The sequence below is a fragment of the Pimephales promelas genome, chromosome 16 (assembly GCF_988280905.1).
Source record: "Pimephales promelas chromosome 16, fPimPro1.hap1.1, whole genome shotgun sequence".
NCBI lineage: Eukaryota > Metazoa > Chordata > Actinopteri > Cypriniformes > Leuciscidae > Pimephales > Pimephales promelas.
Genome location: NC_142784.1, coordinates 31,218,013 through 31,290,101, shown reverse-complemented (window position 1 = coordinate 31,290,101; position 72,089 = coordinate 31,218,013). Strand labels below are relative to the sequence as shown.

General features: G+C 39.9%; 2 protein-coding genes and 1 long non-coding RNA gene across 3 annotated transcripts; 1 reads left to right on the top strand and 2 right to left on the bottom strand.

Moving 5' to 3' along the window:
• Nucleotides 1-16,968: 16,968 nt before the first annotated feature.
• On the bottom strand, nucleotides 16,969-18,703 carry kcne4 (potassium voltage-gated channel, Isk-related family, member 4). Its single transcript, XM_039660255.2, has 2 exons — nucleotides 18,574-18,703; nucleotides 16,969-17,833 (listed from the first exon to the last, which is right to left on the bottom strand). The coding sequence occupies exon 2, from the start codon at nucleotides 17,805-17,807 to the stop codon at nucleotides 17,319-17,321; it is 489 nt and encodes a 162-aa protein (XP_039516189.2). The 5' UTR covers nucleotides 17,808-17,833; nucleotides 18,574-18,703; the 3' UTR covers nucleotides 16,969-17,318.
• Nucleotides 18,704-21,493: 2,790 nt separating this feature from the next.
• LOC148973383 (uncharacterized) lies at nucleotides 21,494-42,378 on the top strand. Its single transcript, XR_016146771.1, has 3 exons — nucleotides 21,494-21,759; nucleotides 23,884-24,106; nucleotides 41,739-42,378. It is a non-coding gene; the product is annotated as an uncharacterized LOC148973383 (long non-coding RNA).
• Nucleotides 27,704-35,456, bottom strand: LOC148973384 (uncharacterized). Its single transcript, XM_089121613.1, has 3 exons — nucleotides 35,257-35,456; nucleotides 28,267-34,726; nucleotides 27,704-27,864 (listed from the first exon to the last, which is right to left on the bottom strand). The coding sequence occupies exon 2, from the start codon at nucleotides 34,516-34,518 to the stop codon at nucleotides 28,654-28,656; it is 5,865 nt and encodes a 1,954-aa protein (XP_088977739.1). The 5' UTR covers nucleotides 34,519-34,726; nucleotides 35,257-35,456; the 3' UTR covers nucleotides 27,704-27,864; nucleotides 28,267-28,653.
• Nucleotides 42,379-72,089: the final 29,711 nt, after the last annotated feature.

The following is a 72,089-nucleotide window of genomic DNA, read 5'->3' as shown; positions in this document are numbered from 1 at the left end:
GGAGCAGTAATACAGTTCCTCTGTATGTGTATAAAAAGCCCTAAGCTGTTCAGATGTGTGTGTGACCAGGCAGACAGGTGCACTATTGTTGTTACTGCACCTTTATTTTCATCTGTGTCCTGCACATTATGACTTCAGTAAACAATTCATGTTGACATCCTGTGTGTGTGCTCCATTTACCTCTTTTGTTATGCAAGTGTGTGTATGGGCTAAAAGCTGTTCGTTATCCTCTGGCTGATTCTGAATACAGCGTGACGGATGCATTGAATATTTTAGAGGACAAATCATATTTTAGAGGAATCGCATTATAGAGGATGTAAGAGAAACACAGAGCATCACACACACGTCTGCATACGTGTGGCTTGAGATGGCCTCTTGCTGTTTTATCTGCTTACTAGGTGGAAGGAGTTCAGAAATAAACAGCAAGTCTCTAAAGTCAAATTTGTCTTGGGCTGTACTAGAATAGATTTTCAAGATTAATATTTAAACATTACATATTATTTCCCCCATATTCTCCATTGTTGCAGCTCCTCTCTTCCCAGTCTGTCAGGAACGCTCTGTTTAGTTTCTGTCTCTCTGATTGGTTTTGGAGATTAAAGATTGGTCGAGCGCTTCGAGTGTGTTTGGGAAATGTCCTGTCCCTTGCAATAACCTTGAGTTTTAAAGGAGAACTCTGGTCAATTTTAACATTGAGCTCATTTTTTTGTACATTTGGAGTGCTGTCAGTACAGACAAAAACGACAAAAATCACCTACACCATTTAAAATTACACCTTTTTTAAAATTCGCACCCTGTTGACTTCAATAGGGCATGTTCTAAACCTGCTTTTAGCCTCTATACATACTTGATTTGTCATTATGAGTGCACAGCCATGTAAGTCGGAAATAGGTTCATTTTACCACTCCCCCAGAGTTAAACAGTTGGGTTTTACCGTTATTGAATGTATTCAGCTGATTTTTTTGAAATTTAGAAGAATATCAGTTACCAGACAGTTTCTGGTCTCATTGACTTCCATAGTATATATTTTTTTCCTACTATGGAAGTCAATGAGACCAGAAACTGTCTGGTTACTGATATTCTTCTAAATATCAAAAAAATGGCTGAATGGACAACATGACATCATGACTTTTGCGTAAACATACACGCCACTTTCGAGTCAAGTGGCGTGTTATCTCTACGCATTTTGAGCTATTCGCGTGTATGCGCGTGTTTGCGTGTATGTCTACGCCATTAACGTCCGCGTCATTCCGCGTGTCTGTACACAACGTCAAATCTCCAGTCATAAATGCCATTAACCCCAGTGACGGTTAAGTTTAGGGACGGGGTTGAGGTAAGTCATATATTTATATAACGTTAAGTCAACGGCGTTCATAAACACTCCGAAAAGCGATTATGCGTGTTGATAGCACGCCAAAAATGGAAATACGAATTGGCGTGTCATACACACGCTACTTCATGAGATCAGTCTGGAATGGATTAGAAAATGGTAAAACTCAACTGTTTAACTCTGGGGGAGTGGTAAAATGAGCCTATTTCCCAAAAAAGTGGAGTATCCCTTTAAGAGTGACCATGGCCAATCTGACTGCAGTAGATGTGAAAGATATTAATAAAAATGATGTTAATTCAGCTAGTGCACAAACCTTTATTTGCTTCCTGTTTTCTTTCGAAGCCCTCAGTAGTCGATGAGAAAATAGAAAGACAAAATAACAAATCACTGTAAGTGCATTATGCTCAATGAGTTGGAATTATAGCTTGATTAGTTTCACTTGTTCTGAACCCAACACCTTCTCAAAAGGGAACTGCCAAAGCAATGCATCAATCCATGTGTTTTCCACACGGTTTTCCACCTACACAAAGATACAACCTCGCACTCACTGTCTCGTGTTGTTTAATCCAGTCAGTTGTTTTCTTCACAGGAGATCACACACTTGTGTATGTGCAGGCGACACATCTTCTTGCCTTCTCGTGAAAAAACAACAAATTATAGCATGAAAGATCACAGGAACACCCTAAAATTAATGTCAGGTATTTACAGTTTATTTTCTCATGAAACAATGTGAGGCATCATTCATATCATTTGTGCTGTGACAAACGGAGAGATTGAGAACATGATAAACTGGTAAGATCAAGTTTTTGTGTATATTTTAGGGAAATTATGTTTGTTTATCTGTCATACATCACTCCTTTCTTGCTATCTGTTTTCCCATGGCCCCCAGCGCTGAATGTTCTCCTGATTTTCACTGAATCCTCAGTTGTATCTGGGCCTTCAACCGTGACTCCCACACTGAGACACGCAAAACATTTCCGCTCTATCAGAGCGAACAGTGTTGTGCTCCTTCGGAAGAGATGCAAAAAAAGTTGCTATTTTCATTTGGGTAAGATAGTGTATTTACAGTTGTACTCTTAAGTTTGTGCAAAATTGTAAATTGGGTTTTGTTTTGCAACTGAGTACTTCCTATATTGAGCATGCATTGACTGGGATATTTAGATATATTCCACACAATACAATTTTCACAAATGATACTGTTCTTTCTAGGTTACTGTAAATTGCCACACACTTGCTGCTTCATGTTTGCCTCCTCATCAGTGACAGTTTGCAGCCTGTTTTATGTATGATCAAAAACTCATGCAGATCAAGTAATAATTTTTCCTTGCTAGCTTTACTCGATTGTGATTGGTCAATCACGACATTCAGTGGTCAGATTTCCCAGTATCGTGCATATGCTGTGGCAGAAATGCGATGGACGATCACGTGCGAGAACACAAAGACACAAGGTGTCTTTAGATTAACATTAGCGCCATCTTTGATTTTAACGGGAATGAAAGCGGGACTGTCAGGGTGCTAGACATACACTCACCTAAAGGATTATTAGGATAGGAACACCATACTAATACTGTGTTTGACCCCCTTTCGCCTTTAGATTCTACGTGGCATTGATTCAACAAGGTGCTGAAAGCTCTTTAGAAATGTTGGCCCATATTCTTTGGATAGCATCTTGCAGTTGATGGAGATTTGTGGGATTCACATCAAGGGCGCGAAGCTCCCGTTCCACAAAGATGCTCTATTGGGTTGAGATTTGGTGACTGTGGAGCCCATTTTAGTACAGTCAACTCATTGTCATGTTCAAGAAACCAATTTGAAATGATTCGAGCTTTGTGACATGGTGCATTATCCTGCTGGAAGTAGCCATCAGAGGATGGGGACATGGTGTCCATAAAGGGATGGACATGGTCAGAAACAATGCTCAGGTAGGCCGTGGCATTTAAACGATGCCCAATTGGCACTAAGGGGCCTAAAGTGTGCCAAAAAAACATCCCCCACACCATTACACCACCACCACCAGCCTGCACAGTGGTAACAAGGCATGATGGATCCATGTTCTCATTCTGTTTACGCCAAATTCTGACTCTACCATCTGAATGTCTCAACAGAAATCGAGACTCATCGGACCAGGCAACATTTTTCCAGTCTTCAACTGTCCAATTTTGGTGAGCTCTTGCAAATTGTCGACTCTTTTTCCTATTTGTAGTGTAGATGAGTGGTACCCGGTGGGGTCTTCTGCTGTTGAGATGTTGTGGCTTCACAAATGCTTTGCTGCATACCTCGGTTGTAACGAGTGGTTATTTCAGTCAAAGTTGCACTTCTATTAGCTTCAATCAGTCGGCCCATTCTCCTCTGACCTTTAGCATAAACAAGGAATTTTGGCCCACAGGACTGCCCCATACTGGATGTTTTTCCCTTTTCACACCATTCTTTGTAAACCCTAGAAATGGTTGTGCGTTAAAATCCCAGTAACTGAGCAGATTGTGAACTACTCAGACACCAACAACCATGCCACGCTCAAAATTGCTTAAATCACCTTTCTTTCCCATTCTGACATTCAGTTTGGAGTTCAGGAGATTGTCTTGACCAGGACCACACCCCTAAATGCATCGAAGCAACTGCCATGTGATTGGTTGATTAGATGATTGCATTAATGAGAAACTGAACAGGAGTGTACATCTCTTCAGTGGGTTGTACTATGTGTTTTTAAAGTGTTCTGCTGACGAAACACTGCAAAAATATATTTACAAGAAGTTTCAGTGAACAAAAACCTCCAGACAACATAAGCTGTGGAAAATTTTGTGATCTAAGATGATCCAGGACCTTAACACCGGATACCATTAAGTCTATCCCTCAAAGCCTCGCTTTCATGGCACTGCAATTCATGTGTGCAATGTGCTATTGAAAAAGGGAATCAATATAGAGAGACAATGCACAGCCAGACAGTGATACCCTATAGCAAAATAAACACCTGATAGGAGTTTATTTTGCGATAATGACTATGGCTATAAGCCTGTTCCACTTATGATACGTTATTATTTTTTATAATTGTATCTCTCTCTCTCTGAAAAGCAACAATCTTACATATAATACAAGATGTAGGCCTATGTAAACTCAACAGACGTATTGTGTGTCCGCAGTCGCCTGATAGCCTACTTTTCCTGCTCTTACTTCCTCCGGTTTCTCTCTTCCTCTCCCTCTCTGCTGTCTCGTGTTGTGTAATCTGTTGTGTAGTTGGTTTGTGTATGTGTGCAAGAAGCTTGTTGGTTTCAGTATCTTGAGGAAAGTGCAGCAGCCTGTTGAGGGACTCTAAACAGATCAACACGCATTACAATTTAATTACTTCCCCTCCACAACACACACACACACACACACGCACAAACACAACAGTAGATCATTTCTCTGATCTGAGCCAACAAGTCCTGTGTGTTTCATTTGTGCGGTCTTTCTCTCTTCTTCCCCTTCTTCTCAATTATTGATCAACATTTCCATCCGTTTCATTGTTGAAATGGACTCCATATCCCATGATGCCTCCTACGCAGTCATTAAAAGCAGAGTAGTTTCCTGTTTGAGGTTATGGATGTTTGTTTAATCAGTTCAGATGCTATCAGGAAAACACACACACATCTCGTCAGAAAGGAAAAGTAAATTCAATGGAAATTAAAGGATAGAAATCATCTTTGTCAACATCTACCTCTATTCATTTGGCTGTAATCCTCCTCTTGCTATTGTTGTTGTCTATTTCTGTACATTACTCTTTGGTTTTAGTAAAAAAAAAAAAAGAAAAAAAAAAGAAATAATAATATTTCATTCAAAATGTGAAAAAGAAAAACTTTTATTGCATGAAAAAGAGCAGCCAAGACTAAGAAGAAAGAATTATATACAAGTTTTGAACAAAATGCGGGTGAGTATTGAATTTTTATTTGTGCGTAAACTATTCTTTTAATTCATTTATGCAATTTGACTGGATGACTTGACATTCATTTTTGCTTTTGAGATACTTGCATGTTAACGTTTTAAAATGGTGAAAAATATGATAGATTCTCTTTGTTTGCTGTTCGATTGCCTCTCATAACAAGGTCACTTCTCTTTATCGCGACTCTGCAGACATGAAAAGACAAAGACAAAGAGACTCTGAGAGAGATAAGGAAATGTAAAAGGACCATGTGTGGCATCTGAAATGAAAAGGAAACCACTCGAGGAAACCGAGAAGAGCCATAAAACTGAACTGCGGTTAAAGTGTTTAACGCGGACGCTGGCGACACACTCCTCACCGCTCAAGACCCTGTGATTGACAGGTAATCTCTGGACAATGGGAGGAGCCCGGCGTAGAGAGCAGAAACTAGAGAACATCAGTCTGACAGAGAGAGAGAGAGAGAGAGAGGGGATGATAGAAGAGTGTGCTGCCAGCAATGACTCAAAGGTCAGATGTGTGTGTGGCTGAACATAAATCAGCTTTAATGGGGAGAAAAGAGAAAAACAGTGCAATATACGTGTGAAGGGACGGTGACAAACCAAGCTAGATTATTGAGTAATCTCACCGTCATGTTGCTTTGGTGTTGTAGATGGTTGCCAGGGTGTTGCTATGCTGTTGCTATGATGTTTTGGCTTGTTGTTAGGTTATTTCTATCCAATTTTAGTTAAGACAAATCATTTCAAATTTAGGACAGAATTCTTCTCCAAATTTCCACATTATTTTTTTAGTTTACTGTACTAGGGTTTCTGCTGTTGTTTAATCTTTGTTTAGGGCCAAATAACATTCAAGTTTACTTTATTTTTGTGTTGTTTCAGTCCAATAAGTCAGTTAATTTTCTTTTTGTGCTTTGACACTTTGGTTGGGCTGAATTTTGAGTGACTGTTGTGTTATCTCTCTCTCTCTCTCTCTCTCTCTCTCTCTCTCTCTCTCTCAAGATAAAATAGGCTGGTGTTGAAAAGATAATTTCCTCAAGGGTTTTCTTCTCAGCAAAGAGTCGAGGAACCACACACACACACACACACACACACACACTATCATATAAAGACAAACAGCTTTAATAACTCAGTAAGTGTGTATTGATTACACTGGCACCATGGCACAGAGAAACGTCCTTGTTCTGATTCAAAATCAATAAGTAACAGCCATGCTGAACACATTTTGCAGTGTTCTTGTTGTCATTATCTTATTGATGAACCCCTAGCAACAGCAGCTGTCAACATCTGGACCCATGGCAACCGTGCTTGTTCTATGCTTGAGCAACAACTTCCAGTCAATTAGAGCAATTAATTAGTTCTTATATAAGCTGAATTTATTCACAGACAAAATTAACTCACTCAACTTTGAAAATCTATCATCTATCCATCTGTCCATCCGTCCATCTATCCGTCTGTCCATCCATCTTCCGTCTGTCCATCCATCCATCCGTTCATCCATCCATCCATCTGTCCATCCGTTCATCCATCCATCCATCTATCGTCTGTTCATCCATCCATCCATCCGTCCATCCATTCATTCATCTGTCCATTCGTTCATCCATCTATCCATCCATTCATCCATCTATCCGTCTGTCCATCCATCCATCTATCGTCTGTCCATCCATCCTTCCATTCGTCCATCCATCTTCCGTCTGTCCATCCATCCATCCGTTCATCCATCCATCAATCTGTTCATCCATCCATCTATCCATCCATCCGTCCATCTATCATCTGTTCATCCATCCATCCGTTCATCCATCTGTCCATTCGTTCATCCATCTATCCATTCGTTCATCCATCTATCCGTCTGTCCATCCGTCCATCTATCGTCTATCCATCCATCCGCCCATCCATCCATTCGTCCATCCATCTATCCGTCTGTCCATCCGTCCATCTATCGTCTGTCCATCCATCCATCCGCCCATCCATTCGTCCATTCATCTATCCGTCTGTTCATCCATCCATCTATCCGTCTCTCCATCCATCCATCCATTTATCCGTCTGTCCATCCGTCCATCTATCGTCTGTCCATCCATCCATCCGCCCATCCATCCATCCATTCGTCCATTCATCTATCTGTCTGTCCATCCATCCATCTATCGTCTCTCCATTCGTCCGTCTATCCGTCCATCCATCCATCCATCCACCCATCCATTTATCTGTCTGTCCATCCGTCCGTCCTTCTATCCATCCGTCCATCTATCTAGCATTTGTTATTGTTTGAGCAAGTGTGTTTGTTCATGTATGTGAATGAGAAAGAGAGTAATTCAATGTTTTCCCTGTATACTCTGGTTAAAAGCTTCTTCTTCTTTGTGTGTGCGTGTGTGGATGCTAAAAATACTCCCAAACGGTGAGTCATCGACCATTGCACCAATCGGTCTTTCCAAGCGTGTCCGTTCTGGCACTATCTGTGCCCACATACACAACATAAGCCTTTTGATTTAAATCCAGCTTAACAGAATTTTGCTCGTATATTTAGACAGCCGTTGGCACAAAGCAAATATGGATTTAATTAAAGAAGTTTTTACATGAATTGAGATTTCATTAATACTTTATTTTAGGGTTCAATTCTCACTTTTAAGGGATGATAATAACCCTGTTGTGTGACTAAAGTATGATTTTAGCAAAATGCCTACTAATTGCACCTGTGTTTGTTTTTCTCTCAAATCAAACGTGAGGAGGTAAAACCGCAGTGACTCCCTGCAGAGACGAAAGCAGACGACATCTAATCATCTGCTCCGCAACATGCACCATTTCAAAGCTACTTATTTAATGTCAACCAGGTCAACGCAAAGTTGAAAGCAAGATCAAACATTCTCAGGCACACAAAAATACGCAGAGACGGCATCTCTAACAAACATCTTGTTAGTATCATCTTCAATTGATTTGGTTGCAAAGTGAAAGTGTTGCTTGTTATATTGGGATTTAGAGCACACACACACACACACACACACACACTCTAGTTATACTTTCAAAGAGTCACTTATTTCTTGTGATCATCATCATGTTTTAAGTTTTCTTTGGTGTTCACATGTGTTGTGTGTTTTCCGGCAGTCTCTTTCTGTGTCTCTGCACGTATTTGTGCTCCAGGAAATGAAAAGCTTTGGGAAAATCAGCTGGTGGTCTCTTACAACCCTCCCGAAATCATAAGGCTTATCTTTTGTTTTGTGATGTCAAGTTCAGTTAAAAGGACACTCCACCCATTTGCGTTTAGCTTTCCTTTGTTAGAAACACAGTTATACTATTGAATGGCCGTGCAATACTCTCTCATTTTCCCCTGAGACGAGAGAAATCTGCTATTTACCTTTTTCACTTCCTCCTAAAAATTATGCAAAAATCGTCATTTTAAGTCATTGTATGAGGAAGTGTAAGAGAGGGGGATTTCTGTAAAAAGCACTAGATCGCACCCTTTTAAACCCGGGTTAACGAATAGTGTCGGCCATCTTTTTTGGAAGCTAAGCTAGCAGGCTCTTGTTCTGTGGAGAAAGCTGAGTAGGGGTTACCATCCTCTTTTTCCCGACATGTCCGGCCGTCGATGTCCGGTATTCAGCTTTTGCTTTCTGCAGTCGCCATTCATTGTTTACATGCAGAGCTTTTGTTTCAATCTAACTGAATTCATTCCATTGGTGAATCTGAATGTAGTGTTTACATGAACGCTAAACAAGTGATCGGTTGATGTGCGTTTTAAGATTGCTAAGAAAATTCCCGCTCCTCCGTGAGAGATACGAGACCGGTGCGTCTCACATTGAACTCCCTCGCGGCGACTGTGGAACGCAAAAGCCGAATCCCCAAACTGATCTCATGAAGTAGCGTGTGTATGACACGCCAATTCGTATTTCCATTTTTGGCGTGCTATCAACACGCATAATCACTTTTCAGCATGTTTATGAACGCCGTTGACTTAACGTTATTACTGTATATATAAATATATGACTTACCTTAACCCCGTCCCTAAACCTAACCATCACTGGGGTTAATGGCATTTATGACTGTTCCCTTACCATCCTAGGAAAGAAAAAGATCGCTCCCCAGATGTAGATGTATATTTTGCTTTGTTTTGCTCAGACATTTGTACAGACACGCGGAATGACGTGGACGTTAATGGCGTAGACATACACGCATACACGCGGATACACGCGGATAGCTCAAAATGCGTCGAGATAACACGCCACGTGACTCGAAATTGGCGTGTATGTTTACGCAAAAGTCATGATGTCATGTTGGAATCCCGGACATTTTGGGCGATCTCGAAACACATTTTCGGGCAGACTCATCACGGAGACTCACTAGTAACCTAGACTTGTTGTTTAACTACTGCGCTCTGTTACCGATAGGCGTGGCCTCCTAGGGCAGTGAAGCAAGTGCATTCTGGGAGTTGTTGTCTTTCATCCACATAAGCCAAAAATACATTTTCTGTCTTTTCTCAGTCTAGAAAGCTCCAAAATCAAAAATAATTTCACATTTCTTCTACATAAATGACCCGTTTTAACTACACATTCAACTTTCCAGAGGTAGAGAGACCCTTTAATCAGTGAGTAAAAACCTATAAAGTTTTAATAAAGGTTTTTAGTGGTTTCTTCACTGTAAATGATTTCTGTTGTTTTCACAGGATTATACTGTTTTTCTCAACAGTTTCTTACTGTATAATCTATGTACAGTAAGTTACAGTAGATTTAGTTGTTTTCACAGTATTAAATTGTTTTTTCAACAGTTATGTACTGTGCACACAGTTGACAGTATGTTACTGTAGAATTTCAATGCATTCTGGGAAATTATCAGTTACTGTTAATCTAAATACAGCAGTGCAAATTGACCGCGAAAAACACCACAGTTCCACGGGAAAAATTGCTAGCCTACTAATGTTATTCTTACATTTAAAATAAAAATGTAGTACTGGTTGACCATTAACAGTCATAATTTATGACATAATTTATGTCAGTGGGGTGTGCATGAGAGCATATTTGACTTTGGAAGAGTTTCTCTGTCGTGTCAGTGGTGCTGCTGTCTTTTCTGCCGACCTGGAACTTCTTTATCTGGTAAGTAATAATTCTTATAATGTGTATACGGAATACGGATTCTAGCTAATAACTTTAAAGTTTTTTAGAATAGCTGACCACGAGTTCTACATTCAATTTAATCTAGACATTTTAATATGTATATGATAGGCTACTCTTCAATGTAGCCATTTGGGGCATGTTACTGTAAATTCAAATACATTAGTACGAAATGACCGCGAAAAATAACCACAACCAGCTGCCATTTTATGAAGAACTCTTCAGTTCCCTTCTCTCTGTAAGAACGCGCAGGCCGTGCATCGCGTCGCTGTCGGCAACGTTTTCGCCATACATATCTGGTTAGTAATTCATATTTTTATGCAAACCATATAAGTTACGTACGTTAACAGATTAACGTTAGAAAGAACTGGCCGCGGAATGTTCTATAAGCCTATAAGTCAGACGCGGATTTCTTTCATCTTGATAGCCTAACTTACTTGATTAAATATGTGATTTTATTAACATATATTTCATATGTAACCTCTTATAAGGTCAAAATGGTCTAATCATTTTGTTATTTACCACGTTAAGTCGGTGAAAGCGCCTGCACGTTCATTATTTTATAACTTAGGGGTTAGGAATTGAAAATCGATAAATGTATCCTGAAATCGGATATCCAAGGTTAGGATTCGGATTTATTGTTATAAAATTAAAGTGTCAATTCCTCTTATTGATTTTTTCACGCTTTTTTTCGTGTAAATCCTGACCTGGCGTTCCGCCATTTAACGTTAACGTTACTGCTACCTCTGATGGACCACGGAAAGCGCCCAGGTGTATTTTTGTCCAAAATACAAAGCTATGTGTGACTATAATATCATTGTTTTTTTTTTAACTATGTGTAAACTGACATGTAGCCTACTCATTTGAAGGGAACGATGCCTTGTCAAGCTTTTTTTAAGTCATGTATCACACAAGCAAGATTTAACCTACGTTTTCACGTGATGTTGAGTTATGTTTCAGCTTGCGTTGCATTCAAAAGAAAAGAGTGGACGATAGAGATGAGTTATCTTTAGCCGTTCTTGGCATATTTATTTCAGCTGTTGACACAGTCTCACGGTCGAACTAACAGCACAGAGAGTAATGAAGATTCTCTCAGTAATATGATCCTCTTAACTACGGTAAATCAACTTGGACAAACATAATAATAATACAAACGCATCCTCCATAGCCTATACTTTAGTGCCCTCTTGTGGCATAAACATATGCACAGCACTGAACAGTATAGCATTGTATTATATTACACAGCATACAACCGAGGACATAATGAACATACTTTAACAATTGATTTTAAACAACAGTCCAACAAACAAGATTTTAGTATTAAGTGAATTACACTTTAGACATCATTTTGTCTGTTTTTGCTGTTTAGCCAAAACAACAACAACAAACACGTACTGTATTTTAACTGTCTTGTCTGTTCTCCTTTTCCACAGGTGTGAGCTGTGCATGTTAAGAAGACCCCTATCCATCTTGATGACCGATGAATTGTAAATCTAATCTAATTTAATTATTCTATTTATCTAACTACTACTACTATACCTTGGTCCAGTACTGACCCACTGAGAACATTTTAAACAGATTATTATCCATCTGTGAATTTTGTCTATCTGCAAGTTGTTAAGAATTGTTGTGTGAAAATAAATGTTGTTGTACAGTTTAAGGTTTAATTGCATAAAAGCTTGGATAGAAAACTTCCTATTGCAAAAGTTAGAACATAAGTCTGCATATAAATGATTATTAATACCGTAATGCAAGTTTTTCATGGCACATGTGCATGATGAGGTTGTTTTGTGTTTTTTTAAAGGACACTGGATAACTTCTCATTTTGTAATACTCATCTGGATTGGTGGTTTACTTGTCAAAGCTAGTTTATATGTGTCTCCCAGCCCTGCAAATCTGGTCCCTTAGATAGAAAGCAGCCAAAAACCCTTTAAAATCAGCAACTGACCAGTTAGACAGTCTATCTCAAACCAGTAGACAATCTTAGACTAGTTTAAGCTGTTTTACCCCAGCAGGGAGTGGGTGGATGAGTTGTTATGAACTATCTTTCTAATAGATTGATCAGATAGCACCCCTTTAATCTTTTCTATTTTACCTGATATTTTTTTTGCATGTATTTATGCATAATTGTTCATGATTGTCATGCATGATTTTTATTGTATTATATTAAATTTGTATTATTAATGTATTTAATTGTATTAATGTATTTAAATGTGTATTATAAATGTGCTAATGTGTTTGAAAATACACAATAAACCTCGTGCAGTTAAATCTTCAATTGTTCTTTTTTTCTATTTCCCATTAACAGTTAAAATAATATTTCTACGGATTTTCTACAGGTTACACAGTAGCACTATAAAATAAATAAAATAACATTACATACTATACAGTATTATTAAAAATTAACAGTGTAATAATGTACTTTAATATGGTAAGAAATTACAGTAAAATAATGTTATTTAATTTACAGTATGCTTAACAGTACTGTTGTTAGTGTTACGGTAATTTTACTGTTAAATGAAATACAGCAAGTACTGGATAATTGTTGCCAGTAAGTTACTGTTAATTTGACAAGAAATTTTTTACAGTGTTGCCCATAGCTGCAATTTTTAGTTAAATTTCTTAATCATACTTCAGTTTTATGTTCAGACTTGCCATATAAGTTGCCTGAAGAGTGAAATACTGTGAATCTGATGCTTTCAAAACATTGATCTGTTGGTTTGAGCAGGTCGATGTGGGTCAAAATGAACAAATTCTTTTTTCGAGTCATTTGGTTCATTCAACGAACAAAATGAACGAATTGACTCGGAAAAAGATTCGTTCATTTTGATGAACGAGTTCGAACAGGAGAGTCACACAGTACAGGGCAAGGTGACCATTTGTGCTTATAAAACTTTCTTATTTTGTTTTTAAATGACCGATCGTTTCACTTGATAAGGCCCTTGTTCATTGTCTGGTGTCTTTTCTCTAATTTGGACCTTGAACTGTTTGGTTCCCATTGAAGTCCATTATACGGAGAAAAATCCTGGAATGTTTTCATCAAAAACCTTCATTTCTTTTCGACTGAAGAAAGGAAGAAATGGACATCTTGGATGACATGGGGGTGAGTAAATTATCAGCAAAAGTTTTTTTTAAAAGTGAACTAATCCTTTAACATGCTTTGTACCTATAAACAAAATAGTTTATGTTAAATGACATGGGGGTGAGTAAATTATCAGCAAAAGTTTTTTTTTTTAAAGTGAACTACTCCTTTAACATGCTTTGTCCCTATAAACAAAATAGTTTATGTTACATGTTTCAATGTTTATGTGCTTAGCACACATCAACACGTCCCCTCACTGGCACCATCCGGATATCCGGATAAATTAAGCCCTTTCTCTTGTACCTGTTGCCATAGAAACTCTCATTAAGAGCAGGGAGACATGAAACATTTGTGTGTTCAGACTCCTCAGAGGATGGTTTGGGTCAGTGTGTGCATCTTATCAATATGCTGCTCAATATTATTGGCACTCTTGATCTTTCTACATACATCTGACTATTCACATCGACAAGTTTGTTTGCCGTTTAAAACATCGCAAGCCACATACATTTCCATTAAATGGAAAGTCTTAAAGGTCAGAGAAGAAAGAGACCGAGGGAAAAAAGTTTTTTTTTATTTATTAGGGATTTACTTTGTAAATTTTAGCATTAAATGTCAGTGTGAATCAGTGAGCAAAGCGAGACAAATTTGAGGGCACTGCCATAAAGTGAAACTTGTATTAATCTGTTAATCTTTGTAAAAAAAAAAAAAAAAAAAAAAAATAGTTCAATGATAAAAGCTTTTAATTTCTGCATGAGCCATTCCTTTAAGGAATACTAGATAATAGCTAATTCTGTCAGTAATTACTCGTCCTAATGTCTTTCCAATCCCGTAAGACTTTCATTCATCTTCAGAACACAAATGAAGATCTTTTTGATGAAATCTGAGAGCTTTCTGTCCCTCCATTGACAGCTATACAACTACCACTTTAATGCTTCAAAAAGTTCATAAAGATATCGTAAAACTAATCCATATGATTTGAGCGGTTTTCTCAAAACATTTCTGAAGAGATTCGACCACTTATGTTAAACAGATTGAATTTAGGCTTTTATTCACATATAAACATTCAATAACACACACATCTTGTGGCAAACAAGCTCAAACATGTTCACTTGACGTGTGAGAACCAATGAGGTTCATTCTTGTTGCGCATCGCTTTGAGCTTCTTTAAGAACCAATGAGGTTCATTCTTGTGTTACACATCACTTTGAGCGTCAACAAGAACCAATGAGGTTCATTCTTGTGTGACGCATCACTTTGAGCTTCTGTAAGAACCATTGAGGTTAATTCTCGTGTGTCGCGCATCACTGAGCTTCAGCAAAAACCAATGAGGTTCATTCTCATGTTATGCATCACTTTGAGCTTCTGCAAGAACCAATGAGGTTCATTCTCGTGTTACGCTTCACTTTGAGCTTCAGCAAGAACCAATGAGGTTCATTCTCATGTTACGCATCACTTTGAGCTTCTGCAAGAACCAATGAGGTTCATTCTCATGTTATGCATCACTTTGAGCTTCAGCAAGAACCAATGAGTTTCATTCTCGTGTTACGCATCACTTTGAGCTTCAGCAAGAACCAATGAGTTTCATTCTCGTGTTACGCATCACTTTGAGCTTCTGCAAGAACCAATGAGGTTCATTCTCATGTTACGCATCACTTTGAGCTTCTGCAAGAACCAATGAGATTCATTCTCAAGTTACGCATCACTTTGAGCTTCTGCAAGAACCAATGAGGTTCATTCTCGTGTTACGCATCACTTTGAGCTTCAGCAAGAACCAATGAGATTCATTCTCATGTTACGCATCACTTTGAGCTTCAGCAAGAACCAATGATCCCCTTAAGCTCCAAAAAATGCAACATCACATTATTGCAAAAATAAACAAACACTTAAAAAGAGCTGTTTCCAGGTCAGTCACTGCTGTCATATTCAAGTTGTTGCACAGAAATAATCCAACGGATCCTGATTTCTCCGTTCATGCCATAGATGTTTCAGAGAAGCAAAGAGAGAGGGAGGCTGTGCTTTTCATTTCCTCTACAGGGAGTATGAGTCACACTAACCTTTCTTCTGTCTTTCACACAGTCCAATCGTTTCATCAAAATGAATCTAGTTGGGAGTACAAGCTGGACCATACAAACGTGCTTATACAGGCTGTCGGGTCTGTTTATTTTGTTTTCAGAAAAAAAGAGATCAGAATCTGATTTTCACGTCATGGTTTATAATTCATGATCTTTGATAGAGCAAAAAGGATTCAGTAAATTATTCACATGCTGCGTTTTGTTCGGAAGTTTCTTGTTCGGAAGTCTTAAATGTAACTGGATAAGACGAAACGAAACTAGTTTTCAATTTTTACAGGCCCAACAGGTTGACATTGGTGTCAAAATCTGAACATTTTTCTCTAAAAACTTTCCTAATACTGTGTCCAACTCACGTCAGATGAACTGAGGACGTTTTTATTGGAAAAGATCCACTCAGACGAAGTTTCCACTGCACTCCCTGGGGCGGAAGACGGGTCACTGACACTTGTGCATGTGATGTCATTTCATTAGGACAACAAAGACTGATTATTATGATGAAGGATTCGGGTTATTATAATCATGCAGATCTATGTAAAAGAGCTCAATCATGAAAGTAGCAAAACCCCCTTTGTCCCAGAGTGAACCTCAGCCCGTGCTCAAGGGGATTAATAAGATGAAAAATGTTTCGAGAGTGGACGATTGAAATCTCTATCTTTTTAATGACGCTATGCCTCACACAAGCTATATTCTTCTATTCTCCTCGACAAAGGGCTTCAGAATTATGAACAGGGTTTCAGTTCACAAATGTATTTAATGTTTTAATGACATTTCAACTGTGTTACTTATGTGATTAACTAGGATTTGTGTGTAAAAAATCTGTTATGATGAGTCTGAGAAAAATACCTTGCGGTCTTTGACTCCCTCAAGTGGCGATAATCGGTAAGTGCAAACATTAACAGGCATAAAACCTTCACATTAAGAACATTTTATTTAGTTTACACAATAAGATAACATTTAAATAGAGACATCCATGCATGTAGAACAATATATACATATCATTTTACATAGGCCTACTAATTGTAACATTTTAAATCATTTTACACAACCCCGTGGAAGACGATATAGACCTTTAGTAAGTAAAATTATTTTAAAGTTGTTGTTTTTTCAAGTGATTCCAGGTTTATCGCAATGTTTGCAGTGGTTACATCGCGTTTAAGGCCTGAAACATACTTTACACAAATACGTGAAGAGGCTTCTAGTAACACAAGTTCAATTTCCTGTCATTGTATGTAGGCTATTCCAAGTCAAATCCAACGTGTAGCCTACGCGTTGCATTCAGTGTTGCCACAAGGGGCGCTACAGGACATTAGTTTGATCAGCCTCTTTCTCCAGTTCATTTCCTTTTTCAGGCCGATTAATGCTTTTGAAGATAATTTTGCTGAGCCACTAAAGTCAATTGCGTCGATATTTTCAATGAGATTTGCCAGTGAAGCTAGCAATGCAACAAAGATGACAAGTAAAGTTCAGAACTGCTGCCACAGCAACGCAATAGTGCACTTATCTATGTACAAACTTCGTTGGCTTTCGTACATGTGTAAAAGTATGTTTCTTCTGTAAAAGAGTTCGTACTTGCCGCCAAGGCACTTTAGAGAACTTTTTTGCCGGTAACCAGTTCCTGCCACTTTACTACAGTTATTTACAGTAAAACCAGAATGAAGTAACACAGGATGTTCTTAAAACAGTACAAGAAACTTTCAAAAAAACGTTCTTTAATTTATTTTTGTATTACAATGGTGGCTAGAACCAATTTCAAACAGTTTCATTTGTAGTAACGTAAACGGTAAGTATTATTGGCGGGAACTTTGGTTGCCATAATCATGTTTTTGGCGGGAACCTCAGAGGTTTCCCCCGGGGTGGTGGTCCGATCCTACGCCCGTTTTTTGTGTATCCTCGGGTCCTCCGCCGCTGTCCGACTCCTCCTCGATGGCGAAGTGCACATCTGCCACGGAGCTGAGAGAGCTCACGCTGCTTTGCTCCACCGAGCACAACGCGCACGCCAGAGGCGAGCGGTCGGGGTTGAGCATGAACGGCACCGGCGTTGCGCGCAGCGCGGGAAATGCGGGAAGACTGAGACTGTTCTTCTTCTGGCTCGCGCCCCACTCGCGTTGCTCCTCTTCGTGCAGAAGCCGCGTAAATACGTTCGAGCGACGCTTCTCGCGCCGCTTGGTGCGCAGGTAACCGAGCATGATCCCAATGAGGAAGACTCCGTAGAAGGACACCACGATGATGATGTACAGGTACGCGTTGTTGTCGCTTCCACCGGGCAACGCGCTTCTGTTGCTCCGCTGCGATGAAAGAGCGGAGCCGTTCTGCGCCAAATCCATTGCGACAGTCACAGGAACTGAGTTACCTGTAGAAAGCACATTGGAGAAAGTCAAAACACCATCCTTTCAATCAATGACATATTATTATTTATAGCCTACTATTCGGTGTCGTGTGAGGTAGCGGTTAATAATGATCTTTGCAACGGAAGTGAATTAATCAAAACTAACTTTAGCTGGACTGCTGTGAAGCCAAAACAATGTTACTTTAATGTCCTATTATCACTGTAAAAGTTGCTTTGAAACAATTGTTAAAAGCACTATATGACTTGACTATTAGAAACATCTGTCACACATTATAGGGTTCAATTACAACTGTAAAATTACGACTTTTACCTCAATTGCTACTTTTTAATAGTTAGAAAGGTAGTTGTTAAGTTTAGGCATTTAGCCTATATATTAAGAGATGTAAAATATGGTCATGCAGAATATATAAAGCATTAATATGTGCTTTAACTGTCAGGTTACTTATAACTGTCATACTCGTTAATAGTGGGAATTGGACCCTAAACTAGTGTTACCGGTAGTTGGTTGTGACTAAATTTGGATCGCAAAGAAATGTTGAATTTACAAAATCAGATCTCTTCCATGAAATCTAAAACAAAAAACTAGACGAGGGCAAAATCAGTTCTTGTCTACATCAAAGTTCATAATGACTAAAGTTTTTGTATTTAGACACGACTTAAACATGTTTATATTTGTAAGCAGCCTACGGTTATTATAAAGACTGTGTTGGCTAGTCATGAAAGGACAGGGCTGTATTACTCACCGGGATGTTTTCCCCCTTGAGTGCGTCAGCCCGTTTCACGCGTTTCCTCGAGGCTCTCTGGGTTTGTAACGGGTTTGTCGGCAGAGTCCCGTTTAAATAGCGGATCCCATGCGTGGACACGAGCCAGCGGGATCTGTGACAGAGGTTCGGGGAGTCGACATCCTCACGTTCTTCCTCGCTAGAGCTCACACACACACACACACACACATTCTGATGACGTTTAATGAAGTCCAAGTGCGTAGCGCTGCCAAATGTGCTCGTTTATCATAACATATCCAGACAGGCTTGCTAGGAAAGCCTCTTCTTCTGCAGAACAGCAAGCCTTTGGAAAAAACAGAAATATGGGTTACAAGAATTATGCAGCTATAAGAATGGCTCACACAGAAAGGAAAATCCTTCGTCACTGAACAGTGGACATAACCATAACATGTTTTACAAAGATTAACAGATTAATGCATGCTGTAAATATATATTTATTTCTCATTGTTAGTCCATGTTGGCTAATGCATTGGTTTAGTTCACCCCAAAATTAAAATCTTTGTCATTAATTACTTGCCCTCATGTCGTGTCGTTCCAAACCTGTATGACTTTCATTCATCTTCAGAACACAAATGAAGATCTTTTTGATGAAAGATTCTCCCTCCATTGACAGCTACACAACTACCACTTTCAAGCCCCAGGAAGGTAGACTCCAGTGGTTTAACCCATTCAGACCCTGTGTCCATTACAATGGACATCACATGTCAGCCCCCTTTTTTATCTTCTGGAGCATTTCACCTAGTTTAAAGCCTGCAGTCCATGAGATTGGACGTTTGTCATCCAATCAAATGCCAAAGTTTGCATGTAGTAATTATATATATAAATCTCTACATTGAAGAGAAGCATGGCAGCACTTCACTCCAAACACAGAAGCAAGCAACATTAAGGTGTGTTTACATTTTGTAAGTACCAGTAAATACACCAGAGAAACTTTTTTTTTGCACCGCCTTTTTCGTGTCGAAATTTTGAGTTTCTCTGATCTTCTTGAAACTCTGGATTCTGATAGAGGGCCATGGGACTTAGACCTGAGTGCAAAAAATGGAGTCTCTAGACCCTACCAGAGCTGAGATATTGAGATCCCATATGCCATTTCATGTTGAGTCCTAAATAAAGTAAAGTAATATCATTATAAAAATAGTGGGTTATTGGATAAATAGTGGGTTTGTGGACATGTAGTTTTTAAGCTTAGCTTTCAAAATTTTGGGATGAAAACTATTTTACTGCACTCAGGGGTCCCTGAGTCTGTGGCACCAAGGGCCGTCACGAAATTCCACCGTCCGCGAACCCACTATATTTATAATAGGATAAATGCTACGTGGGATCTCAATATCTCAGCTCAGGAAGGGTCTAGAGACTCCATTTTTGCACTCAGGTCTAAGTCCCATGGCCCTCTATGACCCCGTTTACACCTGGTATTAAAATGCGATCTGTATCCAGATAAGTTATCCGGATAATAAGTACTGATTCCATTTACACCTGGCCACATAAATGTGTTTTTGCAAAACGGATATAAATCCGATCTTCACCTCCTGCGTTATATGCAGATTTATTGGATTGCACGCCACCAAAAGCAACAGATCTGAGCGGCATTTTATTGATCATCAGCTAATTTCCAAATCAGAGACATCAATAAGAGAGAGTGGCAACAGGCCTGGTAAGATAATTTCGTTTCTTTACTTGAAGATATGTTAACTGCGTCTGTGACTTACTTTCACTTTTATTTGCGATGTTTGCACGTTGAATAGACGCTCAGCTGCTCATCTGCGGTGATGCGTGTCGCGTGTCGCATCTGACTAGGCTATAACATGACATATAGCCTATATAACACGCTCTCACTCGTTTATTTTTTAGCATTTTTGGGAGGAGTAAAATATACATATGTGGTTTCAACAACCAGATTGCGTTTACACCTAGTAAAGATCCGGACACAATGCGAGCCAGACTACCTCCAGATGTGGTCAGGCAGATCTGATCACGATCCGATCACAATGCGTTTACACCTTGCATTAACATGCGTTTTTTATTATCCGGATAACTTATCTGGATACAGATCGCATTTTAATACCAGGTGTAAACGGGGTCTATCAGAATCCAGAGTTTCAAGAAGATCAGAGAAACTAAAAATTTTGACACGAAAAAACTAAAAGGGGTACCCCTGACATTTTTTTCGGGGCGAGAAACTAAGTTTCTTCGATCTTCTCAAAACTCTGGATTCTGATAGAGGGCCTTGAGACTTAGACCTGAGTGCAATAATGGAGTCTCTAGACCCTTCCTGAGCTGAGATATTGATATCCCACGTAGCATTTATGCCATAGGCCTATTTCACAAGATGGCGACTGAGACCGGAAGTAGGGTAAACTTTTTTCCGGTGAAAGCGTTTAGCGCTAGCACAGTTGCAGTCGGAGGACAAATATGCGAAGACTAAAAGCGGTCCGTCATGTTGCTTAAATATTGTGACAGTTAAATATTGTGTAATATCATGATTTAAAAAAAAATGTAATGTAATATCACTCACTTCATTCATGCAATCTCCTGGACTAATTAGTGATAAAAAAAACAAAAAAAAAAAACCATGATGTTATACTATATTAACAGTCTGGGGTTCCCTAATAAAAAGAAATTAAATCTTATCATAAATGGTTTAACAGTATATTTGAAAACATACATAATTATGCGGTGCTAATACATATATTGCATATTACATAATCAATTTTCATGTATTTAAAAATGTGAGACAATATGTATGTTATGTAAGTTATCCGTCGTTATGGGAGTACGACGGATTTCCATCAATATCAGGGTCCCCCAGTCCTTGTGTCTTAAATTACCCTTTTCATTATTTTAAGGCTGTCAAATAGGCTAGTGTAATAAATGTCTTAATTTTAGTTTGAATGGGTCGGAAGGTTCACCCTGCTGCTTATGGAGATGTAATCAAAGCCTGGACTGGAGAAAAACAAGCCCAAAGTCGCTTAGAATAAGCGGACTTGGCAACACTGCTGCTAGCGCTGTCACCGGAAAAAAGTTTACCCTACTTCCGTTTCGGCGGCCATTTTGTGAAATAGTAGGTGGCGGTAATGCCTGGGGTAATGCACGAAATCGATGCGAATCGCCAATAAAAGGAAGAAGAAGAATAGTACACGCGATCAAGTAAGTGTTAAAAACTCTTTACACAGTTTAAAAACACATTTTACGCGGTCGTTTCTAAATGGCTTCTATCATGTTCAGCGCTCTTCGTGTGTGCTAACTAAAACACTTAAATAAGACGTGAATGTGTTCTCGCATACAAAACGGCTAGCGAACGGCTTTGTTATGAATGTAGTTATTAAAAAATTAACTATTCATATCGGCGAATTACAATGTTTGATAAAGATGGGATTCATTAGTATTTATGTTCCTGCAATTTTACTGTATCATTTGAGAAATAATATTTTAATATTAGACCAATTTTATTCTTTCAGTACAGTCAACAATCTGTTTCTAGCAGCAAATACTTATAATAAAGTGAGATGATCTGCTGCTGGTCCTGAATGGCTTGTCGAATGTTGATGATAGTCTAGGGATCATCTCTATTATCAAAACAGTTGAAAAGCCTTTTTATTTCATGTCAATAGATCATGTTTTCACCTCATTAATTATGTTGTTAGATCTGCAAATTGCCTCATTAAGCTCAATTTATTGGTGTCAACAGACTTGAGCAAATGACACGATCAACTTGTGACCTCTACAAGATCTAAGTAACGTTAAGTCTAATAACAGCATTTAATTTGATTTAATTTATGTTCCACATAAAACAAGTAAAGTCAGACTCAGAGAAACAAATTACATAAGTTTACTTTATTTTTCTAAATTATTATTTATATTTTGTATCTCTATTGTGTATATTTTTTTCTATAATTATTTTCCAACATGTTAATGAGAGGTAAGATCCTAGGAGTAAAGTATTTGTATGAAATTTCTTAAAAATAAAAAGAGGAATAATTTGTGAATTCGTAAAAACACTTTTCCCTGGTTTCACAAAAATAGTATAAGCCTAGTCTCAGACTAAAATGCATAATTGAGCTGTTTTAACGACTTCACTGACATTTTAAAATGTCAGTGCCATTGTTTTGTCTCAAGATGCACATTAGTAATGTTTTTTTTAAAGGACCACACTTGCGGTCTTTGCACTTGTCTACTTGCACGATGTAGGTATTTCCTGCATTTAGCCCAAGTGTTCAAGTAGGTGTGATGACTAGAACTTTTGATTACCCAATGGGACACGCTTATAGTGACACAAAAATGCAAGTGTTTACAGAGCTTTATTTTCATTTTCAATTCTTTGCATTTTAAAATCAACAATGTCTGGTTAGTAGTCCCCATATTACAAAAGTCATAATTTAAAAATATGGTGCTTCTAATTAAGTGATTTAAAAAGCAGCTGCAAATGTACAAAATGTAAATACCATACTCATCTTTGCAACATTAGAATGACACCAACAATTTGTTTTTCTACCAAATTACATGTAATAAGTAATTCATTTAACTTACAGTGGAATGTTTTCCTCATCATCTTGTGATTTCGGGGCATGATGTGAGTTCCCGCACCTAATGCATGGTGGGATACGCTCCAATGCGGTTTTCAAGATAGTGTACATTTAGTGTGTGTTCAGGGCATAGTAACAATCGGTTTTGAGTGTAATTCACCCAAAATGAAAATTACTGTATGCAAAAAATTCAAGTTTATAGAGTTTTAGTGTCAGTACTACATTAAACTACTGTATTATGTTGAGTATAATAAAGCAATGAGGGGATATCTGTCATTCCTGATAATGCCAAATGTCCTATGTTACCAATAAAATTGCAAGCATATTCATCTAATATAATTCTGTATTTTCAGCTTCAGAATCATGAATTTTTTTTATTCCGGTGTCTGTGGTCCTGTGCATTGGTTTCCCAGCACCAAGTCCAAACCTTTTCATTTCCACTCCCAATGTAATACCAAATTTAGCATTTTAATCAAAAGTAGTTTCTTTGTTAACCTTTTACCATATGTCTTGCAGTATCGCAAAATCGTGAGTTCAGTATTATGATATATATTGAATCCTAACATGAGGTAATTAATTAGGTAGGTAGGTAGGTAGGTAAATGTTTAACTGCATGTGAAAGTTAATACTGTTAGGCAGGTAGGTAGGTAGGTAGGTAGGTATGTTAATGTGTAACTGTATGTGAAAATGAATGTGTAAATTAGTATAAAAACAAACTCAGTAAGTGTTTTTTTATTGATTTTGTCAGATCTCCTCCTCCGGTGATGCTCCTCCTCCTCCTCCTCCAGTGAAGCTCCTCCTCCTTCACTGAAGCTCCTCCCACTGCAGTTCACCAGTAAACGCTGGAATATTCCCCTCAGCTACATGTGAAGATGAGCATCAAACCATCAGGAAGAGCTGAAATCTGCAAACACAGAGTTTATTGAAGGACACAGAACACTGCAGAATGAAACACATTGAAGAATAAAGAGGTTGGTGTTAATTCTTGATTCTTTATTAAAGGCACTGTATGTATGTTTTGCCACTAGAAGTCGCTTATTCTAAACAAAGGCATAGCCTGATAATGCTGTGAATGAGCGTGGAATCATTGGAGGTCTTGTCCGATGAAATACAATCCGATGGGACTTAGACAGAAATCATGTTAATGAGCTAATGTATTGAAGTTTTATTAACATTACGGACTGAGAGCCGAGGCCGCTGAAGCAATTGCTAATCAGAGACACCTCCGCGACACACTGGGCCTCACGTTCCATTGAGAGGAGTGGAGCATTTATTATACTTGCTAAAACACATGATGCAAAATGCTATTAGCTAGATGGATATTAGAGTATCATATTAATAAAAGCTGGATGACTTGTGTTGCTAAATGTCACACAGTTATTTTAAAGGGGTGGTTGATTATGATTTCACTTTTCTAACTCTAGCTAGTCCGTGTAGACTAGCTAGTACGTGTAAAAGGTCCATTCTATCCTTGGGCCGTAGGCAACCGAACCCACTATTTTTATAATGGCATAAATTCTACGTGGGATCTCAATATCTCAGATCTGGAAGGGTCTAGAGCCTCCATTTTTGCATTCCAGCCACTTTCTTGTTTTTAAACCGACAATGTGTAACTGCATGTGAAAGTGAATGTTTAACTGCATGTGAAAGTGAATGTGTAACTGCATGTGAAAGTTAATGTGTAACTGCATGTGAAAATCAATGTTTAACTGCATGTGAAAGTGAATGTGTAACTGCATGTGAAAGTCAATGTTTAACTGCATGTGAAAGTCAATGTGTAACTGCATGTGAAAGTTAATGTGTAACTGCATGTGAAAATCAATGTGTAACTGCATGTGACATTTAATACTGGTAGGTAAGTAGGTAGGTAGGTTAATGTGTAACTGCATGTGAAAGTTAATACTGGTAGGTAGGTAGGTAGGTAGGTAGGTAGGTAGGTAGGTTAATGTGTAACTGCATGTGAAAGTTGATATTGGTAGTTAGGTAGGTAGGTTTATGTGTAACTGCATGTGAAAGTTGATACTGGTAGTTAGGTAGGTAGGTTAATGTGTAACTACATGTGAAAGTTAATACTGGTAGGTAGGTAGGTTAATGTGTAACTGCATGTGAAAGTTGATACTGGTAGTTAGGTAGGTAGGTTAATGTGTAACTGCATGTGAAAGTTGATATTGGTAGTTAGGTAGGTAGGTTTATGTGTAACTGCATGTGAAAGTTGATACTGGTAGTTAGGTAGGTTAATGTGTAACTGCATGTGAAAGTTGATACTGGTAAGTAGGTAGGTTAATGTGTAACTGCATGTGAAAGTTGATACTGGTAGTTAGGTAGGTAGGTTTATGTGTAACTGCATGTGAAAGTTGATACTGGTAGTTAGGTAGGTAGATTAATGTGTAACTGCATGTGAAAGTTAATACTGGTAGGTAGGTAGATTAATGTGTAACTGCATGTGAAAGTTGATATTGGTAGTTAGGTAGGTAGATTAATGTGTAACTGCATGTGAAAGTTAATACTGGTAGGTAGGTAGATTAATGTGTAACTGCATGTGAAAGTTGATATTGGTAGTTAGGTAGGTAGATTAATGTGTAACTGCATGTGAAAGTTGATATTGGTAGTTAGGTAGGTAGATTAATGTGTAACTGCATGTGAAAGTTGATATTGGTAGTTAGGTAGGTAGGTTTATGTGTAACTGCATGTGAAAGTTGATACTGGTAAGTAGGTAGGTAGATTAATGTGTAACTGCATGTGAAAGTTGATATTGGTAGTTAGGTAGGTAGGTTTATGTGTAACTACATGTGAAAGTTAATACTGGTAGGTAGGTAGGTTAATGTGTAACTGCATGTGAAAGTTGATACTGGTAGTTAGGTAGGTAGATTAATGTGTAACTGCATGTGAAAGTTGATACTGGTAGTTAGGTAGGTAGATTAATGTGTAACTGCATGTGAAAGTTAATACTGGTAGGTAGGTAGATTAATGTGTAACTGCATGTGAAAGTTGATATTGGTAGTTAGGTAGGTAGGTTTATGTGTAACTGCATGTGAAAGTTGATACTGGTAGTTAGGTAGGTAGGTTTATGTGTAACTACATGTGAAAGTTAATACTGGTAGGTAGGTAGGTTAATGTGTAACTGCATGTGAAAGTTGATTCTGGTAGTTAGGTAGGTAGGTTGGTTAATGTGTAACTGCATGTGAAAGTTAATACTGGTAGTTAGATAGGTAGGTTAAATTGGAACTGCATGTGAAAGTTAACTTGTTGTTAGGTAGGTAGGTTTATTTGTAACTGCATGTGAAAGTTAATACTGGTAGGTAGGTAGGTAAATGTTTAACTGCATGTACAAGTTAATACTGTTAGGCAGGTAGGTAGGTAGGTATCATACGTAACATGCCCAAATTTAAATGACACATCCATCCCCCACACTTTTTAAAAGCTTGCTACGCCTCTGCATGCTGGTGCTTCTTCTCTTCAGTTCAGACCACTCATTTTCTATATGGTTCAGGTCAGGGTCTGGGACGGTCATGGCAGAAGCGTCATTTTGTGCTCCCTAACACATTTTTGTGTTGATTTTTGATGTTTGTTTTGGATCGTTGTCCAGATGGAAGATCCAACCATGGCCCATTATAAGATTTCTAGCAGAAGGCGTCAGGTTTTGATTTTTTTATCTGTTGATATTTAATAGAATCCACAATGCCATGTGTCTGAATAAGAAGTCCAGGACCTCCTGCAGAAAAATAGGCCCCCAACATTAAAGATCCAATGGTATATTAAATTGTACACATGGGGTACTTTTTATCCTCATGTCCATCTAACTATCTAGTGTGCTTACTGCCAATAAGCTCTTTTTTTCAGACTGATCTCATGAATTAGCGTGTGTATGACACGCCAATTTGTATTTCCATTTTTGGCGTGCCATCAAGACTCATAATCGCTTTTCAGCGTGTTTATGAACGCCGTTGACTTAACGTTATATAAATATGTGATTTACCTGGGGTTAATGGCATTCATGACTGTTCCCTTACCATCCTAGGTAAAAAAAAGATGACTTACCTCAACCCCATCCCCAAACTTAACCGTCACTGGGGTCAATGGCATTTATGACTGGACATTTGATGGCGTGTACAGACACACGGAATGACGCGGACGTTACATACACGCGGATAGCTCAAAATGCGTAGAGTTAACACACCACTTGACTTGAAAGTGTCAGACTTTTGTGAAAGTTTACACAAAAGTCATGATGTCATGTTGTTTTTTTTAGTCTCATCTGACCACAGAACCCTGTATCGTTTGAAGATCCAGTCGTGTCTGACCACTGAATATGCTGGAGTTTGTTTTTGGAGGAGTGAGTAGGATTTTTCTTGAAACCCTCTCAAACAACATGTGGGGATGTAGGGGTTGTTTTATTTTTTTTATTGAATACTTGTAGGTAGGTAGGTTAATGTGTAACTGCATGTGGAAGTTAATTTTGGTAGGTAGGTAAGGCAAGGCAAGTTTATTTATACAGCACATTTCATACACAATGGCAATTCAAAGTGCTTTACATAGAAGAAATTAAAATAATCAAAAGAAATCTGTTATAGAGGCTTTGGACTGTTAGGTTTGGATTAGGTAATGGATGAGTAAACCCTTCTGGGTGCCGGTAAGAGCACAAATAATGAGGAGACAGGTGGTCAGATTAATTTGGTGTATTGTAGATAGATGGATGGGCCACAACTGTATATTCAATGATGTACATAGTCTGAAAAATAAGTACAATAAAGAGAATGAATAAACTAAATATACAATAAGAAGCATGCACTGTTACATAATTAAATGATTATCCAGAATACTCATTATTGACATTTCTCTACGAGACATCTAGCTAAGTAAACTGAAACGAAGTATTAAACAGGAAAAAAATACACACGGCGAGGGCCATTGTCATCAATAACATTCAGTGCCCATATATGGATAATCGTATGGCTCATATGCAGAGCATACAGACAAACATGACGCTGATCGTCTAGTATTAGAACATCTTAACAGACCGACTAACAGCACCTCATTAATAACCCATAACACTGATATGGTGCTTAATAAAGAATGAATCGTCACACTTTAAGGAATAGCCTAATACTAAATAATAATACTAGCCTATTACCGATCTGAATAACACAGAACGATCTATACAGGACATGTCCGGACATGCACTTATGTCACGGACGCTTAACTCTATTCAGATCAAGTTACACAACTCAAATCAACCTAAATATAATAAAAGTGACTTACTTTGAGGGCAATGACTAACATCACAATATTAGAGTTGCACCAATCACCCTGAATGAACGGGAATCAACTTTACAGCTGACAGCTCTCACAGATTACATGCACTCAGCAGATAGCGGCAATTGAACTGACGACTGTACACAGTTCTGCAGGTTACCATGACTACGGTTTCAGAATAAAAGTCCAGACTGAATGAGCCTTTAATACAGCCGCCCCCAAAGATGTGGAGCATCTTTGCTGCCATGAAAGGCGACTTCACTTATTAGCTGCTAGAAGCATCAGGATCATCCTTAGGTAAGGCTGGCAGGATGACTAGGCGGGCTACTGGTCTGGTATAAACTTGGTCCTTTATCTGCACGTCCGCTGAACGGATTTGACCATCCAGGCTCAGGTGAGTTTTGATAACTTGTCCCACAGGCCATAAACCACGAGGTAATTGGGGGTCGACAACTAAAACAAATGTTTTTTCCTTCAAGTTAGGGGGAGAGGCTTGCCATTTCTGGCGAGTTTGAAGGCTGGGAAGATAGTCCCTGATGAACCTTGACCAGAATTGGTCCGCTATGACCTGGGAATGTCGCCAGCGCCGGCGACTTAGCATCTCTGATTCTGGGTAAATGACTTGAGGCAGAGATCCATCCGGCCGCCCCATGAGGAAACTATTTGGCGTCACTGGGTCAGTATCTGCAATATCGGACGATACGTAACCCAAGGGTTTTGAATTCAGGATGGCCTCTACCTCCAGCAAGACAGTCATCAACACTTCCTCGGGAACTGACTGTGAACCCAAAACCGTGTACAAGGCTGATTTAACAGATCTCACCTCCCGTTCCCAGACTCCACCGAAGTGGGGGGCCGACGGGGGATTGAAATGGAAATGGATCTTATGGCGAGCAAGCTGATGCTGTATATCAGGAACTAATGCGGCATAAGCTTCCCGTAACTCCCTTTCACCCCCGCGGAAGTTCGTACCTCGATCCGACCACAACTCAGCCGGTGTCCCTCTCCTCGAGACAAACCTTCTAAGAGCCATGAGGAAGGAGTCGGTACTCATGCTTGGAAGTAAGTCTAAATGGACTGCTCTCGTGGTCAAACATTTAAACAGAATACCCCAACGTTTCTCTGTACGTCTTCCGAGTTTGACCAGCAATGGTCCAAAACAGTCCATTCCACAAGAATAGAAGGCAGGCTTGTAGAGCCGAAGACGAGCGGAGGGAAGATCTGCCATCTTAGGAATTGTCGGTTGGGCCCTCCACCGTTGACATTCTGGACACTCGTGTTGAAACCGTCGTACAGCTTCGCGGCCACGAAGAATCCAGTAATATCTCCGTAGTTCGGCAAACAGCCGTTCAGATCCAGAATGATGTAATTTCTGGTCATAATGGTGTATGATCAAACGGGTGACTGGGTGATAAGGGTCCAAAACCAGAGGATGCAAAACAGAGTCCTCAATGCCTGCAACTCTCCTCAAACGACCTCCTACCCTGATAAGACCACTGGACAGATCCATTTCAGGGGCTAAGGTAATTAGACGACTTTTGGACCGGACTGACTTCCCGCTCTCTAACAATTTAAAGTCCTCAGGAAAAGATTCTTGTTGCACCCGTCTGAGAATTTGGAGCTCAGCCTGATGGTAATCCTCAGCCTGGGGAGAAGTTCCAGGAGAAATGGTAGTTCGAAGTTCTTGGGCTGTCACATCTAATAGTTCCTGCCAGGTATGGTAGTTCCATCTGTCAGTATTGCCAGAAGAGGGAGGGCAGGTACTGATCCCACAAAAGGCAGATTTCCGCAGTTCCGCCTTGTCTGCCATGTTCTCAGTCTTAGGAAATACTGGCCAATTCTTGGCATCCCGGAGGAGGAAGGAGGGTCCTTGAGACCATCGGTTTGGTACAGCAAGGTATTGGAGAGGTTTTCCTTTCGTGAGGTCATCCGCCGGGTTGTCTGCAGAGCTTACATAATGCCATGAACACTTCGCCGTCAACTCCTGGATCTCAGCAATTCTGTTTCCTACGAAGACTCTGTATCGACAGGACTCAGAACTCAACCACTGAAGGACCGTGGTAGAGTCTGTCCACAGGGAAGTAGACTTGATAGGTAGGGTCAACTCTTTCTCAAGTAACTTAGCCAACTGTGCTGCGACTAGACTTCCGCAGAGTTCCAGTCTTGGAATAGAGTGAGCTCGTCTAGGAGTGACACGCGAGCGTGCTATGATGAAGGACAGATAGATCCGACCTTCCTGGTCAGTAGTCCGGAGGTAAGCCACCGCTCCATATGCCTGCTCCGAAGCATCCGAGAAGACATGTACCTCATGAGTAGCTCCACTCATTTCAACTTCAGGAGGGAGATATGGCCGGGAAAAGGTGATACAAGGTAGGTATTGGAGTTCCTCTTCCCAATTATTCCAAGACTGGAGGAGCTCAGGTGGTAGGTTGGGGTCATCCCACCCTCTCTGCTTGTTCCACAGTTGCTTAATGATCACTTTCGCTCGAGTCGTATAAGGTAGAAGCCAGCCAAGAGGGTCGTATTGGGAAGCTAGTACCTTGTAGATATTCCTCAATGTAAGAGTGTTATATACCACAGGTCGGTGCTTGTAGGACAAAGTGTCCGCCTGCCAGTTCCAGCTCAGACCTAGCGTTGATTCAGAGAGATCGGATTTCTCCTGCGTCAACCACAGTTCCACACTCACAGCTCGGGCATTGGTTGGTAGGTGACTCACCACACTAGGATCATTGCAGGCCCACTGGCGAATGTCAAATCCAGCTCCAGAGAGGATATTTCGTAGTCGATCAATCAAACTTCGCGCTGCTTCAACAGTAGGCAGGCTCTGCAAGCAATTATCGACATAGAAACACTTCTCCATTGAAAACTGAATCGTCTCATCCGTCTGGGGATGTTGCTGTACATGGCGTTGTAGTGCGTAGGTTGCACAGCATGGACTGGAGGTCGTGCCAAAAGGTAGTACCTGCCATTCAAAAATCCTTGGTGCCTCATCCATCTTCAGGTCCCGCCAAAGGAAACGGAGTAGATGACGGTCCCCAGGTAGAAGGCGAACCTGGTGGAACATCGCCTTGATGTCCCCACTCACTGCCACGGGATGTTCCCTGAAGCGGATAAGAACTCCCAACAACGAGGCGCCAAGGGTGGGCCCTGGCAACAGGTACTGATTGAGGCTATGTCCTTGATATTGGTGTGAGCAGTTAAACACGATGCGGAACTTCCCATTGTGACTAACAATGTGGTGAGGGATGTACCAGCACTCAGCCGAATCAGGTAAAGGGTCAGTCGCTTCCCGAACAGCTCCTGTCTCGACTAATTTCCTCATTTCCTCTTTATAGACTTCAGCTTTAACAGGGTCCTTCAACAGACGCCTTTCTACACTGCGAAGGGTAGGTAGGACGGACTCCTTAGGTGCATTCAAACAAGGCATGTCCTTACGTCGCAGTAAAGGCGTAGCTAACCGATTGATGCCCTCCACATGGTGAGTGCGAGTTTCCATCTCAAGCAGCTGAAGAGCCTCATGATCTTGCTTGGACCGGGTTACATCTTTACTCTCCCACTGCGGACCCACATCCAACTGCCACAGGCGTTGAACATTCTGGAAGAGTTCATCCTGTATTGGATCCATGGTAGTTAACAGGCATTGCTGGGCTGCAGGAGGCCGCCCCATGAAAGGAATGGGGCCCTGGAGCGTCCATCCTAGGCGTGTATGAACTGCAGCTGGCGCACCCGGGCCGCCCCAACGAACAGGCTCTGTCGGAATTATGAGATGGGGCTGATCGGAACCGATGAGAAGTAAAGGCTGGACTTCAGTAAGTGTACTGATTGGAAGACCCTGCAGATGTCTGTACTTCTGTCGTAGCTGTTCTACTGGGTAAGACTGGCGAGATAGGTTAAGACGATCTGCTGTGAAGGCATGATTGATCTTATAACTGGTTTGGGGTTTACAGATGGAAGAGATCCGAAAGGATATGGAAGAACCATGAAGGACCTGGATATCGTCTCTCACTGTCCGTAAAGGAAGATCCTCAGGAACACCCTTGATCCCCAAGGCCGTAACTGCAGGGGAGAGCAGAATAGTCCTCTCCGAGCCATCATCAAGAAGAGCGAAGGTGTCAAGGGTGCGATCTTCATAATGTAGATTTACAGGAACCACTTTGAGCATGACTCGACCTCCTTCAGAGGGTTTGTCCAGGAAGAATCGATCAGGAGAGGAATTCGTCAGGCAACTCTTCTCCACTTGAGCTGAATCCTCCCTCGGGGATAGACCAACATTCACCTCATGAAGAGGGCGGAGATGTGTGCCTTGGCAGAGGTTGCACGGTTTCTTAAGGTCACATTGAGCAGCATGGTGTGACCTAGCACATCGCCAACAACGATTGTTACTCCGAATCCATGTCCTGACCTGGTCAGAGGTAAGCTTATTGAAGGATGCACACTGGCTTAGGTAATGCTCAGTCTTATCACAGAATGGACAATACCGTTTCACTTTAGAAGGTTTAGTTTGTGAAACGAGACCCTTGCGAGAAATGGGAGTCTCCACCGGGGGTTCTTTAACCCCATGCAGAATGGTCACAGTTCTCTTTCCAGAGTCTTGCTTGGCGTGAAAGACTTTAGACATCGGCTCGGCATCGTAGCTGTGGCACCATGTTTCGTAACGGAGCCAATTCGAAAGGTCAACCAGATTAGGGGTCGTGCCAGGTTGGTGGAACATATGGCGACGAAAGTCAGCACGCAGCTCAGGTGGAAGCTTACTAAGAAGTCGCGCCACATGGGACCCACAACTCAGCTCCAGTTCACCGTCGCGTCCCAAGGTTGTCAGTAGTCCTACTAGCGACTGTACCTGGAGCGCGAACCTCTGAAAGGCAGATATATCACCTCGCTTGATGTCAGGACTTTCTAGAACAACAGCGATCCTCCTTAAGGCCAGCTGATGCGGTTGGCCGAACTTCTCATGAAGTGCAGTCATTGTATCAGTGAATGGGGTACGGGAGTTCAAATAAGCGTCCGCTATCATTCTAGCCTCCTCAAGCTTGAGATGATCCACTAAGATCTGGTATTTGAAAAGTTCCGTCCCGTCAGGGGGGAGCAGGTTCTCTAACGCAATCCGAAGTCGGGCAAACTCACCCGGATCAGGCCTGCTAAACTTAGGAATTGTAGGGGTAGGTCCTCGGTACACATGTTCAGACCTAGATGCTGCAGGAGGTTGATTGGGTTCTACCTTCATCGCTAAATTTGGAGGAATCGAATAAGCAGGCATAGAGCTGAACCATGAGGAGATAGGCACCGACGTGCGGCTGGCAGGTAAAGGCATGGCTGCAGGTGTTAGCAGCTCTTGGAGCTCTTTAGGAGTAGGAGGAGGGGGAAATCCCCAGACATCAGGAGCATAAGGTTTAGGAGGGCGTGACTGAGTAGCCGGTGAAACATAAGAATACTTTCTGGTCCCTGGCATCACAGGTAGGTGAATTGTGGCACCGGTATCAGACAAAGCAAGGTCATCCAACCGTGTGAGGTCAACATCAGGCTCAGGCCACGGTGGTGGGGGAAGCTCAGTGACATGTCCATCCTCCACTAGGTTTGTAGATTCATATGGCCTCAGGAGAGGGCTGGATAACTGAGACGCTGTCGGCTGTGCTGGCGATAAGTTCTCTCCTCTAGCTTTACTGAGATCGACTCGAAGGGACTGAGCCACCTGAACTAATTCTCGTACTTCTGCTCTGACTTCTCTCAACTCCCTTAAGTCAGCCTGGAAAGCCTGATGTGTCTGCATTAGTTGAGCATGCTCCTGGCGCAAGTGCTGTCGATCACTGACATGTACAGAGGTAGTAAAATCAGCTGCCGAAGGCGACAAGAAGGATTGCCGAGGAAAAACAACATGCTGTGGAGGCATATAACTAGAGGACATGATCTGTGAGCCACCAGAATATACCAAGTCACCACCAGAGGCAGAGGCGTATGGCTGGAAGGATGGGGGAGGAGTCCGGTGCACAGGTGCCTCCCAGGTGTGTGGAACATCATGCGCAGTGACAGGTCGGCCTCGGGGATAATGTACCTCATACTGTTGTAGGTAAGCTGGGGGACGAGTATTGCGCTTAGGGCGAGTTCCTCCAATCCTCTCCTCATCAGAGTCCATAACTTCAGAAGGGAGAACTCACTCCGGCTCGAAGGACCAATGTGTTATAGAGGCTTTGGACTGTTAGGTTTGGATTAGGTAATGGATGAGTAAACCCTTCTGGGTGCCGGTAAGAGCACAAATAATGAGGAGACAGGTGGTCAGATTAATTTGGTGTATTGTAGATAGATGGATGGGCCACAACTGTATATTCAATGATGTACATAGTCTGAAAAATAAGTACAATAAAGAGAATGAATAAACTAAATATACAATAAGAAGCATGCACTGTTACATAATTAAATGATTATCCAGAATACTCATTATTGACATTTCTCTACGAGACATCTAGCTAAGTAAACTGAAACGAAGTATTAAACAGGAAAAAAATACACACGGCGAGGGCCATTGTCATCAATAACATTCAGTGCCCATATATGGATAATCGTATGGCTCATATGCAGAGCATACAGACAAACATGACGCTGATCGTCTAGTATTAGAACATCTTAACAGACCGACTAACAGCACCTCATTAATAACCCATAACACTGATATGGTGCTTAATAAAGAATGAATCGTCACACTTTAAGGAATAGCCTAATACTAAATAATAATACTAGCCTATTACCGATCTGAATAACACAGAACGATCTATACAGGACATGTCCGGACATGCACTTATGTCACGGACGCTTAACTCTATTCAGATCAAGTTACACAACTCAAATCAACCTAAATATAATAAAAGTGACTTACTTTGAGGGCAATGACTAACATCACAATATTAGAGTTGCACCAATCACCCTGAATGAACGGGAATCAACTTTACAGCTGACAGCTCTCACAGATTACATGCACTCAGCAGATAGCGGCAATTGAACTGACGACTGTACACAGTTCTGCAGGTTACCATGACTACGGTTTCAGAATAAAAGTCCAGACTGAATGAGCCTTTAATACAAAATCAGAATAATTAAAACAGTTTAGAATAAAAAAATTATGAAAAATAAAAATAACGATACAAATAAAATACAGTAAATAATTAAAACAATGTAGAATCAAAAATAAAATGAAGTGCAGTAACACTTGGACGAACAGTGGCACAGTGCTCAATCAGTAAATGCACAGCTAAACAGATGTGTTTTGAGTCTTGATTTGAATGTGACTACTGTAGGAGCACACCTGATCTCTTCTGGAAGCTGGTTCCAGCTGCGGCTGGCATAATGGCTAAAAGCAGACTCTCCATGCTTAGAGTGAACCCTTGGTATATCTAGCTGATGTGATCCTTTAATGATCTGAGTGATCTATGTAGGTAGGTAGGTTTGAATAAGCATCAAAAAATGATTTGTGTACTATCAACATTTCCATTATTTATTATTATTTAATGTCAAGCACTATTTTACTCACACTGCACATCACTTCATTTCTCAAAGAGTCTGAAAACATTTGGACCATCCCAAAAGGGATGAAAATTATAGTTTGGGGGGTTAGTAAAAATAATACTTAGTAATTGAGTAGGCTACACTTGTTCACTTCAGTCGTGATAATTCAGTGCGTTCATCTGAGTCTCGTTGGTCCGTCACTGCTCATCAATGTCAGAATATTTGAGATGACCAATCAAAGTTGGCTGCTTTATGTTCACAAAAGCATGCAAGTTGTTGAGTTTCCAACATGTTGTGTGATGCTTTCTCCGGCGTGTGTAAAGTCTCCATGAGTGATCGCTCTTGTGTTCGACCTCGAGCGCTCTTGGAAAAATTTTGGTTGGAATCTGAAAGCAACCAATATTTTTTAGAGGCTGCTAAAAATACATATAGCACCTTTAAATGTATTTTTTTAAAGTGCCTTTTCTTTTATGCAACTTAATAAACCTGCTACAATCCGAGTAACTTAAGTCTAAACTAGGGGTGCACGATATATCGAATCAATATCGTTATCGCGATATCACGTTGCTCGATATCCATATCGAAAGTGTCGCGATATTTACGCAATATTTTGTTTATGATGCGTCTGGTCCGACATGCACCGTTGCATTTCCCCCCGACTCATTTCCTGATTCTCCTTCTCCATAAACAATATTAAATCAAGAGAGGTTTAACTTTTCATGCTACAGATTTCCCACAGTGGTCAGAAAGAACGGGGGAGACACTTTGTTTTTCTCAATATAAAGTCGCTACTCGCTCCAAAGCTAACCGCCGTCACTCTCTCACTTCTCCCTTGCTCTCCAACCACACAGTTCCACACACACACACTTGCCGGCGGCTCGACGCGCACACCAGCGCACAAGTATAAACATCAGGCCACGGTCCACCTGGCAACTTCATGCGTTTTCACTGATCGGATAGCTATCTGATTTATCAAAATACGATCTTCAATTCCCGCGCTATATGCAGATTTAATGGAGTGCACGTCACCGAAAGCAACAGTTATGAGCTGCGTTTTATGATCATCAGGTAAAATAAGATCAGTTAGTTTATTTACTTTTAATGAAGATAACTGTGAAAAACGTCTGCGACTTACTTTCACTTTGATAGTAAATGTTCACAGCAGCTGCTCATCTGCGGTGATGCGTGTTGCAGTCGCGCGCGTCGTCATATCTAGCCATAACATGACGAGCCTGTAACGTTCTCATTTTTTAGCGTTTTTGGAAGGAGTACATTTTGTGGTTTATTTAATAACGAGATGCATTTACATTTGTCCAGTTTCAACTGAAATGCGGCCCAGACCACCTCCTGAAGTGGTTTGAGCGATTAGATTCAAATACGTCACGAATGCGTTTCACGGGGCATTTACACCTGGTCTTTTCACGGTCATAGCTGTCCGGTCAAAGAAAACACATATAGTGGCGTTTATGTTGCATAGTGTGTTCTGTAGACTTGCTATTTATTTATTATCTTTTACACTGTAGTGTAGGCTACACAACTAACATGTCCTGTTCTGTTGACATATTATTTAGGCCTATTTATTAATGCTGTACCAGTCCAATATTACTGTCAGTTGAAATAAATCTTATGTTGTAAGAAAACTTGTTTTATTTATTAATCTTTTTGATGCGTTTTCCAATAACTTTTGTAGTTTTACATCCGTTTAAAAATATCGAAATTAATATCGATATCGCAATATTCATTATCGATATCGCAATATCACATTTTTGTCAATATCGTGCACCCCTAGTCTAAACATAAGGAAAACTCAAGACGAAAACACATTTGCTGTGATTCCTCTGCTGTGGAGCTGATCGGTCCTGAATAAATAAATCCTGCCCATTGTCAGACTGCATTTGAAACACAGCCGCTTATCGGCCTGTCAACAAACTATTGTGTGCATGGCAGGAGTGGATCTGTCTAATCCATATGAATAAATCAAAGTCAGTCTCATACCCGCTGCTTTAGAGGGCAGGAAGGAAAGGCTTAAGTTTATATTGGCTTTTCTACCAGGCTTCCTAATTTTAAGTATTGTGGGTAAGTCTTGGACATGTGTTAAAACTATGAGAAAGAGAGTGAGGTGAACGGGTGACACGAGTCAGAAAAATAAAGGGAGACTAGCATTTTAGTTCTGCGTCATTTCCCGTGTTAATGTTCTGCACGGAGACATCAAGAAATACACACACACATCTATCAGTCCAGCTGAACAAACGCACACTACATTTGGAATTAATCACACAGCACAAAACGCTCTCGCTCAGAAACGCACTAATGCCGAGTTCAGACTGCGTGATTTTCATAGTCGGGTCGCTGTTCTTTTCACACTGCATGACTATCTTGGCCAGCATTCAGTCACTGCTGTGTTCACACTGTACGATTGATTGGTGACAGAAGGTTTCACACTGCATGACTTTACAATCGGAAAAATCGCCGGCAGACTCTGTCTAGCACGTTGCGCGCAAACTACGTTTCACAACAAACACACGTGAGATGTGAAAAGGAAACAACGTGACACCACATGTGCAAGACCGGAGTTCTCACGTGAGACTTTTTTTTTTCGACCCGGTTGTGGTCCAGCTGGTAAAACGTCAGACACTCCTGCCAAATTTCTACAAATTTTTCTTCCATTTATTGTGTCCAAATAGACCGTGAAGAAGCTTTTTTTTCTGAAACAATGCCATATCATGTTAATATGTGATCTATAACTCCTCCCCGAACTCCCTGCTGCTCTGTATCTTGCTCTCTCACTGGCTGCCGGTGATCACCGATGTAGTTTTCAGTCAAAACACTTTTCACACCGCAGGATTTTGAGTCGCCGACAGCCGGTCCAGATATTTAGCATGCCAAATATCTCACGGGCGTTGGCGACTCGTCTGTGATTCTTTCAGTTCGCGTCTTTGCTCATTCACACTGCGTGATTGTCACTCGCGTGAACGAGCGCCGATTTTATTATCACTCGCGTGAACGAGCGCCGATTTTGATTATTTTAGCCACGATTTTGGCTCGCCGACAGGTTTTGAGAATTTGCCGACAAATGCTCGAAGTCACAGGCAAGTTGGCGCTCGTTCACGCGAGTGACAATCACGCAGTGTGAATGAGCAAAGACGCGAACTGAGAGAATCACGGACGAGTCGCCGACGCCCGTGAGATATTTGGCATGTTAAATATCTGGACCTGTCGGCGATTCAAAATCCTGCGGTGTGAAAAGTGTTTTTACTGAAAACTACATCGGCGATCACCGGCAGCCAGTGAGAGAGCAAGATACAGAGCAGCAGGGAGCTCAGGGAGGAGTTATCCCAGATAGCACAAGGCTGTTTGATCTCCTATTTACATCTGGAAGACTTATTTTAAAGAGTGTTTGCTCATCTGCAAGACGTCTATAGGACGTTTCCTGCAGATGTCAAATGGACACTTAGAAGATGTCTCTAAGATGTAATGATTTAGAATGCATGTTAAACTGACATCTTATAAACGTCTATTTGACATCTTTATAGACGTCTTGCAGATGAGCAAACACTCTTTAAAATACGTCTTCTAGATGTAAATAGGACATCAAATACCCTTGTGCTATCTGGGATAGATCACATATCAACATGATATGTCATTGTTTCAGGAAAAAAAGCTTCTTCTCGGTCTATTTGGACACAATAAATAGAAGAAAAATTAGTAGAAATTTGGCAGGAGCACTCGTGTCTGACGTTTCACCTGAGCTGGACCACAACCGGGTCGAAAAAAAAAAAAAGTCTCACGTGAGAACTCTGGTCTTGCAAGTTTTTGCTCACTTCAGTTTCTAACCAGCAGTTAATATTCCTGTCACCAATGAATTGCCTTTATACACAATAAAAAGCTGTTTATTTGCAATTCTTCAACATTAGCAACCAATTTAACGAGTTTTTTTTTCATTCAAAGTTACTTAATTCTTGCAGAGTCAATCTCTAAACATAAATGTCTTGCTTAAGGGCCCAATAGTGAAAGTTAACGGATCAGGTTTGTAAGGTGGTTTTCATTCCACAGCTCTGTCTCCTTTATTTAACACACCTATCATCAACTAATAAGACAACAACGGAACTTTGCTGTTGTAGATCTGCACAATTAACCTTTAAAAGATAGTGATCCCGACATGATCTTATTCCTAAACGACAACAATTTGGTTATGTCTATAGTATTGGAATAAAAGTGTATAAATTGGATAGTCTACGGTTGTGATCAAAATAGAGTAAGTAACCTTTTGAAAGTCAATTAACACTTTAAATAAAGATTGTATCAATTACATCGTTAAAGTATTTGTCATTAAGTCAAAACATTCGTTCAAAAACACAGACTACACTTGTTTCATTACTGGGTGTTTCAATATGAGTGAGTCATAAAATTTTAAAAATGCAATTTAAAGCTGCGGTCCGTAGATATTAAAAATTTAATATAGGTTAAAAATGATCCAAAATAAATTTTTGTACAAGCTCGGACAGATTCGCCTTGAAGTCGTTCATCCTCGGATGCTCAGTTACGTGGCGTGTACGTTAGATACTGCCTGTGTGACAGAAAACGCGTACATGCTAGAAATAGAATGATTATTTTCACGTGTTGGAAGCGTTTCCAGGCAAAAAAATAAAATAAAAATAGGAAATGTTTATATGTAATTCTGTCAACAAATACATATTAATAAATTAACCTGTAAATTAATCATTACAGTTTGATGTTTGAAAGGTTTTGGCATAAATTCAGATATCAATGTAATTTAAACAAATAATAATAATAATAATAATTATCTACTTTCAAATATTGCCATTATTTTTGCCTATATATAATTTCATGTCATTTTATTATTATTTTTTATAGTCCTGGTGTCCACTACAGAGGTCATAGCATAACATGAATAAAATATCTTTTTTTTTTTCATTTGTTTCTTATGCTCTTAACAAATGTGATTTGCATGAAGAAGAAAAAAAACTTTTGAAAAAAACAAAACAAAAAAAAAAAAAACGTTTTGGGCCTCAGGATGATGTAGAGTATTTTAACCATGGATGGCACATGTTGGTTATGAGACATTCGAGAAGAAAGAAAACTAATGTAGATGTTTATTCCTCAAACCAAAATGCAACAAAAGTCTTGTGTGATTTCTGAAGACTTTGATTAAACCATCGTATATGGACTATTATGGTGATTTTTTTTTTTAGGAGAAAAAAAAAATAATAAAAAATAATATCATCAAGGTTGGAACAGCAAGATGATTAAATAATGACAGAATATTTAACTAATCCACCACAATTACATCTCTATCATTCATTACCTTTCATATACAGCAGATGAAAACAGGCCTTAAAGCAGATTAAGCAACAAAACTGTAGAAATCTGCTGCAAACACTCGCATAAATCAAAACGTGCTTCAGTTAGTTAAGAAATTGATTTGTGAGAAGAGGGTGAATCATTTAATTTCAATTTGGCTCCTCTTTATAAATGCTTTCTTCTTCAAATTGAGATCCGCGCTGACACCGAGCCGTAACCTGACGTCCGTGACATGTCCAGACAGAATCCGTGTGCTACCCGACAAAAGCATGGGCTTTTGTTTGCAGACGGTGTCAAGAATATCTGCTAGTTACAAGGACATCTGATTTTTGACAACTTGCTCATTTCCAACCATGGCAGCTTTTCGCTTTCTCTAAACTGTTTGTGATGCTTTTATTCCCCTAACAAAACATCAGTGAGACGAGAAGTGTCAGTCTAACGGAGACTCGTGACTCATTAGGGTATTTTTGAACATGTGGAATGGAACGAATTCCGCTGATATTCTTTTTTTCCTGTCTTTCTTTTTTGTTCCAGTGCTGCGTTTATAAATTGCTGCGCTGACAATCAACCCCTTGGCATAACAAAGTGAGTCATGATGGAGGGAACAGCCAATCAGATACTTATTTCTCTGTTGGAGGTTGAATAAAATTAAAAACCATGATGGACAAAAGTGAGAACTTTCTCTGTACTTTTGGATGTATTGAGTGAAAGAGCGCCGTACTCAGTGTGATACTGTGATTGAACCCGGAGCCCGGCTGAGAGCTGGCAGCACTGATGTAATTTCCCACAGCGGAGTCCTGACTGCTGTACAGGCCGTACAGGTCTGCCACGGGTCCAGGACTGTTTGCACCGGGGAAACCTCCAGACCAGGAGGGTTAGCACCTATACAGGACACACACACCTGATCCATGAGACATCAAATGGCAGTCAATAAGGTGACAGAGACAGCTTCCAGCACAGAGAATCATGGGAAAGAATACATACACTGCCGTTCAAAAGCCTGGGGTCAGTAAGATATAAACGCACCTAAAGGATTATTAGGAACACCTGTTCAATTTCTCATTAATGCAATTTTCTAATCAACCAATCACCTGGCAGTTGCTTAAATGCATTTAGGGGTGTGGTCCTGGTCAAGACAATCTCCTGAACTCCAAACTGAATGTCAGAATGGGAAAGAAAGGTGATTTAAGCAATTTTGAGCTTGGCATGGTTGTTGGTGTCTGATGTATTTCACAATCTGCTCAGTTACTGGGATTTTCACACACAACCATTTCTAGGAAAACGAAAAAAAACGAAAGGGTAAACACCGTCGTTTTTTTTTCGGGTCGTTTTTTTTCTCAGCTCTGGAAGGGTCTAGAGCCTCCATTTTTGCACTCAGGTCAAAGTCTTGCGGCCCTCTATCAGAATCCAGAGTTTTGAGAAGATTGGAGGAACTTAATTTTTCGCCCGAAAAGGAAAACAAAAAAAACAAAAGGGGTAACACTGTCGTTTTTTTTTTTCCGGTCGAAATTTTGAAATTCGATATCTCAGCTCTGGAAGGGTCTAGAGCCTCCATTTTTGCACTCAGGTCAAAGTCTCACAGCCCTCTATCATAATCCAGAGTTTTGAGAGGATTGGAGAAACTTAATTTTTCGCCCAAAAACGAAAAAAAACAAAAGGGGTAACACTTTCGTTTTTTTTTCGGGTCGAAATTTTGAAATTCGATATCTCAGCTCTGGAAGGGTCTAGAGCCTCCATTTTTGCACTCAGGTCAAAGTCTCACAGCCCTCTATCATAATCCAGAGTTTTGAGAAGATTGGAGGAACTTAATTTTTCGCCCAAAAACAAAAAAAAACAAAAGGGGTAACACTGTCGTTTTTTTTTTCGGGTCGAAATTTTGAAATTCGATATCTCAGCTCTGGAAGGGTCTAGAGCCTCCATTTTTGCACTCACGTCAAAGTCTCACAGCCCTCTATCATAATCCAGAGTTTTGAGAAGATTGGAGGAACTTAATTTTTCGCCCAAAAGTGAAAAAAAACAAAAGGGGTAACACTGTCGTTTTTTTTTCGGGTCGAAATTTTGAAATTCGATATCTCAGCTCTGGAAGGGTCTAGAGCCTCCATTTTTGCACTCACGTCAAAGTCTCACAGCCCTCTATCATAATCCAGAGTTTTGAGAAGATTGGAGAAACTTAATTTTTCGCCCAAAAACGAAAAAAAACAAAAGGGGTAACACTGTAGGGATCGACCGATATGGATTTTTTAGTGCCGATACCGATACCGATTTTTTTCCCATCAGCCTTAGCCGATGACCGATACGGGCTGCCGATTTTCTTGAGCCGATATTTGGAGCCGATACATTTTGCTCCCTCAATTTACATCTTAAAAATAACATGATGTTAACAAATGTTACAGGTCTCAATTTAATAAAAGTAACATTTAACTAACTTCAAAATTAATATTTAACAAATAGTAAAAACATGTGAGGTAGAACAAGAACAAGTAGATAAACAATTTAAAAAATATTAAAAACATGAAGTAGAACAAAAAAAGTTCAATGCTGAAAATGAATATTTAAGCTTAAATTAAATAATTACACTATTGCACACAGTAGCAACCAGCATAATAAAGTGCACAGTGCACACTGTACTTCATTTTAAAAGAAACGAACTATGTACTGCATGGTTTCAATTTTCCTACATAAAATAAAATGAGCATGTCTAGTCTCTAATATTACTGCGATTGCGAGGGAGACAAACTCCACACGCCCCAAACCTCAGCCAGGTGAGCGCTGAATAAATCTCCCACAAAAAGCACAGAATAACGTTGGCATTCTCCTATGACCAGAGTTCGTTATCGTATGCATACTAGGGCTGTCAAAATTGCTCAAATGGCGTTTGCATATTCCCTCTAAAAAACATATTCGAACATCCCGTTGCGCGTTTTGTTGTTGACGCGCATTACATCAATAACAGGACACATTAATAAAAAGAGACATAACTACTAGTATTAGATGGTTTATTTGAGTTTAAACATATTTGACAACGTATTAAAAATCAAGTAAATCAACTAATGGCCAAGACCGCAGAGCTCACTCTCTCGCCTGGACTCGCTCAGGCTCTCTCTCGCCCTCACGCTCTCTGCGCGTCGGTTAAATGAACAACAAACAAATGTTGAGTGCTAAACAAGAGTTTTGTGCAAGCAATTTAAGGTTGCGAGTCGCGACTCTTGTCCCAAATATAGCAGGCTTCAGTTCATTCAGTGATTGAAGTTTCACAGTATAGAACCGACAGTGAGCGCTCCGAGCGAGCTGTGCAGCTGTGGTAACGTTATTAGTCTGCAACCGCGGGCGTGTTTTTCCACATTCAAATATTAATTTTCACCTTCAAAATTAATAGATATTCGAATGTAGAATATTCATAGACAGTCCTAATGCATACTGAACGGATAACCTACACCTTAACTATTTGCAGCTTCTTAATACAATGGCAAGCAGTTAAGTTTTATAGACGAGGCATTCGCGTTTTCCATTTGGACCCACAAACTTGCTTAGTTGCAAGCACATAACAGTTATAGGGCGACGTGTTTCCATTTTCAAAGTGTTTGACAATATTTCAGGAGTCAAACATTTAAAAGATCCTTTGAAAGTTTAAGTTACCATTCTCGTGAAGAGCAGGTTGCACTCTGCTAGTGGAGGAGGGCGGGGCACGTGAACTGCAGCATCTCCAGCAGCACGGAGCTGCCCGTGGTCGCCTGTCTATAAATAACGGCGTGAAAAAAAAACTATCGGCGAACGCGCAGCGGTGTATCGGCCGATTCCGATACACGTAAAAACCTCAAATATCGGCCCGATATATCGGCCGGCCGATATATCGGTCGATCACTATAACACTGTCGTTTTTTTTTCGGGTCGAAATTTTGAAATTCGATATCTCAGCTCTGGAAGGGTCTAGAGCCTCCATTTTTGCACTCAGGTCAAAGTCTCACAGCCCTCTATCATAATCCAGAGTTTTGAGAAGATTGGAGAAACTTAATTTTTCGCCCAAAAACGAAAAAAAACAAAAGGGGTAACACTGTCGTTTTTTTTTCGGGTCGAAATTTTGAAATTCGATATCTCAGCTCTGGCAGGGGCTAGAGCCTCCATTTTTGCACTCAGGTCAAAGTCTCACAGCCCTCTATCATAATCCAGAGTTTTGAGAAGATTGGAGGAACTTAATTTTTCGCCCAAAAACGGAAAAAAACAAAAGGGGTAACACTGTCGTTTTTTTTTCGGGTCGAAATTTTGAAATTCGATATCTCAGCTCTGGAAGGGTCTAGAGCCTCCATTTTTGCACTCAGGTCAAAGTCTCACAGCCCTCTATCATAATCCAGAGTTTTGAGAAGATTGGAGGAACTTAATTTTTCGCCCAAAAACGAAAAAAAAACAAAAGGGGTAACACTGTCGTTTTTTTTCGGGTCGAAATTTTGAAATTCGATATCTCAGCTCTGGAAGGGTGTAGAGCCTCCATTTTTGCACTCAGGTCAAAGTCTCACAGCCCTCTATCATAATCCAGAGTTTTGAGAAGATTGGAGGAACTTAATTTTTCGCCCAAAAGTGAAAAAAAACAAAAGGGGTAACACTGTCATTTTTTTTTTCGGGTCGAAATTTTGAAATTCGACATCTCAGCTCTGGAAGGGTCTAGAGCCTCAATTTTTGCACTCAGGTCAAAGTCTCACAGCCCTCTATCATAATCCAGAGTTTTGAGAAGATTGGAGGAACTTAATTTTTCGCCCAAAAACGAAAAAAAACAAAAGGGGTAACACTGTCGTTTTTTTTTTCGGGTCGAAATTTTGAAATTCGACATCTCAGCTCTGGAAGGGTCTAGAGCCTCCATTTTTGCACTCAGGTCAAAGTCTCACAGCCCTCTATCATAATCCAGAGTTTTGAGAAGATTGGAGGAACTTAATTTTTCGCCCAAAAGTGAAAAAAAACAAAAGGGGTAACACTGTCGTTTTTTTTTCGGGTCGAAATTTTGAAATTCGATATCTCAGCTCTGGAAGGGTCTAGAGCCTCCATTTTTGCACTCACGTCAAAGTCTCACAGCCCTCTATCATAATCCAGAGTTTTGAGAAGATTGGAGGAACTTAATTTTTCGCCCAAAAGTGAAAAAAAACAAAAGGGGTAACACTGTCGTTTTTTTTTCGGGTCGAAATTTTGAAATTCGATATCTCAGCTCTGGAAGGGTCTAGAGCCTCCATTTTTGCACTCACGTCAAAGTCTCACAGCCCTCTATCATAATCCAGAGTTTTGAGAAGATTGGAGGAACTTAATTTTTCGCCCAAAAGTGAAAAAAAACAAAAGGGGTAACACTGTCGTTTTTTTTTCGGGTCGAAATTTTGAAATTCGATATCTCAGCTCTGGAAGGGTCTAGAGCCTCCATTTTTGCACTCACGTCAAAGTCTCACAGCCCTCTATCATAATCCAGAGTTTTGAGAAGATTGGAGGAACTTAATTTTTCGCCCCAAAAGTGAAAAAAAACAAAAGGGGTAACACTGTCGTTTTTTTTTCGGGTCGAAATTTTGAAATTCGATATCTCAGCTCTGGAAGGGTCTAGAGCCTCCATTTTTGCACTCACGTCAAAGTCTCACAGCCCTCTATCATAATCCAGAGTTTTGAGAAGATTGGAGGAACTTAATTTTTCGCCCAAAAGTGAAAAAAAAACAAAAGGGGTAACACTGTCGTTTTTTTTTCGGGTCGAAATTTTGAAATTCGATATCTCAGCTCTGGAAGGGTCTAGAGCCTCCATTTTTGCACTCACGTCAAAGTCTCACAGCCCTCTATCATAATCCAGAGTTTTGAGAAGATTGGAGGAACTTAATTTTTCGCCCAAAAGTGAAAAAAAAACAAAAGGGGTAACACTGTCGTTTTTTTTTCGGGTCGAAATTTTGAAATTCGATATCTCAGCTCTGGAAGGGTCTAGAGCCTCCATTTTTGCACTCACGTCAAAGTCTCACAGCCCTCTATCATAATCCAGAGTTTTGAGAAGATTGGAGGAACTTAATTTTTCGCCCAAAAGTGAAAAAAAAACAAAAGGGGTAACACTGTCGTTTTTTTTTCGGGTCGAAATTTTGAAATTCGATATCTCAGCTCTGGAAGGGTCTAGAGCCTCCATTTTTGCACTCAGGTCAAAGTCTCACAGCCCTCTATCATAATCCAGAGTTTTGAGAAGATTGGAGGAACTTAATTTTTCGCCCAAAAGTGAAAAAAAACAAAAGGGGTAACACTGTCGTTTTTTTTTTCGGGTCGAAATTTTGAAATTCGATATCTCAGCTCTGGAAGGGTCTAGAGCCTCCATTTTTGCACTCAGGTCAAAGTCTCACAGCCCTCTATCATAATCCAGAGTTTTGAGAAGATTGGAGGAACTTAATTTTTCGCCCAAAAGTGAAAAAAAACAAAAGGGGTAACACTGTCGTTTTTTTTTCGGGTCGAAATTTTGAAATTCGATATCTCAGCTCTGGAAGGGTCTAGAGCCTCCATTTTTGCACTCAGGTCAAAGTCTCACAGCCCTCTATCATAATCCAGAGTTTTGAGAAGATTGGAGGAACTTAATTTTTCGCCCAAAAGTGAAAAAAAACAAAAGGGGTAACACTGTCGTTTTTTTTTTCGGGTCGAAATTTTGAAATTCGATATCTCAGCTCTGGAAGGGTCTAGAGCCTCCATTTTTGCACTCAGGTCAAAGTCTCACAGCCCTCTATCATAATCCAGAGTTTTGAGAAGATTGGAGGAACTTAATTTTTCGCCCAAAAGTGAAAAAAAACAAAAGGGGTAACACTGTCGTTTTTTTTTCGGGTCGAAATTTTGAAATTCGATATCTCAGCTCTGGAAGGGTCTAGAGCCTCCATTTTTGCACTCAGGTCAAAGTCTCACAGCCCTCTATCATAATCCAGAGTTTTGAGAAGATTGGAGGAACTTAATTTTTCGCCCAAAAGTGAAAAAAAACAAAAGGGGTAACACTGTCGTTTTTTTTTCGGGTCGAAATTTTGAAATTCGATATCTCAGCTCTGGAAGGGTCTAGAGCCTCCATTTTTGCACTCACGTCAAAGTCTCACAGCCCTCTATCATAATCCAGAGTTTTGAGGAGATTGGAGGAACTTAATTTTTCGCCCAAAAGTGAAAAAAAACAAAAGGGGTAACACTGTCGTTTTTTTTTCGGGTCGAAATTTTGAAATTCGATATCTCAGCTCTGGAAGGGTCTAGAGCCTCCATTTTTGCACTCACGTCAAAGTCTCACAGCCCTCTATCATAATCCAGAGTTTTGAGGAGATTGGAGGAACTTAATTTTTCGCCCAAAAGTGAAAAAAAACAAAAGGGGTAACACTGTCGTTTTTTTTTCGGGTCGAAATTTTGAAATTCGATATCTCAGCTCTGGAAGGGTCTAGAGCCTCCATTTTTGCACTCACGTCAAAGTCTCACAGCCCTCTATCATAATCCAGAGTTTTGAGAAGATTGGAGGAACTTAATTTTTCGCCCAAAAGTGAAAAAAAACAAAAGGGGTAACACTGTCGTTTTTTTTTCGGGTCGAAATTTTGAAATTCGATATCTCAGCTCTGGAAGGGTCTAGAGCCTCCATTTTTGCACTCACGTCAAAGTCTCACAGCCCTCTATCATAATCCAGAGTTTTGAGAAGATTGGAGGAACTTAATTTTTCGCCCAAAAGTGAAAAAAAACAAAAGGGGTAACACTGTCGTTTTTTTTTCGGGTCGAAATTTTGAAATTCGATATCTCAGCTCTGGAAGGGTCTAGAGCCTCCATTTTTGCACTCACGTCAAAGTCTCACAGCCCTCTATCATAATCCAGAGTTTTGAGAAGATTGGAGGAACTTAATTTTTCGCCCAAAAGTGAAAAAAAACAAAAGGGGTAACACTGTCGTTTTTTTTTCGGGTCGAAATTTTGAAATTCGATATCTCAGCTCTGGAAGGGTCTAGAGCCTCCATTTTTGCACTCACGTCAAAGTCTCACAGCCCTCTATCATAATCCAGAGTTTTGAGAAGATTGGAGGAACATAATTTTTCGCCCCAAAAGTGAAAAAAAACAAAAGGGGTAACACTGTCGTTTTTTTTTCGGGTCGAAATTTTGAAATTCGATATCTCAGCTCTGGAAGGGTCTAGAGCCTCCATTTTTGCACTCACGTCAAAGTCTCACAGCCCTCTATCATAATCCAGAGTTTTGAGAAGATTGGAGGAACTTAATTTTTCGCCCAAAAGTGAAAAAAAACAAAAGGGGTAACACTGTCGTTTTTTTTTCGGGTCGAAATTTTGAAATTCGATATCTCAGCTCTGGAAGGGTCTAGAGCCTCCATTTTTGCACTCACGTCAAAGTCTCACAGCCCTCTATCATAATCCAGAGTTTTGAGAAGATTGGAGGAACTTAATTTTTCGCCCAAAAGTGAAAAAAAACAAAAGGGGTAACACTGTCGTTTTTTTTTCGGGTCGAAATTTTGAAATTCGATATCTCAGCTCTGGAAGGGTCTAGAGCCTCCATTTTTGCACTCACGTCAAAGTCTCACAGCCCTCTATCATAATCCAGAGTTTTGAGAAGATTGGAGGAACTTAATTTTTCGCCCAAAAGTGAAAAAAAACAAAAGGGGTAACACTGTCGTTTTTTTTTCGGGTCGAAATTTTGAAATTCGATATCTCAGCTCTGGAAGGGTCTAGAGCCTCCATTTTTGCACTCACGTCAAAGTCTCACAGCCCTCTATCATAATCCAGAGTTTTGAGAAGATTGGAGGAACTTAATTTTTCGCCCAAAAGTAAAAAAAAACAAAAGGGGTAACACTGTCGTTTTTTTTTCGGGTCGAAATTTTGAAATTCGATATCTCAGCTCTGGAAGGGTCTAGAGCCTCCATTTTTGCACTCACGTCAAAGTCTCACAGCCCTCTATCATAATCCAGAGTTTTGAGAAGATTGGAGGAACTTAATTTTTCGCCCAAAAGTGAAAAAAAACAAAAGGGGTAACACTGTCGTTTTTTTTTCGGGTCGAAATTTTGAAATTCGATATCTCAGCTCTGGAAGGGTCTAGAGCCTCCATTTTTGCACTCAGGTCAAAGTCTCACAGCCCTCTATCATAATCCAGAGTTTTGAGAAGATTGGAGGAACTTAATTTTTCGCCCAAAAGTGAAAAAAAACAAAAGGGGTAACACTGTCGTTTTTTTTTCGGGTCGAAATTTTGAAATTCGATATCTCAGCTCTGGAAGGGTCTAGAGCCTCCATTTTTGCACTCACGTCAAAGTCTCACAGCCCTCTATCATAATCCAGAGTTTTGAGAAGATTGGAGGAACTTAATTTTTCGCCCAAAAGTGAAAAAAAACAAAAGGGGTAACACTGTCGTTTTTTTTTCGGGTCGAAATTTTGAAATTCGATATCTCAGCTCTGGAAGGGTCTAGAGCCTCCATTTTTGCACTCACGTCAAAGTCTCACAGCCCTCTATCATAATCCAGAGTTTTGAGAAGATTGGAGGAACTTAATTTTTCGCCCAAAAGTGAAAAAAAACAAAAGGGGTAACACTGTCGTTTTTTTTTCGGGTCGAAATTTTGAAATTCGATATCTCAGCTCTGGAAGGGTCTAGAGCCTCCATTTTTGCACTCAGGTCAAAGTCTCACAGCCCTCTATCATAATCCAGAGTTTTGAGAAGATTGGAGGAACTTAATTTTTCGCCCAAAAGTGAAAAAAAACAAAAGGGGTAACACTGTCGTTTTTTTTTCGGGTCGAAATTTTGAAATTCGATATCTCAGCTCTGGAAGGGTCTAGAGCCTCCATTTTTGCACTCACGTCAAAGTCTCACAGCCCTCTATCATAATCCAGAGTTTTGAGAAGATTGGAGGAACTTAATTTTTCGCCCAAAAGTGAAAAAAAACAAAAGGGGTAACACTGTCGTTTTTTTTTCGGGTCGAAATTTTGAAATTCGATATCTCAGCTCTGGAAGGGTCTAGAGCCTCCATTTTTGCACTCACGTCAAAGTCTCACAGCCCTCTATCATAATCCAGAGTTTTGAGAAGATTGGAGGAACTTAATTTTTCGCCCAAAAGTGAAAAAAAACAAAAGGGGTAACACTGTCGTTTTTTTTTCGGGTCGAAATTTTGAAATTCGATATCTCAGCTCTGGAAGGGTCTAGAGCCTCCATTTTTGCACTCAGGTCAAAGTCTCACAGCCCTCTATCATAATCCAGAGTTTTGAGAAGATTGGAGGAACTTAATTTTTCGCCCAAAAGTGAAAAAAAACAAAAGGGGTAACACTGTCGTTTTTTTTTCGGGTCGAAATTTTGAAATTCGATATCTCAGCTCTGGAAGGGTCTAGAGCCTCCATTTTTGCACTCAGGTCAAAGTCTCACAGCCCTCTATCATAATCCAGAGTTTTGAGAAGATTGGAGGAACTTAATTTTTCGCCCAAAAGTGAAAAAAAACAAAAGGGGTAACACTGTCGTTTTTTTTTCGGGTCGAAATTTTGAAATTCGATATCTCAGCTCTGGAAGGGTCTAGAGCCTCCATTTTTGCACTCACGTCAAAGTCTCACAGCCCTCTATCATAATCCAGAGTTTTGAGAAGATTGGAGGAACTTAATTTTTCGCCCAAAAGTGAAAAAAAACAAAAGGGGTAACACTGTCGTTTTTTTTTCGGGTCGAAATTTTGAAATTCGATATCTCAGCTCTGGAAGGGTCTAGAGCCTCCATTTTTGCACTCACGTCAAAGTCTCACAGCCCTCTATCATAATCCAGAGTTTTGAGAAGATTGGAGGAACTTAATTTTTCGCCCAAAAGTGAAAAAAAACAAAAGGGGTAACACTGTCGTTTTTTTTTCGGGTCGAAATTTTGAAATTCGATATCTCAGCTCTGGAAGGGTCTAGAGCCTCCATTTTTGCACTCACGTCAAAGTCTCACAGCCCTCTATCATAATCCAGAGTTTTGAGAAGATTGGAGGAACTTAATTTTTCGCCCAAAAGTGAAAAAAAACAAAAGGGGTAACACTGTCGTTTTTTTTTCGGGTCGAAATTTTGAAATTCGATATCTCAGCTCTGGAAGGGTCTAGAGCCTCCATTTTTGCACTCACGTCAAAGTCTCACAGCCCTCTATCATAATCCAGAGTTTTGAGAAGATTGGAGGAACTTAATTTTTCGCCCAAAAGTGAAAAAAAACAAAAGGGGTAACACTGTCGTTTTTTTTTCGGGTCGAAATTTTGAAATTCGATATCTCAGCTCTGGAAGGGTCTAGAGCCTCCATTTTTGCACTCACGTCAAAATCTCACAGCCCTCTATCATAATCCAGAGTTTTGAGAAGATTGGAGGAACTTAATTTTTCGCCCAAAAGTGAAAAAAAACAAAAGGGGTAACACTGTCGTTTTTTTTTCGGGTCGAAATTTTGAAATTCGATATCTCAGCTCTGGAAGGGTCTAGAGCCTCCATTTTTGCACTCAGGTCAAAGTCTCACAGCCCTCTATCATAATCCAGAGTTTTGAGAAGATTGGAGGAACTTAATTTTTCGCCCAAAAGTGAAAAAAAACAAAAGGGGTAACACTGTCGTTTTTTTTTTCGGGTCGAAATTTTGAAATTCGATATCTCAGCTCTGGAAGGGTCTAGAGCCTCCATTTTTGCACTCACGTCAAAGTCTCACAGCCCTCTATCATAATCCAGAGTTTTGAGAAGATTGGAGGAACTTAATTTTTCGCCCAAAAGTGAAAAAAAACAAAAGGGGTAACACTGTCGTTTTTTTTTCGGGTCGAAATTTTGAAATTCGATATCTCAGCTCTGGAAGGGTCTAGAGCCTCCATTTTTGCACTCACGTCAAAGTCTCACAGCCCTCTATCATAATCCAGAGTTTTGAGAAGATTGGAGGAACTTAATTTTTCGCCCAAAAGTGAAAAAAAACAAAAGGGGTAACACTGTCGTTTTTTTTTCGGGTCGAAATTTTGAAATTCGATATCTCAGCTCTGGAAGGGTCTAGAGCCTCCATTTTTGCACTCAGGTCAAAGTCTCACAGCCCTCTATCATAATCCAGAGTTTTGAGAAGATTGGAGGAACTTAATTTTTCGCCCAAAAGTGAAAAAAAACAAAAGGGGTAACACTGTCGTTTTTTTTTTCGGGTCGAAATTTTGAAATTCGATATCTCAGCTCTGGAAGGGTCTAGAGCCTCCATTTTTGCACTCACGTCAAAGTCTCACAGCCCTCTATCATAATCCAGAGTTTTGAGAAGATTGGAGGAACTTAATTTTTCGCCCAAAAGTGAAAAAAAACAAAAGGGGTAACACTGTCGTTTTTTTTTTCGGGTCGAAATTTTGAAATTCGATATCTCAGCTCTGGAAGGGTCTAGAGCCTCCATTTTTGCACTCACGTCAAAGTCTCACAGCCCTCTATCATAATCCAGAGTTTTGAGAAGATTGGAGGAACTTAATTTTTCGCCCAAAAACGAAAAAAAACAAAAGGGGTAACACTGTCGTTTTTTTTTTCGGGTCGAAATTTTGAAATTCGATATCTCAGCTCTGGAAGGGTCTAGAGCCTCCATTTTTGCACTCAGGTCAAAGTCTCACAGCCCTCTATCATAATCCAGAGTTTTGAGAAGATTGGAGAAACTTAATTTTTCGCCCAAAAGTGAAAAAAAACAAAAGGGGTAACACTGTCGTTTTTTTTTTCGGGTCGAAATTTTGAAATTCGATATCTCAGCTCTGGAAGGGTCTAGAGCCTCCATTTTTGCACTCACGTCAAAGTCTCACAGCCCTCTATCATAATCCAGAGTTTTGAGAAGATTGGAGGAACTTAATTTTTCGCCCAAAAGTGAAAAAAAACAAAAGGGGTAACACTGTCGTTTTTTTTTCGGGTCGAAATTTTGAAATTCGATATCTCAGCTCTGGAAGGGTCTAGAGCCTCCATTTTTGCACTCACGTCAAAGTCTCACAGCCCTCTATCATAATCCAGAGTTTTGAGAAGATTGGAGGAACTTAATTTTTCGCCCAAAAGTGAAAAAAAACAAAAGGGGTAACACTGTCGTTTTTTTTTCGGGTCGAAATTTTGAAATTCGATATCTCAGCTCTGGAAGGGTCTAGAGCCTCCATTTTTGCACTCACGTCAAAGTCTCACAGCCCTCTATCATAATCCAGAGTTTTGAGAAGATTGGAGGAACTTAATTTTTCGCCCAAAAGTGAAAAAAAACAAAAGGGGTAACACTGTCGTTTTTTTTTCGGGTCGAAATTTTGAAATTCGATATCTCAGCTCTGGAAGGGTCTAGAGCCTCCATTTTTGCACTCACGTCAAAGTCTCACAGCCCTCTATCATAATCCAGAGTTTTGAGAAGATTGGAGGAACTTAATTTTTCGCCCAAAAGTGAAAAAAAACAAAAGGGGTAACACTGTCGTTTTTTTTTCGGGTCGAAATTTTGAAATTCGATATCTCAGCTCTGGAAGGGTCTAGAGCCTCCATTTTTGCACTCACGTCAAAGTCTCACAGCCCTCTATCATAATCCAGAGTTTTGAGAAGATTGGAGGAACTTAATTTTTCGCCCAAAAGTGAAAAAAAACAAAAGGGGTAACACTGTCGTTTTTTTTTCGGGTCGAAATTTTGAAATTCGATATCTCAGCTCTGGAAGGGTCTAGAGCCTCCATTTTTGCACTCAGGTCAAAGTCTCACAGCCCTCTATCATAATCCAGAGTTTTGAGAAGATTGGAGGAACTTAATTTTTCGCCCAAAAGTGAAAAAAAACAAAAGGGGTAACACTGTCGTTTTTTTTTCGGGTCGAAATTTTGAAATTCGATATCTCAGCTCTGGAAGGGTCTAGAGCCTCCATTTTTGCACTCACGTCAAAGTCTCACAGCCCTCTATCATAATCCAGAGTTTTGAGAAGATTGGAGGAACTTAATTTTTCGCCCAAAAGTGAAAAAAAACAAAAGGGGTAACACTGTCGTTTTTTTTTCGGGTCGAAATTTTGAAATTCGATATCTCAGCTCTGGAAGGGTCTAGAGCCTCCATTTTTGCACTCAGGTCAAAGTCTCACAGCCCTCTATCATAATCCAGAGTTTTGAGAAGATTGGAGGAACTTAATTTTTCGCCCAAAAGTGAAAAAAAACAAAAGGGGTAACACTGTCGTTTTTTTTTCGGGTCGAAATTTTGAAATTCGATATCTCAGCTCTGGAAGGGTCTAGAGCCTCCATTTTTGCACTCAGGTCAAAGTCTCACAACCCTCTATCATAATCCAGAGTTTTGAGAAGATTGGAGGAACTTAATTTTTCGCCCAAAAGTGAAAAAAAACAAAAGGGGTAACACTGTCGTTTTTTTTTCGGGTCGAAATTTTGAAATTCGATATCTCAGCTCTGGAAGGGTCTAGAGCCTCCATTTTTGCACTCAGGTCAAAGTCTCACAACCCTCTATCATAATCCAGAGTTTTGAGAAGATTGGAGGAACTTAATTTTTCGCCCAAAAGTGAAAAAAAACAAAAGGGGTAACACTGTCGTTTTTTTTTCGGGTCGAAATTTTGAAATTCGATATCTCAGCTCTGGAAGGGTCTAGAGCCTCCATTTTTGCACTCAGGTCAAAGTCTCACAGCCCTCTATCATAATCCAGAGTTTTGAGAAGATTGGAGGAACTTAATTTTTCGCCCAAAAGTGAAAAAAAACAAAAGGGGTAACACTGTCGTTTTTTTTTTCGGGTCGAAATTTTGAAATTCGATATCTCAGCTCTGGAAGGGTCTAGAGCCTCCATTTTTGCACTCACGTCAAAGTCTCACAGCCCTCTATCATAATCCAGAGTTTTGAGAAGATTGGAGGAACTTAATTTTTCGCCCAAAAGTGAAAAAAAACAAAAGGGGTAACACTGTCGTTTTTTTTTCGGGTCGAAATTTTGAAATTCGATATCTCAGCTCTGGAAGGGTCTAGAGCCTCCATTTTTGCACTCACGTCAAAGTCTCACAGCCCTCTATCATAATCCAGAGTTTTGAGAAGATTGGAGGAACTTAATTTTTCGCCCAAAAGTGAAAAAAAACAAAAGGGGTAACACTGTCGTTTTTTTTTCGGGTCGAAATTTTGAAATTCGATATCTCAGCTCTGGAAGGGTCTAGAGCCTCCATTTTTGCACTCACGTCAAAGTCTCACAGCCCTCTATCATAATCCAGAGTTTTGAGAAGATTGGAGGAACTTAATTTTTCGCCCAAAAGTGAAAAAAAACAAAAGGGGTAACACTGTCGTTTTTTTTTCGGGTCGAAATTTTGAAATTCGATATCTCAGCTCTGGAAGGGTCTAGAGCCTCCATTTTTGCACTCACGTCAAAGTCTCACAGCCCTCTATCATAATCCAGAGTTTTGAGAAGATTGGAGGAACTTAATTTTTCGCCCAAAAGTGAAAAAAAAACAAAAGGGGTAACACTGTCGTTTTTTTTTCGGGTCGAAATTTTGAAATTCGATATCTCAGCTCTGGAAGGGTCTAGAGCCTCCATTTTTGCACTCACGTCAAAGTCTCACAGCCCTCTATCATAATCCAGAGTTTTGAGAAGATTGGAGGAACTTAATTTTTCGCCCAAAAGTGAAAAAAAACAAAAGGGGTAACACTGTCGTTTTTTTTTCGGGTCGAAATTTTGAAATTCGATATCTCAGCTCTGGAAGGGTCTAGAGCCTCCATTTTTGCACTCACGTCAAAGTCTCACAGCCCTCTATCATAATCCAGAGTTTTGAGAAGATTGGAGGAACTTAATTTTTCGCCCAAAAGTGAAAAAAAAACAAAAGGGGTAACACTGTCGTTTTTTTTTCGGGTCGAAATTTTGAAATTCGATATCTCAGCTCTGGAAGGGTCTAGAGCCTCCATTTTTGCACTCACGTCAAAGTCTCACAGCCCTCTATCATAATCCAGAGTTTTGAGAAGATTGGAGGAACTTAATTTTTCGCCCAAAAGTGAAAAAAAACAAAAGGGGTAACACTGTCGTTTTTTTTTTCGGGTCGAAATTTTGAAATTCGATATCTCAGCTCTGGAAGGGTCTAGAGCCTCCATTTTTGCACTCACGTCAAAGTCTCACAGCCCTCTATCATAATCCAGAGTTTTGAGAAGATTGGAGGAACTTAATTTTTCGCCCAAAAGTGAAAAAAAACAAAAGGGGTAACACTGTCGTTTTTTTTTCGGGTCGAAATTTTGAAATTCGATATCTCAGCTCTGGAAGGGTCTAGAGCCTCCATTTTTGCACTCACGTCAAAGTCTCACAGCCCTCTATCATAATCCAGAGTTTTGAGAAGATTGGAGGAACTTAATTTTTCGCCCAAAAGTGAAAAAAAACAAAAGGGGTAACACTGTCGTTTTTTTTTCGGGTCGAAATTTTGAAATTCGATATCTCAGCTCTGGAAGGGTCTAGAGCCTCCATTTTTGCACTCACGTCAAAGTCTCACAGCCCTCTATCATAATCCAGAGTTTTGAGAAGATTGGAGGAACTTAATTTTTCGCCCAAAAGTGAAAAAAAACAAAAGGGGTAACACTGTCGTTTTTTTTTCGGGTCGAAATTTTGAAATTCGATATCTCAGCTCTGGAAGGGTCTAGAGCCTCCATTTTTGCACTCACGTCAAAGTCTCACAGCCCTCTATCATAATCCAGAGTTTTGAGAAGATTGGAGGAACTTAATTTTTCGCCCAAAAGTGAAAAAAAACAAAAGGGGTAACACTGTCGTTTTTTTTTTCGGGTCGAAATTTTGAAATTCGATATCTCAGCTCTGGAAGGGTCTAGAGCCTCCATTTTTGCACTCACGTCAAAGTCTCACAGCCCTCTATCATAATCCAGAGTTTTGAGAAGATTGGAGGAACTTAATTTTTCGCCCAAAAGTGAAAAAAAACAAAAGGGGTAACACTGTCGTTTTTTTTTTCGGGTCGAAATTTTGAAATTCGATATCTCAGCTCTGGAAGGGTCTAGAGCCTCCATTTTTGCACTCACGTCAAAGTCTCACAGCCCTCTATCATAATCCAGAGTTTTGAGAAGATTGGAGGAACTTAATTTTTCGCCCAAAAACGAAAAAAAACAAAAGGGGTAACACTGTCGTTTTTTTTTCGGGTCGAAATTTTGAAATTCGATATCTCAGCTCTGGAAGGGTCTAGAGCCTCCATTTTTGCACTCACGTCAAAGTCTCACAGCCCTCTATCATAATCCAGAGTTTTGAGAAGATTGGAGGAACTTAATTTTTCGCCCAAAAGTGAAAAAAAACAAAAGGGGTAACACTGTCGTTTTTTTTTCGGGTCGAAATTTTGAAATTCGATATCTCAGCTCTGGAAGGGTCTAGAGCCTCCATTTTTGCACTCACGTCAAAGTCTCACAGCCCTCTATCATAATCCAGAGTTTTGAGAAGATTGGAGGAACTTAATTTTTCGCCCAAAAGTGAAAAAAAACAAAAGGGGTAACACTGTCGTTTTTTTTTCGGGTCGAAATTTTGAAATTCGATATCTCAGCTCTGGAAGGGTCTAGAGCCTCCATTTTTGCACTCACGTCAAAGTCTCACAGCCCTCTATCATAATCCAGAGTTTTGAGAAGATTGGAGGAACTTAATTTTTCGCCCAAAAACGAAAAAAAACAAAAAGGGTAACACTGTCGTTTTTTTTTTCGGGTCGAAATTTTGAAATTCGATATCTCAGCTCTGGAAGGGTCTAGAGCCTCCATTTTTGCACTCACGTCAAAGTCTCACAGCCCTCTATCATAATCCAGAGTTTTGAGAAGATTGGAGGAACTTAATTTTTCGCCCAAAAACGAAAAAAAACAAAAGGGGTAACACTGTCGTTTTTTTTTTCGGGTCGAAATTTTGAAATTCGATATCTCAGCTCTGGAAGGGTCTAGAGCCTCCATTTTTGCACTCACGTCAAAGTCTCACAGCCCTCTATCATAATCCAGAGTTTTGAGAAGATTGGAGGAACTTAATTTTTCGCCCAAAAGTGAAAAAAAACAAAAGGGGTAACACTGTCGTTTTTTTTTTCGGGTCGAAATTTTGAAATTCGATATCTCAGCTCTGGAAGGGTCTAGAGCCTCCATTTTTGCACTCACGTCAAAGTCTCACAGCCCTCTATCATAATCCAGAGTTTTGAGAAGATTGGAGGAACTTAATTTTTCGCCCAAAAGTGAAAAAAAACAAAAGGGGTAACACTGTCGTTTTTTTTTCGGGTCGAAATTTTGAAATTCGATATCTCAGCTCTGGAAGGGTCTAGAGCCTCCATTTTTGCACTCACGTCAAAGTCTCACAGCCCTCTATCATAATCCAGAGTTTTGAGAAGATTGGAGGAACTTAATTTTTCGCCCAAAAGTGAAAAAAAACAAAAGGGGTAACACTGTCGTTTTTTTTTCGGGTCGAAATTTTGAAATTCGATATCTCAGCTCTGGAAGGGTCTAGAGCCTCCATTTTTGCACTCACGTCAAAGTCTCACAGCCCTCTATCATAATCCAGAGTTTTGAGAAGATTGGAGGAACTTAATTTTTCGCCCAAAAGTGAAAAAAAACAAAAGGGGTAACACTGTCGTTTTTTTTTCGGGTCGAAATTTTGAAATTCGATATCTCAGCTCTGGAAGGGTCTAGAGCCTCCATTTTTGCACTCAGGTCAAAGTCTCACAGCCCTCTATCATAATCCAGAGTTTTGAGAAGATTGGAGGAACTTAATTTTTCGCCCAAAAACGAAAAAAAACAAAAGGGGTAACACTGTCGTTTTTTTTTCGGGTCGAAATTTTGAAATTCGAAATCTCAGCTCTGGAAGGGTCTAGAGCCTCCATTTTTGCACTCACGTCAAAGTCTCACAGCCCTCTATCATAATCCAGAGTTTTGAGAAGATTGGAGGAACTTAATTTTTCGCCCAAAAGTGAAAAAAAACAAAAGGGGTAACACTGTCGTTTTTTTTTTCGGGTCGAAATTTTGAAATTCGATATCTCAGCTCTGGAAGGGTCTAGAGCCTCCATTTTTGCACTCACGTCAAAGTCTCACAGCCCTCTATCATAATCCAGAGTTTTGAGAAGATTGGAGGAACTTAATTTTTCGCCCAAAAACGAAAAAAAACAAAAGGGGTAACACTGTCGTTTTTTTTTCGGGTCGAAATTTTGAAATTCGATATCTCAGCTCTGGAAGGGTCTAGAGCCTCCATTTTTGCACTCACGTCAAAGTCTCACAGCCCTCTATCATAATCCAGAGTTTTGAGAAGATTGGAGGAACTTAATTTTTCGCCCAAAAGTGAAAAAAAACAAAAGGGGTAACACTGTCGTTTTTTTTTCGGGTCGAAATTTTGAAATTCGATATCTCAGCTCTGGAAGGGTCTAGAGCCTCCATTTTTGCACTCACGTCAAAGTCTCACAGCCCTCTATCATAATCCAGAGTTTTGAGAAGATTGGAGGAACTTAATTTTTCGCCCAAAAGTGAAAAAAAACAAAAGGGGTAACACTGTCGTTTTTTTTTCGGGTCGAAATTTTGAAATTCGATATCTCAGCTCTGGAAGGGTCTAGAGCCTCCATTTTTGCACTCACGTCAAAGTCTCACAGCCCTCTATCATAATCCAGAGTTTTGAGAAGATTGGAGGAACTTAATTTTTCGCCCAAAAACGAAAAAAAACAAAAAGGGTAACACTGTCGTTTTTTTTTTCGGGTCGAAATTTTGAAATTCGATATCTCAGCTCTGGAAGGGTCTAGAGCCTCCATTTTTGCACTCACGTCAAAGTCTCACAGCCCTCTATCATAATCCAGAGTTTTGAGAAGATTGGAGGAACTTAATTTTTCGCCCAAAAACGAAAAAAAACAAAAGGGGTAACACTGTCGTTTTTTTTTTCGGGTCGAAATTTTGAAATTCGATATCTCAGCTCTGGAAGGGTCTAGAGCCTCCATTTTTGCACTCACGTCAAAGTCTCACAGCCCTCTATCATAATCCAGAGTTTTGAGAAGATTGGAGGAACTTAATTTTTCGCCCAAAAGTGAAAAAAAACAAAAGGGGTAACACTGTCGTTTTTTTTTTCGGGTCGAAATTTTGAAATTCGATATCTCAGCTCTGGAAGGGTCTAGAGCCTCCATTTTTGCACTCACGTCAAAGTCTCACAGCCCTCTATCATAATCCAGAGTTTTGAGAAGATTGGAGGAACTTAATTTTTCGCCCAAAAGTGAAAAAAAACAAAAGGGGTAACACTGTCGTTTTTTTTTCGGGTCGAAATTTTGAAATTCGATATCTCAGCTCTGGAAGGGTCTAGAGCCTCCATTTTTGCACTCACGTCAAAGTCTCACAGCCCTCTATCATAATCCAGAGTTTTGAGAAGATTGGAGGAACTTAATTTTTCGCCCAAAAGTGAAAAAAAACAAAAGGGGTAACACTGTCGTTTTTTTTTCGGGTCGAAATTTTGAAATTCGATATCTCAGCTCTGGAAGGGTCTAGAGCCTCCATTTTTGCACTCACGTCAAAGTCTCACAGCCCTCTATCATAATCCAGAGTTTTGAGAAGATTGGAGGAACTTAATTTTTCGCCCAAAAGTGAAAAAAAACAAAAGGGGTAACACTGTCGTTTTTTTTTCGGGTCGAAATTTTGAAATTCGATATCTCAGCTCTGGAAGGGTCTAGAGCCTCCATTTTTGCACTCAGGTCAAAGTCTCACAGCCCTCTATCATAATCCAGAGTTTTGAGAAGATTGGAGGAACTTAATTTTTCGCCCAAAAACGAAAAAAAACAAAAGGGGTAACACTGTCGTTTTTTTTTCGGGTCGAAATTTTGAAATTCGAAATCTCAGCTCTGGAAGGGTCTAGAGCCTCCATTTTTGCACTCACGTCAAAGTCTCACAGCCCTCTATCATAATCCAGAGTTTTGAGAAGATTGGAGGAACTTAATTTTTCGCCCAAAAGTGAAAAAAAACAAAAGGGGTAACACTGTCGTTTTTTTTTCGGGTCGAAATTTTGAAATTCGATATCTCAGCTCTGGAAGGGTCTAGAGCCTCCATTTTTGCACTCACGTCAAAGTCTCACAGCCCTCTATCATAATCCAGAGTTTTGAGAAGATTGGAGGAACTTAATTTTTCGCCCAAAAGTGAAAAAAAACAAAAGGGGTAACACTGTCGTTTTTTTTTCGGGTCGAAATTTTGAAATTCGATATCTCAGCTCTGGAAGGGTCTAGAGCCTCCATTTTTGCACTCACGTCAAAGTCTCACAGCCCTCTATCATAATCCAGAGTTTTGAGAAGATTGGAGGAACTTAATTTTTCGCCCAAAAGTGAAAAAAAACAAAAGGGGTAACACTGTCGTTTTTTTTTCGGGTCGAAATTTTGAAATTCGATATCTCAGCTCTGGAAGGGTCTAGAGCCTCCATTTTTGCACTCACGTCAAAGTCTCACAGCCCTCTATCATAATCCAGAGTTTTGAGAAGATTGGAGGAACTTAATTTTTCGCCCAAAAGTGAAAAAAAACAAAAGGGGTAACACTGTCGTTTTTTTTTCGGGTCGAAATTTTGAAATTCGATATCTCAGCTCTGGAAGGGTCTAGAGCCTCCATTTTTGCACTCACGTCAAAGTCTCACAGCCCTCTATCATAATCCAGAGTTTTGAGAAGATTGGAGGAACTTAATTTTTCGCCCAAAAGTGAAAAAAAACAAAAGGGGTAACACTGTCGTTTTTTTTTCGGGTCGAAATTTTGAAATTCGATATCTCAGCTCTGGAAGGGTCTAGAGCCTCCATTTTTGCACTCACGTCAAAGTCTCACAGCCCTCTATCATAATCCAGAGTTTTGAGAAGATTGGAGGAACTTAATTTTTCGCCCAAAAGTGAAAAAAAACAAAAGGGGTAACACTGTCGTTTTTTTTTCGGGTCGAAATTTTGAAATTCGATATCTCAGCTCTGGAAGGGTCTAGAGCCTCCATTTTTGCACTCACGTCAAAGTCTCACAGCCCTCTATCATAATCCAGAGTTTTGAGAAGATTGGAGGAACTTAATTTTTCGCCCAAAAGTGAAAAAAAACAAAAGGGGTAACACTGTCGTTTTTTTTTTCGGGTCGAAATTTTGAAATTCGATATCTCAGCTCTGGAAGGGTCTAGAGCCTCCATTTTTGCACTCACGTCAAAGTCTCACAGCCCTCTATCATAATCCAGAGTTTTGAGAAGATTGGAGGAACTTAATTTTTCGCCCAAAAGTGAAAAAAAACAAAAGGGGTAACACTGTCGTTTTTTTTTCGGGTCGAAATTTTGAAATTCGATATCTCAGCTCTGGAAGGGTCTAGAGCCTCCATTTTTGCACTCACGTCAAAGTCTCACAGCCCTCTATCATAATCCAGAGTTTTGAGAAGATTGGAGGAACTTAATTTTTCGCCCAAAAGTGAAAAAAAACAAAAGGGGTAACACTGTCGTTTTTTTTTCGGGTCAAAATTTTGAAATTCGATATCTCAGCTCTGGAAGGGTCTAGAGCCTCCATTTTTGCACTCACGTCAAAGTCTCACAGCCCTCTATCATAATCCAGAGTTTTGAGAAGATTGGAGGAACTTAATTTTTCGCCCAAAAGTGAAAAAAAACAAAAGGGGTAACACTGTCGTATTTTTTTCGGGTCGAAATTTTGAAATTCGATATCTCAGCTCTGGAAGGGTCTAGAGCCTCCATTTTTGCACTCAGGTCAAAATCTCACAGCCCTCTATCATAATCCAGAGTTTTGAGAAGATTGGAGGAACTTAATTTTTCGCCCAAAAGTGAAAAAAAACAAAAGGGGTAACACTGTCGTATTTTTTTCGGGTCGAAATTTTGAAATTCGATATCTCAGCTCTGGAAGGGTCTAGAGCCTCCATTTTTGCACTCAGGTCAAAGTCTCACAGCCCTCTATCATAATCCAGAGTTTTGAGAAGATTGGAGGAACTTAATTTTTCGCCCAAAAGTGAAAAAAAACAAAAGGGGTAACACTGTCGTATTTTTTTCGGGTCGAAATTTTGAAATTCGATATCTCAGCTCTGGAAGGGTCTAGAGCCTCCATTTTTGCACTCAGGTCAAAGTCTCACAGCCCTCTATCATAATCCAGAGTTTTGAGAAGATTGGAGGAACTTAATTTTTCGCCCAAAAGTGAAAAAAAACAAAAGGGGTAACACTGTCGTTTTTTTTTTTCGGGTCGAAATTTTGAAATTCGATATCTCAGCTCTGGAAGGGTCTAGAGCCTCCATTTTTGCACTCAGGTCAAAGTCTCACAGCCCTCTATCATAATCCAGAGTTTTGAGAAGATTGGAGGAACTTAATTTTTCGCCCAAAAGTGAAAAAAAACAAAAGGGGTAACACTGTCGTTTTTTTTTCGGGTCGAAATTTTGAAATTCGATATCTCAGCTCTGGAAGGGTCTAGAGCCTCCATTTTTGCACTCAGGTCAAAGTCTCACAGCCCTCTATCATAATCCAGAGTTTTGAGAAGATTGGAGGAACTTAATTTTTCGCCCAAAAGTGAAAAAAAACAAAAGGGGTAACACTGTCGTTTTTTTTTCGGGTCGAAATTTTGAAATTCGATATCTCAGCTCTGGAAGGGTCTAGAGCCTCCATTTTTGCACTCACGTCAAAGTCTCACAGCCCTCTATCATAATCCAGAGTTTTGAGAAGATTGGAGGAACTTAATTTTTCGCCCAAAAGTGAAAAAAAACAAAAGGGGTAACACTGTCGTTTTTTTTTCGGGTCGAAATTTTGAAATTCGATATCTCAGCTCTGGAAGGGTCTAGAGCCTCCATTTTTGCACTCACGTCAAAGTCTCACAGCCCTCTATCATAATCCAGAGTTTTGAGAAGATTGGAGGAACTTAATTTTTCGCCCAAAAGTGAAAAAAAACAAAAGGGGTAACACTGTCGTTTTTTTTTCGGGTCGAAATTTTGAAATTCGATATCTCAGCTCTGGAAGGGTCTAGAGCCTCCATTTTTGCACTCACGTCAAAGTCTCACAGCCCTCTATCATAATCCAGAGTTTTGAGAAGATTGGAGGAACTTAATTTTTCGCCCAAAAGTGAAAAAAAACAAAAGGGGTAACACTGTCGTTTTTTTTTCGGGTCGAAATTTTGAAATTCGATATCTCAGCTCTGGAAGGGTCTAGAGCCTCCATTTTTGCACTCACGTCAAAGTCTCACAGCCCTCTATCATAATCCAGAGTTTTGAGAAGATTGGAGGAACTTAATTTTTCGCCCAAAAGTGAAAAAAAACAAAAGGGGTAACACTGTCGTTTTTTTTTTCGGGTAGAAATTTTGAAATTCGATATCTCAGCTCTGGAAGGGTCTAGAGCCTCCATTTTTGCACTCACGTCAAAGTCTCACAGCCCTCTATCATAATCCAGAGTTTTGAGAAGATTGGAGGAACATAATTTTTCGCCCAAAAGTGAAAAAAAACAAAAGGGGTAACACTGTCGTTTTTTTTTCGGGTCGAAATTTTGAAATTCGATATCTCAGCTCTGGAAGGGTCTAGAGCCTCCATTTTTGCACTCACGTCAAAGTCTCACAGCCCTCTATCATAATCCAGAGTTTTGAGAAGATTGGAGGAACTTAATTTTTCACCCAAAAGTGATAAAAAAAAAAGGGGTAACACTGTCGTTTTTTTTTCGGGTCGAAATTTTGAAATTCGATATCTCAGCTCTGGAAGGGTCTAGAGCCTCCATTTTTGCACTCACGTCAAAGTCTCACAGCCCTCTATCATAATCCAGAGTTTTGAGAAGATTGGAGGAACTTAATTTTTCGCCCAAAAGTGAAAAAAAACAAAAGGGGTAACACTGTCGTTTTTTTTTCGGGTCGAAATTTTGAAATTCGATATCTCAGCTCTGGAAGGGTCTAGAGCCTCCATTTTTGCACTCAGGTCAAAGTCTCACAGCCCTCTATCATAATCCAGAGTTTTGAGAAGATTGGAGGAACTTAATTTTTCGCCCAAAAGTGAAAAAAAACAAAAGGGGTAACACTGTCGTTTTTTTTTCGGGTCGAAATTTTGAAATTCGATATCTCAGCTCTGGAAGGGTCTAGAGCCTCCATTTTTGCACTCAGGTCAAAGTCTCACAGCCCTCTATCATAATCCAGAGTTTTGAGAAGATTGGAGGAACTTAATTTTTCGCCCAAAAGTGAAAAAAAACAAAAGGGGTAACACTGTCGTTTTTTTTTCGGGTCGAAATTTTGAAATTCGATATCTCAGCTCTGGAAGGGTCTAGAGCCTCCATTTTTGCACTCACGTCAAAGTCTCACAGCCCTCTATCATAATCCAGAGTTTTGAGAAGATTGGAGGAACTTAATTTTTCGCCCAAAAGTGAAAAAAAACAAAAGGGGTAACACTGTCGTTTTTTTTTCGGGTCGAAATTTTGAAATTCGATATCTCAGCTCTGGAAGGGTCTAGAGCCTCCATTTTTGCACTCAGGTCAAAGTCTCACAGCCCTCTATCATAATCCAGAGTTTTGAGAAGATTGGAGGAACTTAATTTTTCGCCCAAAAGTGAAAAAAAACAAAAGGGGTAACACTGTCGTTTTTTTTTCGGGTCGAAATTTTGAAATTCGATATCTCAGCTCTGGAAGGGTCTAGAGCCTCCATTTTTGCACTCACGTCAAAGTCTCACAGCCCTCTATCATAATCCAGAGTTTTGAGAAGATTGGAGGAACTTAATTTTTCGCCCAAAAGTGAAAAAAAACAAAAGGGGTAACACTGTCGTTTTTTTTCGGGTCGAAATTTTGAAATTCGATATCTCAGCTCTGGAAGGGTCTAGAGCCTCCATTTTTGCACTCACGTCAAAGTCTCACAGCCCTCTATCATAATCCAGAGTTTTGAGAAGATTGGAGGAACTTAATTTTTCGCCCAAAAGTGAAAAAAAACAAAAGGGGTAACACTGTCGTTTTTTTTTCGGGTCGAAATTTTGAAATTCGATATCTCAGCTCTGGAAGGGTCTAGAGCCTCCATTTTTGCACTCAGGTCAAAGTCTCACAGCCCTCTATCATAATCCAGAGTTTTGAGAAGATTGGAGGAACTTAATTTTTCGCCCAAAAGTGAAAAAAAACAAAAGGGGTAACACTGTCGTTTTTTTTTCGGGTCGAAATTTTGAAATTCGATATCTCAGCTCTGGAAGGGTCTAGAGCCTCCATTTTTGCACTCAGGTCAAAGTCTCACAGCCCTCTATCATAATCCAGAGTTTTGAGAAGATTGGAGGAACTTAATTTTTCGCCCAAAAGTGAAAAAAAACAAAAGGGGTAACACTGTCGTTTTTTTTCGGGTCGAAATTTTGAAATTCGATATCTCAGCTCTGGAAGGGTCTAGAGCCTCCATTTTTGCACTCAGGTCAAAGTCTCACAGCCCTCTATCATAATCCAGAGTTTTGAGAAGATTGGAGGAACTTAATTTTTCGCCCAAAAGTGAAAAAAAACAAAAGGGGTAACACTGTCGGTTTTTTTTTCGGGTCGAAATTTTGAAATTCGATATCTCAGCTCTGGAAGGGTCTAGAGCCTCCATTTTTGCACTCAGGTCAAAGTCTCACAGCCCTCTATCATAATCCAGAGTTTTGAGAAGATTGGAGGAACTTAATTTTTCGCCCAAAAGTGAAAAAAAACAAAAGGGGTAACACTGTCGTTTTTTTTTCTGGTCGAAATTTTGAAATTCGATATCTCAGCTCTGGAAGGGTCTAGAGCCTCCATTTTTGCACTCACGTCAAAGTCTCACAGCCCTCTATCATAATCCAGAGTTTTGAGAAGATTGGAGGAACTTAATTTTTCGCCCAAAAGTGAAAAAAAACAAAAGGGGTAACACTGTCGTTTTTTTTTCTGGTCGAAATTTTGAAATTCGATATCTCAGCTCTGGAAGGGTCTAGAGCCTCCATTTTTGCACTCAGGTCAAAGTCTCACAGCCCTCTATCATAATCCAGAGTTTTGAGAAGATTGGAGGAACTTAATTTTTCGCCCAAAAGTGAAAAAAAACAAAAGGGGTAACACTGTCGTTTTTTTTTCGGGTCGAAATTTTGAAATTCGATATCTCAGCTCTGGAAGGGTCTAGAGCCTCCATTTTTGCACTCAGGTCAAAGTCTCACAGCCCTCTATCATAATCCAGAGTTTTGAGAAGATTGGAGGAACTTAATTTTTCGCCCAAAAGTGAAAAAAAAACAAAAGGGGTAACACTGTCGTTTTTTTTTCGGGTCGAAATTTTGAAATTCGATATCTCAGCTCTGGAAGGGTCTAGAGCCTCCATTTTTGCACTCACGTCAAAGTCTCACAGCCCTCTATCATAATCCAGAGTTTTGAGAAGATTGGAGGAACTTAATTTTTCGCCCAAAAGTGAAAAAAAACAAAAGGGGTAACACTGTCGTTTTTTTTTCGGGTCGAAATTTTGAAATTCGATATCTCAGCTCTAGAAGGGTCTAGAGCCTCCATTTTTGCACTCACGTCAAAGTCTCACAGCCCTCTATCATAATCCAGAGTTTTGAGAAGATTGGAGGAACTTAATTTTTCGCCCAAAAGTGAAAAAAAACAAAAGGGGTAACACTGTCGTTTTTTTTTCGGGTCGAAATTTTGAAATTCGATATCTCAGCTCTGGAAGGGTCTAGAGCCTCCATTTTTGCACTCACGTCAAAGTCTCACAGCCCTCTATCATAATCCAGAGTTTTGAGAAGATTGGAGGAACTTAATTTTTCGCCCAAAAGTGAAAAAAAACAAAAGGGGTAACACTGTCGTTTTTTTTTCGGGTCGAAATTTTGAAATTCGATATCTCAGCTCTGGAAGGGTCTAGAGCCTCCATTTTTGCACTCACGTCAAAGTCTCACAGCCCTCTATCATAATCCAGAGTTTTGAGAAGATTGGAGGAACTTAATTTTTCGCCCAAAAGTGAAAAAAAACAAAAGGGGTAACACTGTCGTTTTTTTTTCGGGTCGAAATTTTGAAATTCGATATCTCAGCTCTGGAAGGGTCTAGAGCCTCCATTTTTGCACTCACGTCAAAGTCTCACAGCCCTCTATCATAATCCAGAGTTTTGAGAAGATTGGAGGAACTTAATTTTTCGCCCAAAAGTGAAAAAAACAAAAGGGGTAACACTGTCGTATTTTTTTCGGGTCGAAATTTTGAAATTCGATATCTCAGCTCTGGAAGGGTCTAGAGCCTCCATTTTTGCACTCAGGTCAAAGTCTCACAGCCCTCTATCATAATCCAGAGTTTTGAGAAGATTGGAGGAACTTAATTTTTCGCCCAAAAGTGAAAAAAAACAAAAGGGGTAACACTGTCGTTTTTTTTTCGGGTCGAAATTTTGAAATTCGATATCTCAGCTCTGGAAGGGTCTAGAGCCTCCATTTTTGCACTCAGGTCAAAGTCTCACAGCCCTCTATCATAATCCAGAGTTTTGAGAAGATTGGAGGAACTTAATTTTTCGCCCAAAAGTGAAAAAAAACAAAAGGGGTAACACTGTCGTTTTTTTTTCGGGTCGAAATTTTGAAATTCGATATCTCAGCTCTGGAAGGGTCTAGAGCCTCCATTTTTGCACTCAGGTCAAAGTCTCACAGCCCTCTATCATAATCCAGAGTTTTGAGAAGATTGGAGGAACTTAATTTTTCGCCCAAAAGTGAAAAAAAACAAAAGGGGTAACACTGTCGTTTTTTTTTCGGGTCGAAATTTTGAAATTCGATATCTCAGCTCTGGAAGGGTCTAGAGCCTCCATTTTTGCACTCACGTCAAAGTCTCACAGCCCTCTATCATAATCCAGAGTTTTGAGAAGATTGGAGGAACTTAATTTTTCGCCCAAAAGTGAAAAAAAACAAAAGGGGTAACACTGTCGTTTTTTTTTCGGGTCGAAATTTTGAAATTCGATATCTCAGCTCTGGAAGGGTCTAGAGCCTCCATTTTTGCACTCACGTCAAAGTCTCACAGCCCTCTATCATAATCCAGAGTTTTGAGAAGATTGGAGGAACTTAATTTTTCGCCCAAAAGTGAAAAAAAACAAAAGGGGTAACACTGTCGTTTTTTTTTCGGGTCGAAATTTTGAAATTCGATATCTCAGCTCTGGAAGGGTCTAGAGCCTCCATTTTTGCACTCACGTCAAAGTCTCACAGCCCTCTATCATAATCCAGAGTTTTGAGAAGATTGGAGGAACTTAATTTTTCGCCCAAAAGTGAAAAAAAACAAAAGGGGTAACACTGTCGTTTTTTTTTCGGGTCGAAATTTTGAAATTCGAAATCTCAGCTCTGGAAGGGTCTAGAGCCTCCATTTTTGCACTCACGTCAAAGTCTCACAGCCCTCTATCATAATCCAGAGTTTTGAGAAGATTGGAGGAACTTAATTTTTCGCCCAAAAGTGAAAAAAAACAAAAGGGGTAACACTGTCGTTTTTTTTTCGGGTCGAAATTTTGAAATTCGATATCTCAGCTCTGGAAGGGTCTAGAGCCTCCATTTTTGCACTCACGTCAAAGTCTCACAGCCCTCTATCATAATCCAGAGTTTTGAGAAGATTGGAGGAACTTAATTTTTCGCCCAAAAGTGAAAAAAAACAAAAGGGGTAACACTGTCGTTTTTTTTTCGGGTCGAAATTTTGAAATTCGATATCTCAGCTCTGGAAGGGTCTAGAGCCTCCATTTTTGCACTCACGTCAAAGTCTCACAGCCCTCTATCATAATCCAGAGTTTTGAGAAGATTGGAGGAACTTAATTTTTCGCCCAAAAGTGAAAAAAAACAAAAGGGGTAACACTGTCGTTTTTTTTTCGGGTCGAAATTTTGAAATTCGATATCTCAGCTCTGGAAGGGTCTAGAGCCTCCATTTTTGCACTCACGTCAAAGTCTCACAGCCCTCTATCATAATCCAGAGTTTTGAGAAGATTGGAGGAACTTAATTTTTCGCCCAAAAGTGAAAAAAAACAAAAGGGGTAACACTGTCGTTTTTTTTTCGGGTCGAAATTTTGAAATTCGATATCTCAGCTCTGGAAGGGTCTAGAGCCTCCATTTTTGCACTCAGGTCAAAGTCTCACAGCCCTCTATCATAATCCAGAGTTTTGAGAAGATTGGAGGAACTTAATTTTTCGCCCAAAAGTGAAAAAAAACAAAAGGGGTAACACTGTCGTTTTTTTTTCGGGTCGAAATTTTGAAATTCGATATCTCAGCTCTGGAAGGGTCTAGAGCCTCCATTTTTGCACTCAGGTCAAAGTCTCACAGCCCTCTATCATAATCCAGAGTTTTGAGAAGATTGGAGGAACTTAATTTTTCGCCCAAAAGTGAAAAAAAACAAAAGGGGTAACACTGTCGTTTTTTTTTCGGGTCGAAATTTTGAAATTCGATATCTCAGCTCTGGAAGGGTCTAGAGCCTCCATTTTTGCACTCACGTCAAAGTCTCACAGCCCTCTATCATAATCCAGAGTTTTGAGAAGATTGGAGGAACTTAATTTTTCGCCCAAAAGTGAAAAAAAACAAAAGGGGTAACACTGTCGTTTTTTTTTCGGGTCGAAATTTTGAAATTCGATATCTCAGCTCTGGAAGGGTCTAGAGCCTCCATTTTTGCACTCACGTCAAAGTCTCACAGCCCTCTATCATAATCCAGAGTTTTGAGAAGATTGGAGGAACTTAATTTTTCGCCCAAAAGTGAAAAAAAACAAAAGGGGTAACACTGTCGTTTTTTTTTCGGGTCGAAATTTTGAAATTCGATATCTCAGCTCTGGAAGGGTCTAGAGCCTCCATTTTTGCACTCACGTCAAAGTCTCACAGCCCTCTATCATAATCCAGAGTTTTGAGAAGATTGGAGGAACTTAATTTTTCGCCCAAAAGTGAAAAAAAACAAAAGGGGTAACACTGTCGTTTTTTTTTCGGGTCGAAATTTTGAAATTCGATATCTCAGCTCTGGAAGGGTCTAGAGCCTCCATTTTTGCACTCACGTCAAAGTCTCACAGCCCTCTATCATAATCCAGAGTTTTGAGAAGATTGGAGGAACTTAATTTTTCGCCCAAAAGTGAAAAAAAACAAAAGGGGTAACACTGTCGTTTTTTTTTCGGGTCGAAATTTTGAAATTCGATATCTCAGCTCTG

Excerpts from the sequence above, each read along its gene's own strand:
- kcne4 (XM_039660255.2), bottom strand. The coding sequence starts at position 17,807 with ATGGATTTGGCGCAGAACGGCTCCGCTCTTTCATCGCAGCGGAGCAAC.
- LOC148973384 (XM_089121613.1), bottom strand. The coding sequence starts at position 34,518 with ATGGACTCTGATGAGGAGAGGATTGGAGGAACTCGCCCTAAGCGCAAT.